Genomic DNA, 72089 nt, shown 5'->3' with positions numbered 1-72089 from the left:
TGGAGTAGTGAAATGGAGTAACACACACCTAGAAGCACTCAATACACTTACACGATCACAATGCCACAAATATAGAATACATCACCTACCTTCAGCAACAGAAAGATTCACATTAAGCAGAAAGGAAGGGGATTTATCGACATAAAAAACCTACATTATGGACAGGTAGACAATTTAAGAAAATTCTTTATAGAACGAGCAGAAACTAGCAAAATACACAAAGCAATCACTCATATAAATACATCGGCTACACCATTGAAATTTCATAACCACTTCTACAACCCTCTAGATCACATAACATCAACAGATACGAAGAAAGTAAATTGGAAAAAGAAAACACTACATGGCAAGCACCCATATCATATAACACAGCCACACATCGATCAAGACGCATCCAACACATGGCTAAGAAAAGGCAATATATCCAGTGAGACGGTGGGATTCATGATTGCAATACAGGATCAAACAATAAACACCAGATATTACAGCAAACATATTATTAAAGATACCAATACCACAACAGATAAATGCAGACTTTGCTAACAACCAATAAAATCAGCAGATCACATCACAAGCGGATGTACAATACTAGCAAATACAGAATACACCAGAAGACATGACAATGTAGCAAAAATAATACATCAACAACTTGCCAAACAACATAAACTAATACAACAACACGTTCCCACATGCAAGTATGCACCACAAAATGTACTGGAGAATGATGAATACAAATTATACTGGAACAGAATCATTATAAGAGATAAAACAACACCACATAACAAACCTGACATCATACTCACCAATAAAAAGAGGAAATTAACACAACTAATCGAAAAATCCATACTCAATACAACGAATATACAGAAGAAAACAGGAGAAAAAATTGAAAAATACATCTAACTGGTTGAGGAAATCAAGGACATGTGGCATCAGGATAAGGTTGACATTATACCAATTATACTATCAACTACAGGAGTCATACCACACAATATCCACCAGTACATCAACGCAATACAGCTACATCGAAACGTATATACACAACTACAGAAATCTGTAATTATTGATACATGTTCAATTACCCGAAAGTTCCTAAATGCAATGTAACATATACCGTACAGTTAAAAGGAAGTCATGCTTGATCAAGGTCCGCGTCACTTTCCATTTTTAACCAGACATAACATCTGAGAAAGGAAAGAAATAACAATAGTAATAATGTCCCCAGCCGACCGAGGTGGCCGAACGGTTCTAGGCGCTACAGTCTGGAACCGCGCGACCGCTACGGTCGCAGGCTCGAATCCTGCCTCGGGCATGGGTGTGTGTGATGTCTTTGGTTAGATAGGTTTAAGTAGTTCTAGGGGACTGATGACGTCAGAAGTTAAGTCCCGTAGTGCTCAGAGCCATTTGAACCTGTGAGCAGCTCAGAACGACATTTACACTAAGTTACAACAGTCCCTGACTTCTAATCGTCAAAGTCAATTGTGCGCCACGAAAGTGGAAAATAATCTCACTACATGCCACGCGGTTTTCTTAACATTACGGGCGGCACGCAAATAGTTACTTCCGTCAAAATCTAAGGTATCCAGGACGGTGTACAGTCCTCGCGAGTTCACTTCCTATTTGTATCGAATACAACAGACTGGCTGTGGCGTCTTCCCAGGCAGCGCTTAAGCTGGAGTTTGACTGACGCGGGACATTGATAACTGTGTGCGAAGCGTGTCTGTCACTGCCTCTCAGACCGTATGAATAATATAATATACACTCATGCTGATAAATTAAGGATAATGCTGATATATGGTGAAAAAACGCTCTGGTGGGCGGTTTGTGGGTTTAAATCACCTCGGGGTGACCATGCGGTGCATTTGACCTGCGGTCGTCGCACAGTGGCGCTGGCAGCAGTCCACATACGCAGAGGTGTGTTGGTACATGTCAGAGCACGGTGCAGCAAGTAAGTGTGTAGACGTTTTCAGACGTGCTAATGATGATTGTGTGTTGAAAATGGCTCAAAGAACACATACTGATGACGTTATGAGGAGTAGAATACTAGGGCGACGGGAGGCTGGTCAAACACAGCAGGTTGTAGCATGGGCCCTCCGTGTGCCACAAAGTGTGATCTCAAGATTATGACAACGATTCCAGCAGGCAGGAAACGTGTCCAGGCGCTAAAGTACCCGACCTCCACAGTGTACAACACTACAAGAAGACCGATATCTCGCCATCAGTGCCAGCAAACGGCCATGGAGTACTGCATGTGGCCTTGCTCGAGACCTTACCGCAGCCACTGGAACAGTTGTCTCCTGATACACAGTCTACAGATGACTGAACAGACATGGTTTATTCGCTCTGAGACCTGTAAGGTGCATTCCACTGATACCTGGTCACAGGACAGGCCGTAAAGCCTGGTGTCAAGAACACAGTACATGGTAATTGGAACAGCGGTCCCAGGTTATGTTGACGGACGAGTCCAGGTAGTGTCTCAACAGTGATTCTCGCCGGGTTTTCATCTGGCGTCAACCAGGAACCAGATACCAACCCCTTAAGGTTCTTGAAACGGACCTGTATGGAGGTCATAGTTTGATGGTGTGGGGTGGGATTATGATTGATGCACCTACACCACTGCATGTCTTTGACAGAGGAACTGTAACAGGTCAGGTATAGCGGGACGTCATTTTGTACCAATATGTCCACCTTTTCAGAGGTACAGTGGGTCCCACCATCCTCCTGACGGATGATAACGCACGGCCTCATCGAACTGCCGTCGTGGAGTACCTTGAAACAGAAGATATGAGGCGAATGGAGTGGCCTGCCTGTTCTCCAGACCTAAACCCCATCGAGCACGTCTGGGATGCTCTCGGTCGACGTATCGCTACACGTCTTCAAACCCCTAGGACACTTCAGGAGCTCCGACAGGCACTGGTGCAAGAATGGGAGGCTATACCCCAGCAGCTGCACGACCACCTGATCCAGATTATGCCAACCCGTTGTGCGGCCTGTGTACGTGTGCACGGTGATCATATCCCATATTGATGTTGGAGTACATGCGCAGGAAACAGTGGCGTTTTGTAGCACATGTGTTTCGGGATGGTTTTCTCAACTTATCACCAAATCCGTGGACTTACAGATCTGTGTCGTGTATGTTCCCTATGTGCCTACGCTATTAGCGCCAGGCCGGCCGGAGTGGCCGTGCGGTTCTAGGCGCTACAGTCTGAAGCCGCGTGAACGCTACGGTCGCAGGTTCGAATCCTGCCTCGGGCATGGATGTGTGTGATGTCCTTAGGTTAGTTAGGTTTAAGTAGTTCTAAGTTCTAGGGGACTGATGACCACAGCAGTTAAGTCCCATAGGGCTCAGAGCCCTTTTTTTATTAGCTCCAGTTTTGTGTAGTGCCTCGTTGTGTGGCACCACATTCTGCAATTATCCTTAATTTGAGAGCTTGAGTGTATATGGGCGCAGAGGATGGCCGAAAGGAACACCTCACCTGCTGTCACCTGCTCTACGTCCAGGTAGCAGCATCTAAATGGCCGCTCTCTCGGACACATTTTATAACACTATTATCACTTCACAATCTACGTAATTTTTATATGAATGGAGTTAAGATGGTTTTAATTACAGAACAATTGTTAGTTCGACTGCATTTAAACTTTGCCGGCTAGAAATTTTAGAACGGAAACGACGGTAGAACATGACCTCTGAACTACTTCTTTAATAGTCCTTGAATTGTTTGTTATTTACATCCAAGTCTTGAAACTCGTCATATCTTTTTTGTTTAATGGATGTAATCAAGTGCTATAATCAGAACTTTCTATCGTTAATATAAATGATATTTAATCCATTACAAATAAGGACGTTTTTGTTGCAAATTTAGTTTTTAGTAAATTACTTGAAAACTCTTAGAGGTAGCTTAATGAGGTCACATAGTTAGGGTTTTCATATCAAACTGAAGCTTCATACCAATTTTCACATTTCTAAGTGTAATACTTAGCACCTTCAGCTTTTCGTTAAAACCGATTTTTACCGTAATATTCTTCCGAGCAAGTTGAGACTTGTACCAATTGATTGTGGCATACATTTGCACATTCTGAACAATTTTTGAATTCTATATTTATTATTTAGCGCCACTTTTTTTTCTTAAAACAACATATTTAGTGAAATATATTCATCTGATCATTCTGAGATTTAACAGTTTTAACATTAGTATACTGAAGCATCATTTGGCAAAGTTTGGAAAAACTTCTTCACTTTTTAATTTCATTCTTAGATTATGGCGCAATACGTGGTGTGCTACGCACAGGCGCGTTATAATGACGTGGTGCTGGTGGCACTGAACTGGGGTAAGTCCCGGCACACTCGCTCGTGTCTGTATCTCTAAAATGATACAGCACTTGTTTCGCAACAGTTTGGGCTCAGTAACAGGAAAATTCCACCTACAACATGTCTATTGATATCTATATGACTAAGCAACACTCAGAAATGTCACAAAGCGCGTCATTGTATATTTATTCTATGAAGGATTTGAAGTGTGTGTATTTAGCACTTGAGAAGATGTTTTCCACAGATCTTATATTTGAATGCATTAAATGTCGGTATTAAAAATATCTGCTGCAAGGCGACTGTTCGTGTACAGGATTACCAAAGTGAAAAGTAACACAGTAGATCTAAGCAAAGGCCGCAAGCCGCTAGCGATCAGCATTGTGGCCGTCCTAGTGATGATTTTGCTAAATGGGGACAAACTGCAGGAAACGATTCCTGAAAAAAAAATAGGAGCAAATGGTCATGTGTACGGACCTGAATGAGGTCTGTGCTACACGGTACTTCGTAATTCATCATGACTCTGCACTACCATGTCGTACATGACATACTATGATGCGACCACCGGTGGGTAAGGTGTTTGAAGTGGTCCACACAGGACTCTAAGGACATTCAAGCACATGCTGCAACAACTGGTGCCATCCTATAACAGAGTGGCGTTACAAGCAGCGTTAATGCGTTGTTGTAGTACCTACACGACTAGGATCGTGTGCATACACGACTTCCTTCAGCCTTATCTGCGGGTAGAAATCTAACGAGTTGGGGCCGAGCAACGGACTAGGGTGTGAGACTGGACTATCTGGTCCAACCTGGACCAGGGTAGATGTTGTCAAGATGCCTCCAAACGGAAATGTGGAATATTTCCATAAGGTGAGGTTCAACAACCGTAAAGTATTTTATAAAACGCATTTTAACCATCAGCTGTTTATTTGTCCCATTAGTCATCTACTGGTTTCGGTTATCCTGATTGATGGTTGATAACCGAAACTGATAGATAACTATGACACAAATAAACAGCTAATAGCTATAACGCATTTTAAAAAGTGTGGAAGTTTGCGGAAGCACCATCATATAGTAGCCACATTACATTTCATACTACCAAACACATGTCTTACAGCAGGGGAGGCATGGTCAACGATAGAAAGACTGATATGCCTCGTACTGTGTGTGTGACTTTTCCCTTGAGATGGTCGCCAACAACCCCCATCCACCCACTGAAACTGAACTGATACTGATGGTTCGCTGCTATCATACCATGGGTATTCCCCTTAGTCCACAGGTGGGTGTTGTTTAAAGCTGACGATAGTGCCCCTCGTAAAGGTAGCCACATTTAAAGTTTAGGTTCTGTAAGTTGCAAACATGAAAAAACGTCAACAGGAGCTTTCCAACGCGAGCAAGGTAGCCTCAGCCGTGAAATTTCGTCGCTGTGGTGGCCTGAGTGACGAACCAGAGACAAAACCTTCGTAATAGCGGCAAGGCCACAGGTAATGAGGACTCCTCACTCTGTGAGTGATATGGGTAGTGATGTCGTGAAGAAAGTGCCACATGGTCGTTTCATTTACGCCATGCTGGCAGGTTACATGACTGGTGCTGATTACAGAGCCATATTTTACGGTGTTCCTCCGAAGCATATGTACGCACCGAGGGACTAGCCTTCCACGGTTATCCATTCCCATAAACGAGCTTGTCTCACGCAAACGGCGAAGCACTGCCTCAAGTAGTTTATGGTGCAGTTGCTGTCAATATGGATACTTTTCCTGGTCGAGTTGTGCTGTCTTCCGTCCATGCCCAAAAGAGCTTTTTTGCTTCTTATCCTCTTAGAGATGGTTTTGTGGAATTTGTCCCAGTTTAACAAAATCACCCTGAAGAATGTTTACAACGTTAATGAATTCACAACGTTACACGCTTATAGATGTCTATCTTCGCGCAAACTGGTTGCACTCAAACCTGCCGGGTCTGCAACTGGCACAGTTAAGGGTGTCTACTTACAAAGGTGGGTCGCGGAGAAAATTTTCATTTAAAATTGATACTGATCACACTTGGCTACATATTGTTAGACTGACACACCAGCTGAAAACAAAAGGTGAGGCATCTGGCGTGCGTATCATCACTTAACTAAGTGCTATTGTTTCTGTCACAGCCTTGAAAGAAAGGCGGAAGCCCAAAACTGGATGGATTTGTAAAACTGCGAATTAAAGTATAAAGATTGTTAAATAATAATTTGAAATAATGACTTAAAAGTGAAAACACACACTCACATCGCGAAAATATCCACTGAAGAGCCAAAGGAACTGGTACAGCTGTCTAATATCGTGGAAAAGCCCCCGCGAGCACTCAAAAGTGCCGCAGCGTGACGTTTCATGGACTCGGCTAATGTCTGAAGTAGTGCTGCAGGGAACTGACACAATGAATCCTGCAGGGCTGTCCATAAAACCGTAAGAGTACGAGGGAGTCGAAATCTCTCCAGAATAGCTCGCTGCAAGGCATCCCAGATATGCTTAATAATGTTCATGTCTGGAGAGTTTGGTACCCAGCGGAAGTGTTTAAACTCAGAAGAGTGTTTCTCGAGCCAATCTGTAGCAATTCAGGAAGTGTGGGGTGTCGCATCGTCCTAATGGAATTGCAAAAGTCCCTCGCAATTCCCAATGGGCATGAATGGATGCAGGTGATCAGGCAGGATGCCTATGTAAGTGTCACCTGTCAGAGTCGTATCTAGAGGTACCAGGGTTCCCATATCACTCCAATGCACACGTCCCACACCATTATAGAGCCCCCACAAGCTTATGAAAATGGTAACTGTACCGAAAGAACTGATATCAGTGATGACCATCCAGCTTCTCTAGATAGAAGTGATAATTATTCGAAACCGTCAGCTGCCAACAGGTGTTGATGTACCTCAATACGGACAGCTGAAAATGTATGCTCCGACAGGGACTCGAACCCGGGATCTCCTGCTTACACGGCAGACACTCAATCCATCTGAGCCACCGAGGGCCCAGTGGATAGCGCGACTGCAGGGACTTATCCCTTGCACGCTTCCTCTGAGATTCACATTCCCGACTGACCACAACCTACATTCGTAATGTTCCTAAAGGATATTTGCCCATTCACCCATTATTCGCGCCAACTAAAGTGACGATTCCCGTAAGAGTTAGGGCAAAGTGTGCGCATTGGAACAGAAGAAGGTCAATGGCCTGGTAGCCTTTAAGTATATGAAGATTGTAACTGTTTCGAAAGAACAGATACCAATGATGACCATGCAGCTTCTCTAGAAAGAAATGATAACCAAGCGAAACCCTCAGCCGCCAACAGCACAGTCGGAGCGCACATTTTCAGCTGAGCGCATTGAGGTATATCAACAGCACCTGTTGGCAGCTGATGTTGTTGACCAAAGGACTCTTGGAGAAAGGTGTTTCAAAGAACTAATGCAGTCATTTGCATAACTTCCAATCTGACCACGATTTGAAGTGTGGCGAGCTGGTTTGTATCTTGTTGTGTGTTGTAGAGGTATCATCTTGACATCAAGGACAGGCAGAGATGATATGAGTAATTCTGGTAAATGGATTGTTCAAAGAGGTGGATAAACGTAAATAATTAGTGTAAGAAGCTGCGCGAGTAAATGTAAATTTGTTCTCTGTGCAGCAATAATCAAAGAGCAACAGACGGATATTTTTAATCAAAGCCACCTTATTCAACTAATTTTTCTCAAATTATGATCCGTGTGTTTAAAAATTGTATGTAATTTTAAAAGGTTAAAGTTTTTTGTCATTTTAAAAGGTTAAAAATTTAGAGCATAGAAAGTCGCAATGGAAATTATGAGTAAATAGTAAGAGCTTTAATTTATTGCTGAAGGTTTCATATTTGTATCTGTTGAATTCAATGATGAAAATTAAAGAAATGTTGAAGAGTGGGATTAAAATTCTAGGTGAAAGAATATCAGTTATAAGATTCCCTGACGACATTGCTATCTTCAGTCATAGTGAAGAAGAGTTAAGGTCTGTTGAATGTAATGAACATGGATTGAGAGTAAGATGAAAAAAGACAAAAGTAATGAGGAGCAGCAGAAATGAAAATAGCAAGAAACTTAAGATGAAAATTGGTAGTCACAAATAAGATCAAGTTAAGGAATCCTGCTTCCTCAGAAGCAAAATAATTCATGATGGACGAAGCAAGGAGGGCATAAGAAGCAAACTAGCACAGGCCACGGGGGCATTCCTCATCAAGATAAATCTCCTGGTATCAAGCATAGGCCTTCATCTGAGGAAGAAAATTTTGAGAATGTACGTTTGAAGCACATCACTGTGTGCTAGTGAATCTAGGACATTGGGAAATCTGCAACAGAGGAGATTAGAAGTGTGTGGGATGAGGTGGTACAGAAGGATGCTGAAAAATGTACTTATAACTGAAAAATGTTCTTATGTGTAACTTGTAGAGAGGTTGTATCTTAGCGAGAATAGTGAAGGCGACAGAGAACAGGGAGAGAGAGATGGATTGAGGGCCATAAATTCTGAGTGCAGCGACCAGGCTGTGTGAGTGATTCTGGGAAGCAGCATTCAGTGGATTGTACGTGCAGAGGGACTTCAGGCCAGAGCAGTCTCCTCCTTCCGCTTAGGGTCAGACAGGAGGGCGCCAGTTTGCAAAACATCTCATCTGTGTCAGGCGACATTCGATAGTGAAGATGGCCAGTTGGTGGAAAGTGGATGGAGGAAGCCATTTAAGAGTGACTGCTGTAAAATTAACCTTGGTGCAAATGGTGGGAAGGTCATAAGACTCCATACATTTTCACGTCAGAAGCCGGGATGTTAGGGACAGAGTGGCTGGTTAGCATGTTTAGTGGAGGCAAGACTGTAGCTCCTCTGATGCCAGCAAGTCACAAGGCTCTCTTAGGGAGCGGCAAAAAACACGTATATTTCATGGACACGACTGTCTGGGAAACTTAACAGCCTTCTTTCAGATATTGGAAATGGTCGGCCTGGTAAGATTAGATCTTCCATAAATGAGGGACTGTGGCCTCATCTAGGTACATGTTTTTTTTCCAAACTTGTTCATGCTTATTGTCGACATCTCCTTAGTCTAAAAATAATCTCCTTTTTTTAGACAAGAAATATTTAGAGTCGCAGATTGGGTCTTTTCAGGATACGAAAAGTAGGGGCTTGTTCCCCCGGCGTGGAAGCCTCGGTGCCGTATCTGTATTGGCTACCAGGCCAACAGAACAGTTAAGAGGGGAGATTCAAGGAGTAGAGGATAGTTCGTTTGGTTTGTTCAGTGTGGGGAGTGCTTTTGTTTTTGCTAACTCGGCTCCCAGACCGAAACTTGATGGAAAGAGGTTGTGGTTCTTTGCCTTCTTCGTCTTCTGGTCCTCTCTTGGTGGAGAACAGGTCTTGCCCTAGTGGGTGAGACTTGTGGTGGACTAAGAGCCAGTGGTAATTTGCAACCATGTCGACAGTGAAACTGCGTATCATCTGGGACGTGTCGTGTGTCACAAGAGAGAACTTATTCGTCATGAGTCAACCGTCTGATGTTTGACAATACCGGAGCGCACTATTGTGCCTGTGAGTCAGACTGGTTCGGCCAGACCAGGGAACGGGTGCACCTCACACTGAAATCTTCCGGGATTTCAGGGCTCTAATAGGGAAGTTTTCCGCATTCTGACAATCAGAACGCCAGTCCGTGTATTTTGCAAATTTTGGTGGGCGCGACAGAACATCACAGCCGCCACAGGGCGCCACTCCTCGCCCACGGCACGCCGTTTTTTGCTACCGCCTGAATCAAGATGAAGGATAAAATACTACTGCACCGGCACAGGATTGCTAAATAATATTGACAGCTCCCTGTTCCCCGCCGAGCCATAGTTTGTGGTACACTTGGTTGTAGTTGATTCCATTTGAACTGAGTTCGGCCTCACAGTGGATTCATGTAATCAAAGATTGCGCTGTAAAAGGGATTAATTTAGGGGGGAATTTGCATAGTTTCCACCCCAATGAATCCTTTGCATATCAAAAACCGTCATTTTTCTGATTGTGTAATAGTTATCAGCTCGTTGGAGCTATAAAAGGATTAATAAAACTTGTCATTATTTTGTAAAATTAAACACTGTTCTCATTCATACTCCCTCAACTATTCACTGTTTTCATTTCACTGTGGTGGTAAGTGGGTACACCGGGGATTTAAGGTTCAATCTTACTAAATTAATTCAAAATGGTTCAAATGGCTCTGAGCACTATGAGACTTAACTTCTAAAGTCATCAGTCCCCTAGAACTTAAAACTACTTAAACCTAACTAACCTAAGGACATCACACACATCCATGCCCGAGGCAGGATTCGAACCTGCGACCGTAGCGGTCGCGCGGTTCCAGACTGTAGCGCCTAGAACCGCTCGGCCACCTAGGCCGGCCTAAATTAATTAATTTGATTATTGAGTTCTGATAGTGACCATAGGCATAGACAGCAAACGTGCCATGAGTAAGTTCACTAATTTCATACATGAAAATGAAGGGTGTAGGTCACGATTTGAAGGTTATTGAAAAGATAATACTTTTATTTGTGTAAATATAATAACATTTAGCATCACTCAGACATATATTTATGATTAAAGCGAACAACGACTTACTCACTCACTGCAGTAGGAATCTGGTGGTTCTTACATCTACATTATTTCTTTCCAGATCGCAACTAATATTTGTACCCAATTTGATTCAAATCATTTCAGTGGCTTAGGATGAGCCTTTTACCTATGGCTTTACCAGAATACGCACTTGTCAAATATATGTCACACGTATATATTATATTTCAGACGCATTTGTACACACCTTTCACCTATATGTCTAGCGAATTTTATCCTGCACTTTTATCTTAATGCAGCAGTTTGTCACGCTTCTCAGTCATATATCCTCAACTATGTGTCGTGCAATGGTATATTTTTGTAGTGCATTCTGAGGCAGATGTGGATACCGTCTGCGAAAAGTGTTGCGAATAGAGATGGTAGTAACGAAGTAATAAATTTAAACATCTTGCATAATGCGGTAGTTTTTCATGCATCTCATTGTTTATACATCATATCTCCTGAACTAAGTGCCCCACAAATAAGTAATTTTTCTAGTACGTTCAGCAGTATATGTGCATATTCTCTGCAAAATGTGTCGCGAATACAGCTAGTAGTAAAGAAATAAATTAAAATCTCATGCTTCATGTGGCATTTTTTCGCGTGACAACCAAAATGCGGTGAACGATAAACTATTATCCGATAAACTATTATCCGTTATTTTGTGTGGGGCCCCAGCGAGAAAATTTGAAACCTTTAGGTTTCAAATTATGTGTAAAGTCTGTCGCAAGTCTCAAAGTGCTTTCATTCTCAAATACTGAAGTATAGGTGTTCACGTGTGAAGGGCTCCACTGCTTTTTCATCCCTATCCCCACCCCTTTGATAACTGGGTGGTTCTTAGCCCCAAAGGCATACTTCCAGACAGTAAGTTATATTTCTTACAAGTTTGGTTGAAATCAGTCGTTGGGTTTACGGAGAAACGTGGATCATATATACACAAAAAATGGTTCAAATGGCTCTGAGCACTATGTGACTTAACATCTGAGGTCATCAGTCCCCTAGAACTCAGAACTACTTAAGCCTAACCAACCTAAGGACATCACACATACGTACACACATATGTGCATCCATCTTTATAATTTTTGTGAATTTGTGGACTGCCATATATTCTATCATTGGTCGTTCTATGTACAAGGTAACTGTAGAGGGAAGACTGCTTTCTTGCCTCACGCCCCTTTCAATCCGGGGACCTTTGTCTTGGCTTTCCATTTTTACTGCTCCCTCTTGATTTTTGTAGGTATTTTATTTTAACCGCCTTTTACTGTAACTTATATGTGTTTACCGAGCATTTTGAATGTTTTGCATCATGGATGTATGGTTTTTCTAATTCGACAAATCCTGTCGAAGTGTCATAATTTTTCTTGAATCTAGCATCCTTTATCAAGCTCTTTTAAATTCCGATTCTAATACTGGATCCCCTATCTCTTCTAAATCGACTCCTGTTTCTTCTTCTATTACATCAGACAAATCTTCACCCTCACAGAGGCTTTCAATGTATTCTTTCCACCTATCTGCTCTCTCCTCTGCATTTAACAGTGGAATTCCCGCTGCACTCTTAATGTTACCACTGTTGCTTTTAATGTCACCAAAGGTTGTTTTGACTTTCCTGTATGCTGAGTCTGTCCTTCCGACAATCATATCCTTTTCGATGTCTTCACATTTTTCCTGCAGCCATTTCGTCTTAGCTTCCCTGCACTTCCTATTTATTTCATTCCTCAGCGACTTGTATTTATGTATTCCTGATTTTCCCGGAACATGTTTGTACTTCCTCCTTTCATCAATCAACTGAAGTATTTCTTCTGTTACCCATGGTTTCTTCGCAGCTACCTTCTTTGTACCTATATTTTCCTTCCCAACTTCTGTGATGGCCCTTTTTAGAGATGTCCATTCCTCTTCAACTGTACTGCCTACTGCGCTATTCCTTATTGCTGTATCTATCGCGTTAGAGAACTTCAAACGTATCTCGTCATTCCTTAGTACTTCCGTATCCCACTTCTTTGCGTATTGATTCTTCCTGACTAATGTCTTGAACTTCAGCCTACTCTTCATCACTACTACATTGTGATCTGAGTCTATATCTGCTCCTGGGTATGCCTTACAATCCAGTATCTGATTTCGGAATCTCTGTCTGACCATGATGTAATCTAATTGAAATCTTCCCGTATCTCCCGGCCTTTTCCAAGTATACCTCGTCCTCTTGTGATTCTTGAACAGGGTATTCGCTATTACTAGCTGAAACTTGTTACAGAACTCAATTAGTCTTTCTCCTCTTTCATTCCTAGTCCCAAGCCCATATTCTCCTGTAACCTTTTCTTCTACTCCTTCCCCTACAACTGCATTCCAATCGCCCATGACTATTAGGTTTTCGTCCCCCTTTACATACTGCATTACCCTTTCAATATCCTCATACACTTTCTCTATCTGTTCATCTTCAGCTTGCGTCGTCGGCATGTATACCTGAACTATCGTTGTTGGTGTTGGTCTGCTGTCGATTCTGATTAGAACAACCCGGTCACTGAACTGTTCACAGTAACACACCCTCTGCCCTACCTTCCTATTCATAACGAATCCTACACCTGTTATACTATTTTCTGCTGCTGTTGATATTACCCGATACTCATCTGACCAGAAATCCTTGTCTTCCTTCCACTTCACTTCACTGACCCCTACTATATCTAGATTGAGCCTTTGCATTTCCCTTTTCAGAGTTTCTAGTTTCCCTACCACGTTCAAGCTTCTGACATTCCACGCCCCGACTCGTAGAACGTTATCCTTTCGTAGATTATTCAATCTTTTTCTCATGGTAACCTCCCCCTTGGCAGTCCCCTCCCGGAGATCCGAATGGGGGACTATTCCGGAATCTTTTGCCAATGGAGAGATCATCATGACACTTCTTCGATTACAGGCCACATGTCCTGTGGATACACGTTACGTGTCATTAAGCAGTGGTTTCCATTTCCTTCTGCATCCTCATGTCGTTGATCATTGCTGATTCTTCCGCCTTTAGGGGCAATTTCCCACTCCTAGGACAAGAGAGTGCCCTGAACCTCTATCCGCTCCTCCGCCCTCTTTGACAAGGCCGTTGGCAGAATGAGGCTGACTTCTTATGCCGGAAGTCTTCGGCCGCCAATGCTGATTAAAAGAGGCTATAAAACGAATATTAACCGACGTTGCACAAGGGGAGTGGAACTGAAGATCAAAGTAGTTTCAGGTAACGAGCGTAGGCAAGCAGATGCGGAAATACTGTTTCACCCTTCTAAGCAAGTTCCAAGTGGAGTTCGTGGCCATTGCCTCCCTTAACGTGTCGTGAAGTGTCCGTTGTGTACCTCTGTAGTGTCGACCACTGTGGTGAGTGCTTGTGCAGTGTGGTGTTGCGTTTGTGTTGTTATGGGTGAGGAGAGGGAGAGGGTGGTACCCTGTGCCAGTACACAGCAAACATCTCTCGAATAGCACCTAGGCGGCCGCCGAGCTTAACGTCCTCATCCAATGGACAGACCATCATCAACAGTGTCACATGCCCTCACTTCACGAGACGCTGAGGAGAGGTTTGAAATTCAATCCAAGACGTTAGCCCAAAGACTGGTGATCAAGAAATGCCGGCCAAATACCTCCAGTCGTCAGGATACGAAGCAGCGTACCTCAGAGTCGAGCACCACTGCACAGTAGCACGTTAGGGACCATGGCTACGGAGGGACGTGGGAAGTCTAGTATCGTCCTATTAAATCAGACGGTGTTGAGGGATTTGGACTAGGAAATGAGACACTAAAAGCAGTAGAATACCTTTGCTATTTGTACAGAAAGATGACTGTATATGACCGAAGTAGTCAAGGATATAAACTGCACTCTGGTAATAAGAACAAAAGCTTTTCTGAAAGAGAAGTGAAACATCAACATAAATTTACTTTTTAGGAAGTATTTTATGAAGGTATTTACCTTGATTGCGGACATGTACGGAAGCGAAACGCGTACAACAAACAGTTCAGATAAGAAAGGAATAAAAGTTTTTGAATTTTGGAGCTGCAGAAGAATACTGAACATTAGATGGGTAGATCGGGTAACTAATGGAGAGGTACTGAACCGGACTGACTAAAAGAAACGATCGGTTGGTAGGGTACATTTAGGTTACAGTCTGTGGCATCATCAGGAAGTGGGAGGGCGGGGGCGAATGGCGACGAGGGGGGAGGGGGGTGTAGAACGTTGAAATGGTAGAGGGAGACCGAAGTATTACTTGAGCACACCTTTTGCCGAAGCGCACTTTGAAGCCAAAAGAGACTCACTGAGGAAACACTGAAACATTGTAATTTTATCCTCATTTTTCAGCTGTGAACGTGACTATTCAGTACACAAAAAGTAAATAAAAACGCCCTCTATCGCATTTTTTCGTGTTTTATTAATTGCACGGTGAATTTCGGACCACGAGGGTCCATCAACAAGCGCAAATCGTGTAATAAATAATTTTAACTTGCTCTTGAGTGAGGTAAAGCGCTTGTTTCTGTAATCAAAAAGTTAGATGTTAGGTTTTGTATTTCGTGCATCAAGTGCAAAAATTATGTGCGAAACAGTGAAAAAAAAACATCGAAAAACTTACTGTACAAACAAGGAAAAATATTTTTAACCTTTCGATGTCAGCATATGTTGCTTTATTCATTCTGCGTATTCAACAGCAGTGGAGTTTACAAATTACCATGCCCCAATTGTCCTGCCTACTATGTAATGAAAACAGGTAGAAATTTCAAAACACGTCTCGAAGAACACATAAGTGCTTTCAGACTCAACCACTTTGAAAAATCATTATCGCACAGCATTTGCTAAAATCAAACACACCATCAAAAGGATAGAAATCAGTCGGTACAACTAGACAATTCAGCGAATGGTAAGAACTCAATTGTGTTAGAACAACTGTAAATATACCTCCACAAAAGCAAAATGCCTGACTCTATCATAAATGAACAGACATATTTTACCAGCCACAGTTATTTCACTTTTCTGCATATGTCAAGTTCTTAACCATGTCTTTGACACAATGTGATAAACACAATCTGACGTATACAGTCGCTATATTCATTGCTGTGAAAATTGTTACCGTCTGACAGTTGTTGTGACACTAGCGCCCCAACGGCAAGAAAGCAGCTGTAAAAATTAAGTTTGTTTTTAATCATTTTTCGTTTGGTCCCGTAAAACCTTACCACAAATTTCCGGTTTAATCATTTTTCTAGTTAACTAGCGAAATAGTTATTACATTTTTGCATTCTAGGTATTATTACGCTATAGAGAGGTATGTATTAACATAAAATAGATGGAGAAACAGCCGGATCTCCTTGATTCGTTGATATGAGCTACAACTTAATGATAAAGCAATACTTTCGAATGTGTGAATAATTGCAGCTTACACCACTGAAAACAAGAGCATATAAACACATATTTCATGCATGAGAATAATATATTTCTCTTGTTGTCTGTTCTTATTGTGACAGGCACTTTCCTTGACACGTAACAACGTTTTAGGGAGCCTAATGTTTCGCACAGTCTTGTACTTCACTCTCTTTTCTATTACATAAAAATTTTTGTAGATGTAATTACTTTTGTTTCCAAAGTGAATATGTTGGAGATTCTTGCCGTTTGCGGTTCAGATGCAGCAGCAATTGCGGAATTGGTTTCTTCTGTGTTGGGAAACAGTTTATTGCTTTTGTTCTTTTATTATCACGTCTGCCACATTAAATATTGCGTTCCATAACGTTACCTATGTTCCACATTCACTGATTTCACTGGAAGCATAGCGAAGGAAAGTGCAAAAGGTCAGGTCTTGTGCTGTTTGCTAGCAGTTCTTTCGTTCTTAAACAACACGGCGTTCTCCAGTAAATATCCGTAGTTTGCAAGAAAATCGTAAATACGTTGTTGTATAATGTAAGGGTTCACACCTCCTAGGATCGTTAGGAATCCTAAAAAAGGGCAATGTGGTGTCTTCTTCGTGTTGTTGCTCAAATCTATTGCCCTACAGACTCTCCCGTTCGTAAAAACCATTCTACAGAACAATATATCAATTATGATTCGCTTTCGCTTTCACAAGATTTCGCCGAACTCAACAGTATAACTTCCCGGCCGCTTGGCGCACTGCAATTGCACTGGGTAACAAATTAGAGACAGTGTGTCCCAACCATAGACCACAGATAGCATACACTGCGCATGACGTCATTTTAGTGAAACCAAAATCTAAGTCACGTAACTCAGGACACAAAGCCGAATATATCATTAGGCATTTATAGTGCACAATTTATGACATTTTCATTACAGATAAAATGTTGTGCTTTTTACTAGATGCAGAATCAAAAACTATCACATATGAACAAATAAGTCTTGTTTTGTATTTTACAGATTACATAAAGTGACTAAAATCTAAGTTATGTAAGTGAATTACTCTGAAATTCTTGCAGAGGCATTTCCATAAGTTGGAAGTTAAGATGGAAGTTGGTCCTTGGATGTAAAACATGGTGATTGACTAAGCTTTTGAGGCGACATATCGTTAATATCTAGCTCACTATACCAATATAAAAAGATCCTGTAATATATTACGATTCCGATCTTGATATCGTTTCGGTATCTTTACAGGATTAAGCAAAATCCAGAAAACATGTGCTTATTTTGTGTAAATACCTGACATTACGCAAATAAAGGAATCTCCTTTCTTTCAAAAGCTTACTAAAGCATTTCACACATGTTCTCGTGGAATCGTTAGAAAATGAATTCTGCGTTCGAAATTATTATTTTGTCTTCCACTCCTGTGGAAGCAGTGAAATACAAGAATTCACAGTGGAAAAAAAAAATACTCTGCTTTATTATTAGGAATTTCGTAGGAATTAGGTTAACTGCACTACTGCATGTGTAAAAGTAATACAACGGTTCACTAAATTGTCACAATCAATGCTTGATTTCAGCTATAAATGAGATCAATTGTAACTGTCAGTTCCACTTCACACAGCGCGTAATGACAGGAACAAGTCTTGCTGCGCCGGCCGCTGTGGCCGTGCGGTTATAGGTGCTTCAGTCCGGAACCGTGCTGCTGCTACGGTCGCAGGTTCGTATTCTGTCTCGGGCATAGATGTGTCTGATGTACTTAGGTTAGTTAGGTTTAAGTAGTTGTAAGTCTCGGCGAGTGACGGTTCAATCCCGCGTCCAGCCATCCTGATTTAGGTTTTCCGTGATTTCCCTAAATCGCTTCAGGTAAATGCAAGGATGGTTCCTTTGAAAGCGAACGGCCGACTTCATTTCCCATCCTTCCCTAATCCGATGAGACCGATGACCTCGCTGTCTAGTCTCCTTCCCCAAACAACCCAACTCAACTCTCGGCGAGTGATGACCTCAGATGTTAAGTCCCATAGTGCTTAGAGCCGTTTGAACCATTTCTGAACGTCTTTCTGCCCCGAGTCACGTGGCTTACAAGTTGGTTTCAAATGTTAACGCGGCAGAGATAAGGACATGCGCGGTTGGTTATATACAAGGTCTATGGTCCCGACTATTATGTTCGACTGTGGTGATAAACTACATGTTTGATAACATCATGTTAAACTAATTCTGTGAAGTACAAATAAATGTGCGCCTTGAGTGACGTGGTGTGCGACGACAGAATGAATTAACCAACTTATGCTGACCTCTTAAAAATTTAAAAATATTCTTCGTTGTTTGTTCGGTAAGATTTTACTGTTTTTTCACTGTTTGTCACACAATTTTCGCCCTTGATTAACAGATACAAAAGCTTTTCATAACAGGAACATACGTTTCACCTCACTCGAGAACAAATGTAAATTACGTGTTAGACGATTTGTACCTGATGAGTCAGATATGCGCAAAAAATAGTGACTGAAGGCGTTTTTATTCAGACTTCCTGTGTAAGAACATTAGCTAAAGTGTACTGACCTAATAGGTTTACGCAGAAAATATGCATGCTTTTAGTGAGAAAACACCGTCTTCCCTGCCCGGCAGACAATGTACACGTAGCTGTACTGCTTACGTAAGGGGCTCGAGTGGATCAGGGGCTGGGCGCGTACCTTCAGTGGACAGGCCAAGCACTCGTAATATTCAGTGACGCGTGTACCGGTTGACTGGAGCGAGTCAGGGCGTAGACGCGCAGTGACGCAACCGTGACCCCGCTATCTGCTGCGCTGGCAGGGGTTCAAGGCGCGCGCGCGGCCAGCCTAGCGCCGCCTCAGCAGGGAGTCGTCCGTCTTATCGCCTTGTTTTTTCGGACGCGCATTACCACATTCCAGCAGTTCCTTCGGCAGTGCGGACGCGTGCACCACCCACAATGTAAGTTTTCTTCATACTGCACCAGCGGCCATCCTACAAGCCTAAATACGACATTTAATGAATGAATATATTGATGCTTTGTGTACGTTTCGATGCATGAGTATTCGTTACAAGGTGTCAGTCAATTCTTAAAACTTTATTTGAGGTCAGTGCACTGCAATTATTACTGCTTCTATAACTGTTGATACTAGATGAGGATACGCTACTTAATCACCACATTTCTGGGTTCCTTGAAAATATTTTACTGATCGACTTCACAGATCAACTAGAAAACGAGCGTATAGTGTTTAAAATTCATTTACAGCTCTACTTTCTCAGAAATTAATTCTCAACGACCGAACTGTTAGGCAGTACCAATATGCTTAAATAATCCAGTAAGGATTTTCTTCTCTGACTCCGCACGATATTATCAGTGCCCAATATTTAGCAATAAATTAGTTATGCTCTAGTCTTGGTTCGCCTGTGTACCCTATAAGTACGGCAAAATTTATCACTTACATACACACAAGCTGTTATTGTTTATTTCTTTTTCACAGAATTAATTTACTAAGATGAATTTTGTCCGATTAAGTGCATCCTGAGGTCCGCCCAGTCCGACTGATGTATTGCTTTTGGCTTTCCGAAACCGGAAAATATAACACTTGTTCCTTATCCTAAGCACAATTCGTGCCTAGAAGTTCTACCTTTTATGTTGTGGTATATCATCCTAGAAAAGACATATTTTCAAATGCGTCTCCAACGAGGTGCAGGAGGGGAAAGGCGCCCGCTAAATTCCTAGAAAAACTCTTCGCAAACCAAGCTCGCTTCGTCTCGTAGCAGACAGACGCAACAATTCCAAGTCTACTTGTTACTTGTAAGCGATACTGGCCAGTAGAAAATGTATCCAGAGTCATGAAATCTCAAAAGTATTTCGTCATTCGCCACCAAACTAAGTTGCCCCTTCTTCACCCCCCCCCCCCTCCCCCCCCCCCCCCCAACCCTTTCTTTCAGCTCAGGTCATAGGTTCGTTCTTGCGTGCGGTATTTCATTTTTACTATGTCTTTGAACGATATTTAGTGCCTACAATCTCAAGCGCACCAACATCTTTGAAAGTGCTGTATTTTATTCGTTGTCTTAAGTTGTGATATTCTTACAATATGTTGTTATCAAGGAGCGTAGCAGCCATACACAGAATTACATATCTATTTAAATGACACTTGATAATAGCAGAAATATAGCACCATTTCTGGGCTCGAATTCGATAACTTTGTAAAAGACTGAGCAACTCTCCTTTTTGAATGGACATGTATCTCAGAAACAGCTGTCACATAAACCGTATAGCTCTCCTCGTAGAAGATGCGCTAAAGTTGATGCTACTCTTCTTGACTCCTTCTAGACATTTAATGTTCTTTTTTTTCGTGCTGCCGTTCAGTAAATGACCCACTTACTTGTACATGGTCCAGTCACATTTTTCTGACGTAGAAAAGAGCATGATGATTGGCTTTCGGGCCAAGACTGCAAGCATTTACGAAACGGCTAAGTCTACAAACTATTTGCGTGCCGACTCATGGCTAAACTATACCATGCATGACAAAATAACGCTGTCCAAATACGGTGTCAAAGCAATTGTGTTGCACCACAGGCCGTGGATGACAGGGGTTGACGACAGCTGCGGAGATGAGTACTGGTGAATATATGTGCCACTCTGGAGCAACTGACCTCCCAGATGAACCAAGAACTACCAACAGTGTCTTCTCAACGACCGTTCAACAAACGTTGCTGCGTATGGGCCTCTGCAGCAGGCGCCTTGTTCGTGCAGTCAGTGCTTTTCATCAGTGACGAATGCTGGAATTTGCACGCCAGTACCGCTACTCAAGTCCACTGACTGGCGAACGTTGGCCTATTCAGGTGAATCAGGTTTTATGCTCCACCGGACAGATGGCCGTTGCCTTGTATGGTCCTGCAACAATCCTCGTAAGGCCCCAGGTCAGAGAAGGGAGAGTTACGGTTTAGGGAATGTTTTTGTGGCACTGCCCGGATGATCTCATTATTCTGAAAGGCGCAGTGGATGAACACAAGAATGCATCTATCCTTGGAGACTCTGTCCGTCCCTCCATGCACTCTCCTTTTCAACCGCTCGATGACATCTACTAGCGGGAAAATGTAACCTGTCAAAGCTCGCACTGTACGTGCGTGGTTCGAAGAGTACCAGAATGAGTTTACCGTACTCCACTGGCTACCAAACTCCCATCATTTAAGCCCAGTCGAGACTCTGTGGCACCTCCTTGATTAGGTTCTCCACCTGTGCAATTCGATGCGGACGCCCATGTCATCCATAAAAATACTCAGTGTCCAATGCATCCGTGAAAAGAGGTACGTGGGGAAAGACTTGGATGTCACTATACTTGTATGATATTTTGCCTCCACACACCTTAACACCCAAAACGATCATGCTCGGCAATGTTTCCCGCTGCATTACGTTTTACCACCCTTGCTTTGTCAGTGTACGTCCAGCACTATCGAACATGATAATTTTGGTGGTCCAGATGTTATAAGGTGGGGAGCATAACGTTGCATGAGCGTGCTGACCTACAAATCTTTAAACACGGTACACTAACCGGTCATGGTTATCGTGACGCTTTGCTCGTTCTCCTTGTGCGTCTTTTCATGGTTGCTTTTTGCAGTGACTTTTGTTTTGTGGACGACAATGTCCGACCACACTGAACTGCCAAAGAGGAGGAGCTCTTGGAACGAGAGGACGTCGGGCGAAAGGATTGGCCTGCACGTTTCCCCGACTTAAATCCCATCGAGCATTTGCGGGATGTTTTGGGGAGACATATTGCGGCACTTACACATGTACAAACGACCGTCCATCAGTTGTCAACCGCGCTGGTGAAGAAGAAATGGAACGCGCTACCACAAGAACTCCTTACCAACTTTGTGCCCTGTTGAAAACCATGTCCCGCTTTTAGTAACGTCGAGGATACTGTCATAAATCGCAGTGACATCAGTGTTTTTGAATGAAAGTGTCATCTCTGTTCGTCTCACTGCGTACTTCTTTCACATACTGAACTGCAGCAGTTCTTTCTAATTGTGGTAAAGTTTCATCGAGCTACCTTAGCTGAAGTGACAAATCATGCGTAAGTTACTCTCATCTTTAAGTTTTGCACGACAGTTTACCTTCCGATAACCACCTCAAACGATTGTTGAATAACGACTAGTTAAAACTTAACAGTAATCTACGCGCTTTCAAATCGAAACTGAAGACTTTCTTCATAGGTCACTCCTCCTATTCCTTGAAAACTTAAGCTGATTCCTGCATTTACTTAGACTTATGGTTCGACTTTTTTTGGATTCATAAACATTTTATTTTATCTGTTATTAGGTGGTGGTTAGTGTTTAACGTCCCGCCGACAACGAGGTCATTAGAGACGGAGCTCATGCTCGGGTTAGGGAAGGATTGGGAAGGAAATCGGCCGTGCCCTTTCAAAGGAACCATCCCGGCATTTGCCTTAAGCGATTTAGGGAAATCACGGAAAACCTAAATCAGGATGACTGGAGACGGGATTGAACCGTCGTCCTCCCGAATGCGAGTCCAGTGTGCTAGCCACTGCGCCACAACGCTCGGTTATCTGTTATTACTTTTATGTTGTAATTTCATGTTCTGATATATTCGATGACCTTGGAGATTTTCTCCCCAGCTCGGTCCTACGGAACAAGACGTGTAAATAAATAAATAAATTCTGAATAGGTGAAAATTGTTAAAGAGCTGTTGTTATTATCAAACTAGAACGGAGATTTAAATCCCAGAATAAAATGTTCACAGTTCGTGTGAGGTATTTTTTGTAACGCCAGGGTGCAGAGTGATTCAGTAAAACCATTGAGAACCGCTTTAAGAAATGCGTTGCTTCTTGTGACTTCGCCTGAACTCAAGATCATAAATATGTCTTGTATGGTATCCAAAGTCACGTTATTGACCCCTAAATATGTGACTTGTAAGGACCATACTGATAAAAATAAGATTAGAGTACATGCGGAACAGCTGGCCGCGGTGGCCGAGCGGTTCTACGCGCTTCAGTCTGGAACCGCGCGACTGCTACGGTCGCAGGTTCGAATCCTGCCTCGGACATGGATGTGTGTGATGTCCTTAGGTTAGTTAGGTGTAAGTAGTTCTAAGTCTAGGGAGACTGATGACCTCAGATGTTAAGTCCCATAGTGCTCAGAGCCATTTGAATCATTTGAACCAACCAGTCACGTTCTGTTTAGTTTTGTGGCGGGATATCAAGTCTAGCACTTGCCTAAATTCATCTAAAAATGTTTCAAATGGCTCTGAGCACTATCGGACTTAATATCTGAGGTCATCAGTCCCCTAGAACAAAGAACTACTTAAACCTAACTAAGGATATCACACACATCCATGACCGAGGCAGGATTCGAACCTGCGACCGTAGCAGTCACGCAGATTTCTGAACTGAAGCCCCTAGAACCTCTCGGCCACAGCGGCTGGCTCCTAAATTCGTTTGGAGGGACAACGTCCCAGAAAAAACAATAGTCGACTGTGCGTTCGTCTACGTGTGTGTGTCACAGTGCAAAGTCTAAAACTTGCTCAACTTGTGCTGAAGTATTCTTATCCTTCCCATTGTGTATCCTAAGGCGTCATTGATTAAAGGTGTCAGAGACCAAAGTCTTCTCGCAGTGCAATACCGGGCGTTTGTATTAGGTTCTAGTTCCGGTCTACGTAGTTCTTCTTCATCATCATCATCTCACGGCGTACCACTATCCTTTCCACCCTTCCCTTTTTCATTCACGAATGGTATGTGGGTAGGATGATTGGAGGTAAACCTTCGCTCTAACTCCTATTTCTGTGGTTTTTCTTGTCGTGTTTATTGCACGATACTATGTGGGAGGCAGTATTTTGTTGCCCTACTATTCTTGTAATGTACCTTCTCTTCCACGACGTCTCTCTAGTAGCGTCTGCCGTTCGAAGTCCTAGAGCATCTCCGAAATGTTCTCGCGCCCACTAAATTGTACCACGACGAAACTTGCCGCTCTTCTTTGGATCTTGTCTATCTGTTCCATTAACCCAACTTCGTAAAAATCCCAGGCTGATGAGCAATACTCAAGAGTCGCTTGAACACAGTTTAATAAGCCACCTTATTCGTTTATATTTCGGTAAGACTCTTCCAACGAATGTCAGCCGCGCATCTCAGTTACCTGTAGTTTGTTTGGTGGGTCATTCCACTTTAGATCAGCCCGGAAGGTTACTTCTAGGAATTTTTCAATAGTTCCCAGTAATTCATTGGCATGCCGTAATCAGACAGCAGTTGATCTGTTCTGTTATATATGCATACTTTTATGTTCTGGCTTAACTGCCAATTCCTGCATCAGGCCCGATCCTCTGCGGACTTTCCTGCATTTTTCGGCGGATCAGCTATTTGTATTGCTCTCGGGTGTCCATTCGGGTGCTGTCGTCGACGAAACACGATATTACGACGACGTACCCTGTCGCAATCTTCAGATGATACCTGCTGAATGTGCGTCGTTGTTACATTGCGCCTCCTCTCTACGATAAGAGTACAAAGACACGAGTAAAATGGAGCCGCGATGTAGCAAAGGTGTTCATTCTGCAGTTATCACCTGAAGCTCACAGCAAGGTACGCTGCCGAAATATCGTGTTTCGTAAACGGCTGCACCGGACTTCGTATCTGAGAGTAATGCAAACAGTTCGGAACTGTATCGGTTTCCTTCCGGAAGCCAGGGGACACGGGATCAAACTGGACGCCGTCGTCTACAGTGCTCCGGATCTCATGGACGAACAGAGCAAGCTGAGTTTCGGAATATATCTTTCTTTGCAATATTTATGTTGATTTTTGTAGAGGACATTTGGCTCTCCAAAAATGTGGTAGTACATAAGCATGAGACTACTTCATAACTCTACAGTAAATTCACGTTAACAATGTGGGCTACCGTATATGTGCACCTACCCGACGACGCTTCTTGAAAATGCTACAGCGATCTACGATAACCTGCTGCAAAAAATGGGAGCTACTTCTTTTACCTAATCTTTGTAGCAGCTCACGGCATCTCATCCGCTCATCCATAGACAAGTTGCAGTTGTGGAATATGGAGACCTGCACTTCTGCGGGTCGACAATCAGTGTAACGATAGTCAATAGATTCTCAGCATAACCAAATATAACGTAATGTCAATAGCGGCTCGTGTAAAACTCTACCAGTGTGCTACAGTATTACAAAAATAAGAAGACAGTATATTACTACGTCGTTATGTAGATGCGACTATATATTACTGCGATATTAGCTTTATCCAATGCACTAATCAAGTATGTTTGTGATTTCAACATTAATGTGTCCTAGATCTTTCACTCTCCCTGTATTCCACGCATTGTTGTTCCTTAACAAAAAACATCGAAAGGAAAATACTGCTTTGCAAACATCGCATCCACAGATCCAACTCTTTTCACACACTTTCATACTAAATTTCCTCGCATACTCACTTTTTTTTACCACCACGTATTTTCTTTTGACTTACAAAGGCAGTAATTGTAACTAAATGGACTATATTAATTTTACATCTGTTAATTGAATTCTTTAAATTTTTAATGTTTAGAATTAATAATTTAACATCGAGAGGAATAAAATAAAAACAGAGAAAAATAATGGTAGCAGCGGGAATCGAACCCGTGTCAACAAACTGCCATTCGGTGCACTCAAACTTTTTTTCCCTTTCATTGTACCTTTCTATTCTTTCGTCATTATTCTCTTCATTTCGTTCGTGCGGATGCCACATGACACCTCTTCAAGTTCTTTGTTGAAAACTTCTTTCTCCCTTTTATTATTATCATTATTATTATTACAGAGGACAGCCAACCTCATTATAGAACACAGTTGGGCTCCAGTACCAATACGTCAGCTGCTCCTCTAAAACCCCTCATACTCTGCGTTTGCACAGTACTTTACAAACATTTTTAAAGAAAAATCCTGTACTGTGAGCAACGTAGCACCCTCATTGCCGGCAGGGGTGTCATATCAGAGAATGCACAATGGACAATAGACAGCTGCGTCCCCCTCTCTGAATTGATGGTAGTGCGGCTGACCATCTCAGCACTTGATTCTGGTTTTTAGTTATCGTGGAGAGGAGAACGCCACGCGATACGTTTTCATACGTTTTATTTACATTCCAGCAAGCATTCGAAGAGAAATGGCGTAATTTTAATGCGATATCCGGCTCGCATTAGAAGAGAAATGACATAGTCTTAGCATATTATTTAATGTGCTTATGGCACATTAACACATGATGAATGGTTGCCACAGCGTATTGTCCATAAAACGACATAAATCCTCCTTACGGTCACGACTGCAGAACAATAATTGGCAGCAGTAACGTATATCAAAAATGTGTGAGTATGTTTACAGAGAAGTGTAAAGTGAAACAGCCATATAAAAATAATTTATCAGAAGAATACTCAAGAAGGGTAGTTTAGCCAACAAGGCGATAGTTGACAAGATCCTTGTTCGACCGCTACTTAAACATTTCACGTCGATCTTTGACTGTTACGAGATAGGACCGAAGAAGAGCGACGCTTTTCGTCACAGGTTAACTTAGTAAGAGTAAAAGCATCACAGAGGTACTCATACCACTCCAGCAGCGGCAGACGCTACAAGAGAGCCGATCTGGATCACTGTGGATTAATGCTAAAAGTCTGTGAGCGTACGCTGGCAGAAGAGTCAACTCAAATTTTACTTCCTCTTACATATAACTCGCGTAAACGGTATGAAGGTTAAATTAAAGAGATTACAGTTCACTCATAGACGCACCAAAAATCGTACCTCCCCATGCACCATTTGCGACTGGAACAGGAAAAGGGATGGAGGGAGGGGAGGGGGGGGGAGGCAAATGATAACGGAGCGCAAAATACCCGCCGACGCACAAGGTGGTTCCCGAAGCATGCATGATGTTGAGCTCCTTCGAGAAGCTCTTCACGGTACCAAGATGATCTTGTTTTTTTTTTAAATGGCTCTGAGCACTATGGGAGTTAGCTTCTGAGGTCATCAGTCCCCTAGAACTTAGATCTACTTAGACCTAACTAACCTAAGGACATCAAACACATCCATGCCCGAGGCAGGATTCGAACCTGCGACCGTAGCGGTCACGCAGTTCCAGACTGAAGCGTCTAGAACCGCACGGTCACAGCGGCTGGCGATCTCGTTTCAGTCTCCTGCCGATGAAAGCTCTTTGAAAATACGAGGAGCCTTCAACAAGTAATGCAACAATTTTTTCCTGAAAACAGGTTGATTTTATTCAGGATTTCAATACACCATATTATTCCGCCCTCTTTTGTCTACAAACCTCTATTTTTCAACATAATTTTGGCTTAATGCGACAGCCTTACGCCACCTTACTGGGAGGGCCTGTATGTACGCATGGTACCACTTCGCTGGTCGACATCGGAGCCGACGTCTCGCTGCATCAGTAACCTTCCCCGTCATCCACATACTGCTTCCTGCGGAGTGCATCCTTCTTTGGGCCAAACAGATGGATGTCGGAAGGTAGGAGATCCGGGCTGATGAGAAGGAACAGTCCAATGAAGCTTTGTGAGCTCCCGTCAGACGTGGAACTTCTGCGAGGCTTCGCATTGTCATGGAGAAGTAGAAAAAAAAAAAAAAAAAAAAAAAAAAAAAAAATTCAAATGGCTCTGAGCACTATGCGACTTAACTTCTGAGGTCATCAGTCGCCTAGAACTTAGAACTAATTAAACCTAACTAACCTAAGGACATCACACACATCCATGCCAGAGGCACGATTCGAACCTGTGACCGTAGCGGTCGCTCGGTTCCAGACTGCAGCGCCTACAACCGCACGGCCACGCACGCCGGCCGGCGAGAAGTAGCAGTTCGTTCCTTTTTTGTGCCGACTAACAAGGTGAAGTTGTTTCTTCAATTTCCTCAGGGCAGCACAATACACTTCAGAATTTATCGTTGTACTGAGAGGGAGAACATCAAACATAATAACTCTTCAGATTCCCAGAAAAACATCTTCACGACACTTTACCGGCTCAGGTTGCGGCTTTGAAGTTTTTCTTCGGAGGAGAGATGGTGTGGCACACTCCATGCAATGCCCTTTTGTCTCCGGTTAGAAGGGATGAACGTATATTGCATGGCCTGTGACGATTTTTTCTACGAATAATTGTCACGGTGACCGTCGTAACGCGCAAGCAATTGCTCACAAATGATCCTTCGTTGCTCTTTATGGTCATTTGTAGGGTGGCGAGGGACCCACTGGGCACACACCTTTGAGTACGCCAACTGGTGGACGAGTGTGTCGGCACCACCAACAGAGCCATCCAGCTGAGCTGAGGTGTTTGACTGAGATCCATCGATCACCTCGAACTAGAGTGTCTGCACGTTCCAAAATTGCAGGAGTCACAGCTGTATGCGGCTGGCCGGCACGCAGTAGATCAAATGTTCAAATGTGTGTGAAATCTTATGGGATTTAACTGCTAAGGTCATCAGTCCCTAAGCTTACACACTACTTAATATAAATTATCCTAAGGACAAACACACACCCATGCCCGAGGGAGAACTCGAACCTCCGCCTTAACCAGCCGCACAGTCCATGACTGCAGCGCCCTAGACCGCTCGGCCACAAGCAGTAGATCGGATAGGTTTGCGCGACCTTTTTGCGATGATGACAGATGCCTCGCCCAACGACTTATCGTGCTTTTGTCCACTGCCCTGTCTCCGTAGACCTTCTGCAGGCGGCTATGAATATCTGCGATGGTCTGGTTTTTCGCCCAAACAAACTCCGTGACAGCTCTCTGCTTGGAACGCATCTCCGTCAGAGATGCCATTTTGAATGTTACGTATAGCGCCGCCACCTATCGCCACCTATGGAACTACAGGGGCTGAAGCGGAAATATTCAAAGATGTCTCACAACCAGCTCCGTATTTTTCCTACCGAAACTGGTTGACAAAAGAGAAATGTTGCCTTACTTATTGAACATCCCTCGTATCATCGGTACCCTCTGGGGTTGTTACAAATAACCTAAATTGGAACGATGACATAGATAATATTGTGGATAGAGCAAACCAAAGACTCCGATTCATTGCCAGAACACTTAGGTGCAACAGGTCTACTAAAGAGACTGGTTATACCACGCTTGTCCACCCTATTCTGGAGTATTGCTGTGCGGTGTGGGATCCGCATCAGGTGGGACTGACGGATGACATCGAAAAAGTACAAAGAAGGGCAGCTCGTTTTGTATCATCGCGAAATAGGGGAGATAGTATCACAGACATGATACGTGAATTGGAGTGGCAATCATTAAAACAAAGTCGTTTTTCGTTGCGACAGGATCTTATCATGAGATTTCAATCACCAGTTTTCTCCTCCGATTGCGAAAACATTCTGTTGACACCCACCTACATAGAGAGAAGTGATCATCACGATAAAATAAGAGAAATCAGGGCTCGCACAGAAAAATCTAAAAAAATGGTTCAAATGGCTCTGAGCACTATGGGACTTAACATCTGTGGTCATCAGTCCCCTAGCACTTAGAACTACTTAAGCCTAACTAACCTAAGGACATCACACACATCCATGCCCGAGGCAGGATGCGAAACTGCGACCGTAGCGGTCATGCGGTTCCAAGCTCAAGCGCCTAGAACCGCACGGCGACACCGGCCGGCAGCAGAGTAATCACGTAGACGTAGATGTCAGAAACGATCACGTCTATCCGCGGAGGTGATCATTGAGACAAATTCCATAAAGGACTGACGGGTACGTTTTATCGTGTTTCAGGGTCTCCTCCTACGGACAAGTCTTCATCGTGGCATCCTTGGCGTTTATGATCACATTTGTCCCTGCACTGGGAAACGAGATACCACACAGACTTCAACATGAACTTCCAGCAGAAGTTTATTCAGTCGAGTATAATCTAAAGCTCGCCCACGTAAATGAACGGGGGAGTAGCGTGGAGCGTTTGCAGCAGGAACTAGCTGAAGACACGCCTGCCTTCGCTGCTGCTGCCGACCCAGCGGTCAGCGGCGATGCGGTGGGAGGCGAGCGCGCGCCGCAGGGCAGGAGGAAGCGCTTCTGGTCGGCCAGCGAGAGCAGCGAGGAGGAGCCGGCGGACACGAGCGGCTACGCGGCCGCGTTCGACGCGCTGCTCGACTACCACGCCGAGGTGCAGCGCCAGGGGCGGCGCGAGGTCGACATGCCTGACATGCGCAAGGAGACGTCCGAGAAGCTGCTCTTCTTCACCGTCACGACGCGCATGAGCGTCTCCGGCGTGCGCCTGCGCGTGCCCGCCACGCTGCGGCGCGTCTCGCGCGTCACCGCAGAGGTCCTGCCCGGCGGCGACGTCGACATGTCCTGCAACGTGCGGCTCGGCGACTTCGAGACCTGGGGGCAGTACGACGTCAAGGTGAGCTGCATCCACCTGACCCGATCTTGACGGTGAGTTGCCGATTATCTGATATCCAGTTTTCAAGAAGGGTCGTAGAGCAGATGCGCAAAACTATAGGCCTATATCTCTGACATCGATCTGTTGTAGAATTTTAGAACATCTTTTTTGCTCACGTATCATGTCATTTCTGGAAACCCAGAATCTGCTCTGTAGGAATCAACGTGGATTCCGGAAACAGCGATCGTGTGAGACCCAACTCGCTTTATTTGTTCATCAGACCCAAGAAATATTAGACACAGGCTCCCAGGTAGGTGCCATTTTCCTTGACTTCCGGAAGGCGTTCGAAACAGATCCGCACTGTCGCCTGATAAACAAAGTAAGAGCCTACGAAATATCAGACCAGCTGTGTGGCTGGATTGAAGAGTTTTTAGCAAACAGAACACAGCATATAAGTATTTAAACCGACAAACTGTGGTGTGCGTACTGTCAGACCTTCGGCTCTAACGAAGTAGGCGAGTGTCAGCAATTTGTCTCGTGGTCTTATCGTGACGTGTTTATCTTCTGCGGTTAGGTCAGACGATAGGAACGCCACTTGCACGCTTAGAGTAGCAGATTGACGGTGACCAACTTTAAACAGAACTTGATTAATTGTCACACACATTTATTAAAATAGTAACAAGCATAAACCTTACGTAACTTGATTCTGGATGCTATTTACAATTGACGATCTGAAGTTCCTTTGGTCTTGGTACGTTAATCTTATTCTCACATATCTCTGATACTTGACAAAGTGTCTACACATTTATCTTCATGGCTATGTACAGGAATATGATAATCTTATTAGGCGCAGACTGAAACTTGACTATAGACTGGTACAGACAAATGCAGACTGGTACAGACTGGTGCAGATTGGTGCAGACCAATGCAGACTGACTAATCGGAGCTCTGTACATTCGTTATAATACCTCGCGCGTTCAGGTATCACTGCGCGAGTGTGATCCGCGAGGAGAAAAGGTTCTACGTTAGCAGCAATCTCATTGGCTGCGTTGCATATTAATACCCAGATCGGCGGAAGCAGAATTTGGTCCGTCTCTAAGGCAGTGCCATCTCGTAGTGCGGAAACGGACGAGCGCTGCGCCTGCGCTGTTGTGCTTAGCGGGGCGTGCTCTAGTGGGGAAGTTGTGTACACGCTGACTACGCGGAACTATGTACACAACACAAACTCTGGGAGGCTGTAGGGGACATCAAAACAAATATTTTTCCCTAATGTCATTTTTTCCTACAAGGATTATTTAAACCGTTGGAGGCCGTATTACGCTCTTCAGTTGATAGAGGCCGTATTACGATCTTCAGTAGTTAGAGGGCGTATTACGCTCTTCAGTTGTAGGCAACTGCTGTCCACCAGTGTAGTAGTGCATTGTCTCTGTTCACTAATGGAGCGATACACCTGGAGCGAGTACACTGATATGGTTGATGCATACTACATAGGGCACCACAACGGACGGGCTGCACAGCGGGTTTATAAACAACAATATCCTAATCGCCCTATCCCGCATCATACGACATTTGATGCTGTGTACCAACGTCTGCGTGAGACCAGGCCATTTAGCAGATTACCTGGACAGGGATGCCGTCGCACGGTAAGAACGCTGCAATTTGAGGAAGCTGTCTTGCATCATGTGGAGCCGGATCCTTCAATCCGCACACGTGCAATTGCACGTCACATGGGGACGAATCAGACGAATGTAAGAACAGTCCTTCGAGAGCAATTGTTACGTCCATTTCACTTACAGAGTGTCCACAACCTGGAACCAGTTGATTATCCACCCAGAGCACGGTTTTCGCAGTGGTACCTGGAACAGTGTGATATGCATCCTACATTTCCATCCTCTGTGTTGTTTACCGATGAAGCAACGTTCTGGCGTGATGGAGTCTTCAAAATGCACAATTCGCATGTTCGGAGTGAGGATAACCCACATGCCACAGTTACTAACGCTCACTAAGTGCGGTTCTTCGTTAATGTGTGCTGTCTTTATGTTAGTTAGGTTTAAGTAGTTCTAAGTTCTAGGGGACTGATGACCATAGATGTTAAGTCCCATAGTGCTCAGAGCCATTTTTCGTTAATGTGTCGGTCGGTGTTGTTGGAGACTGTTTAATTGGGCCGTATCTGCTACCTAGTTGTTGTCTCTTGGTCATAAGAAATGGAAAAGTGTTTGTTGGTTTAATTAATTTGCCGCCAGAGAAACCTTCCTCTACTGGTTTAAATACTCTTCATTGGAAAAAATGACATTAGGGAAAAAATTTTTTTTGATGTCCCCTACAACCTCGCAGAGTTTGTCGGTTTAAATACTTTTCACTCTATATATATATATATATATATATATATATATATATATATATATATATATATATGATGCTGTAGTATACAGAGAAGTTGCAGCATTAAAAAATTGCAGCGACATGCAGGAAGATCTGCAGCGGATAGGCACTTGGTGCAGGGAGTGGCAACTGACCATTAACATAGACAAATGTAATGTATTGCGAATACTTAGAAAGAAGGATCCTTTATTGTATGATTATATGATAGCGGAACAAACAATAGTAGCAGTTACTTCTGTAAAATATCTGGGAGTATGCGTACGGAACGATCTGAAGTGGAATGATGACATAAAATTAATTGTTGGTAAGGCGGGTGCCAGGTTGAGATTCATTGGGAGAGTCCTTAGGAAATGTAGTCCATCAACAAAGGAGGTGGCATACAAAACACTCGTTCGACCTATATTTCAGTATTGCTCATCAGTGTGGGATCCGTACCGGGTCGGGTTGACAGAGGAGATAGGGAAGATCCAAAGAAGAGCGGCGCGTTTCGTCACAGGGTTATTTGGTAAGCGTGATGGCGTTACGGAGATGTTTAGCAAACTCAAGTGGCAGACTCTGCAAGAGAGCCGCTCTGCATCGCGGTGTAGCTTGCTGTCCAGGTTTCTAGAGGGTGCGTTTCTGGATGAGGTATCGAATATATTGCTTCCCCCTCCCGAGGAGATCACGAATGTAAAATTAGAGAGATTCGAGCGCGCACGGAGGCTTTCCGGCAGTCGTTCTTCCCGCGAACCATACGCGACTGGAACAGGAAACGGAGGTAATGACAGTGGCAAGTAAAGTGCCCTCCGCCACACACCGTTGGGTGGCTTGCGGAGTATAAATGTAGATGTAGATGTAGATGTGTACAAAAAGTAGTGCATGCTGATGGGAAGATGAATAAGCCACAAAATTATATATGTGGTGTCTGTCCTTTCAACATGTCCGAAAGAACTGTCACACATATATATTTCATGTGAGGACGGATAATGATCCCTTCTGTACAGCTCCGATCCAAGCTCGAACTCTTACAGGAAGCGGCGAGATGCCACAAGTTCAAATTGGTCAAATGGCTCTGAGCGCTATGGGACTTAACTTCTGAGGTCATCAGTCCCCTAGAACTTAGAACTACTTAAACCTAACTAACCTAAGGACATCACACACATCCATGCCCGAGGCAGGATTCGAACCTGCGACACTAGCGGCCGCGCGGTTCCAGACTGTAGCGCCTGGAACCGCTCGGCCACCTCGGCCGGCGATGCCACAAGTAATGAAGATAATGGGCGAGAGGCACTACATCAGTAGTGAATGGATAAGTTGAGAGTCTGGTCTGTCGGGAGGCATGCTACGATACTCCGTATAGGTGCAGTGACCAGTGTGTCTGGATGACACAGTGGTCAACACATCTGCATAATAGGAAGGAGACCTGGGTTCGAATCCCGGTCCAGCACAAATTTTTAACTGAGTTAAATCATTGCACACTGGCAGTTAATATCTAATTCCTTTGTGTCTTAAACTACAAAACATAAAAATAGCTGCTGGTAAATCTTCTGAGTTATATGGTTGTGGTCCATGAAACTTTTCCGTTCCTAACGTATCGTTCAGGGCTGCGCTGGGCATCTTCGGAGGTGCTCGTGGTTCCGGTGTCTTACCTACTACTCAATGATATTACGACCATTTCTGAAGAAGCCCTCCCCAGCTCTGGACGAAACAGTAGGAATGGACCACTACCACACAACCCGGAAAATTTACCAGCAGCTAAGAGATCCGTTCGCGAAGGCCTTCGTTGTGTAACTTATTAAATTCTCCAAGCTATTACGCCCTGGTAGAACGAATTTCTTGTAGAAACCCAACGTTTCATGCGCTTCTATGGACATCTAGAACGAGGGAGATGCAAAGGCTATTGGTCACTGTTGTATCTTCTATAAAAGTCCGATTCACACCCTGGTTCGATCCTGAGTGCAGCAACATTTCGTTCCCATATCTCGGCGTCGTAATGTAACATGTCGCTCGACTTTTGAAAACATGTGGCATCACAGCTCTGTGCGGGAGAACACGGAAATGAAATATTGTTACAGTCATCACCAAGCAACGGTGTGAATCGGAACTTCTTAGAAGCTGAACCCCCTTCAAAACGTCCTCCGCAAATAGGAATGAAACGTTCAGTTTTTCCAAGAAATACATCTCACTATTTCTTAATAGCCTGAAATCCTTACATATTATTAAAAAATTGTGTGTGTGTGTGTGTGTGTGTGTGTGTGTGTCTGTGTGTGTGTGTGTGCGTGCGTTTCAATCTCCTTCTAAACCACTGGACCGATTTCTACCAAACTAGATACACCTATCCCTTATTGTAAGGCAACAATCGCTGTCGTTGAAAAAATCACCTACCTCTCATGGCTCCGGAGATATCTTAAACAGTAGATGCGTGAAAAACTTCTGCATCATGCATGACGTTTAAATTTATTACTTCTTTGCTACTACTTCTATTTGCAATATATTTCAAAGACAGTATCCACATATGGCGCTAAATGTACCTACACAAATAGTCTACCTCATTGTACCACGCATAGTTTACGAGATATGACATCATAAACACTGACAAGCGTGAAAAAACGTCACATGACGCATGAAGTTGTAATACATGTATTCTTTACTACTAAGACACTCCTACAGTCGAGTCAACTTCAGGAAATCCCTGGCATCTGGCATCGCTTTTGACAGCTTTCAACTGCTAAGTTCAATTGGCTCTGAGCACTATGGGACTCAACTTCTGAGGTCATCACTTCCCTAGAACTTAGAACTACTTAAACCTAACTAACCTAAGGAAATCACACACATCCATGCCCGAGGCAGGATTCGAACCTGCGGCCGTAGCGGTCTCGCGGTTCCAGACTGTAGCGCCTAGAACCGCACGGCCACTCCGGCGGTCTCAAGTGCTAAGTACAAACAGCTATAGATGAAAACAACTGCTGTCTATAGACCTGTGAAGAAGTATTGACATAGAGACGAAAATCGCGTTGTACTCACGCAATGTAGCTGTACTTATGCATTTGTACATTATGCATATTTCTTTGTACAACAGTTTCGTAAATTCAAAAGTGTTTTCACGAATACATGGAACTGAATTTTTTTGGATATTACATCACGAACACGGATCAGTTACTGTTTCCGTTTCTGACAGAAAATTGTTAAGATAGATACCCGTGCAGTGCCGGGTTTATCAGAAAATATTTTAATAAATGTGAAATTGCGGTCGTGAATATTTACAGTCTGATTTCAGGTGCCCAGCATTCAGAGTGAAAATGAATTTTTTGAAGGAGATGATGTTTCCCTCATTTTTCAGTATGTGATGGCAATATCGGGACTTAGGCCATTCTTAAAATCTTAAAACACTGCCTTAGCATAAATGAAAAGTACGTTAAGATTTTTATGTGTACGTCAAATATGCCACCCAGGCTTCCCTACCGGGAGTCTCGAATATCTTCACGTGTGTATAATCGCCGAAAATTTTTTATTTATGTGAAGACGCTATTTCCAGCTCCTCGTAATGACCGCAGTTCCGAAATTGTATAGTGCATTGAAGAAGAAAACATTACAGTTTTTAGCTGTGTGTGGTGTGAAAAGTAGTGATGGCTACACTCTGAACTTTGATACTATGCAGTAAGTTTAAACTTTATGCCACAGAATATAACTTGGAAACGCAAGTAATGTAATGTGAAATAGAACTAGTCACACCCAGACAAACACACTTACATAATATAGAGCAACTGAAAAAGGTGCTTGGAACACTTATCATTTGAATATTTAGCAGTAAGTAATGCTTCACCAAGAAAGTGGTCAAGAAGTGAATAAATGTTTGCTTTCTGCTTACAGCGTCCAGTAGTTCTTTGGGGGTGTTTCCTCAGCTTTGTTAATCATTGACTTAATTTATGAATAATTTATGAATATCATTTGCGCCTAACGTCACAGTGTTGTGCGAGATCACTTTGCAAACACATTCAGCGACAGTAGAAATGGCGCTAGAAGGCCTATCTTGTCTGCAGCTGTAGCTTCATAGCAAGCAAAGAGAAACTACTTATTATTTATGATTTGTGATCACAGTTCAATATGTGGCTTCCGATGCATCAGAATTTTCATGCTCTGCGAATCGAATCCAAGAGTTCAACAAAATGCCAACCATGCTACGTCGCACAGTTTCAGATACAAGTTACAAAGAAATAACCTGGGTTGGGCGGAAATAATTAAGAAAGCAGTTCAGCTGAAGAGGAGTGGACACGCAGTCACACATGCTGGACAGACAAAACATAGTTACAAGGAAGGTAATTCTAAAGAAACCTTGGATAACAGATGAAGTACTTCGACTGATCGACGAAAGAAGGAAGTACATAACCCTCCAGGCAAAGACAGGAATACAGTAATATAATGTCTTAGGAGTGAAAGAAGGAGCAAATGCGGGGTACCCAAGGCGAAGCATGAGGGAGGGGGTTGTTTTTCGTGTTTAAGAGGGGCGTTTGAAAAGTCCGTGCAAAAATAAAAACTACTTACGTGTTTAGGGTAAACCTTTTTTATTTTTCGACATAGTGTCCTTTCAGACTTACACACTTCGTGCAACGCTGTTCTAATTTGTTGACCCCTTCCGAATAATAGGTATTGTCCAAGTCTGCAAAATAGCTATTAGTTGGTGCAATCGCCTACCCGTTTGAGTAAAATCTTTGTCCCACCAACCATTTCTTAAAATTGGGGAACAAATAGTAGTCTGAGGGAGTCATGTCTCGAGAATAGGGGGCAAGTGAAACGAGATGGAATCCTATTTCCATTAATTTTGCCACCACATCTGCTGAGGTGTGTGCTGGTGCATTGTCGTGATGGAAAAGGACTTTTTTGCGGTCCAATCACCGACGTTTTCTTGCAGCTCAGTTTGCAAATGGCCCAATAACAATGAATAATATTCACCTGTAATAGTTTTACACTTTTGCAGATAGTCGATGAGGATTATCCCTTGCGAATGCCAAAAGACAGTCGCCATAATCTTTCCGGTCGAAGGAATGGTCTTCACCTTTTTTGGTGCAGATTCTCCCTTGGTAACCCATTGTTTAGAGTGTTGTTTGGTCTCAGGAGTAAAGTAATGTATCCATTTTTCATCCACAGTGACGAAACGACACTTAAAGTCCTGCGGATTCTTCCTGAACAGCTGCAAACCATCCTTGTAACACTTCACAGGATTCCGTTTTTGGTCAAGCGTGAGCAATCGCTGAACCTATCTTGCGGATAGCTTTCTCATGTCCAAATGTTTATGCAAAATATTATGTACCCGTTCATTCGAGATGCCCACAGCACTAGCAATCTCACGCACCTTAACTCTTCTGTCATCCATCACCATATCATGGATTTTATCGATGGTTTCTGGAGTTGTAACCTTCATAGGGCGTCTAGAACGTTCTGCACCACTTGCGGGCATATGACCACTCCGAAAATTTGAAACCACTTATAAACTGTTCTAATCGAAGGTGCAGAGACACCGTAATGTTTATCAAGCTACTCTTTAGTCTCCTGAGACGTTTTGCCTTTCATAAAGCAATATTTAATGACCACACGAAATTCTTTTTCGTCCATTTTTTGACAATCACTCGACTTCCTTGATTCACACGAATGCCAAACACAAAGAAATAGACCAATACGGCTGAAACTTGGTGTGCGTTCTACATCTACATGTACATCTACATACATACTCCGCAATCCACCATACGGCGCGTGGCGGAGGGTACCTCATACCACAACTAGCATCTTCTCTCCCTGTTCCACTCCCAAACAGAACGAGGGAAAAATGACTGCCTATATGCCTCTGTACGAGCTCTAATCTCTCTTAACTTATCTTTGTGGTCTTTCCGCGAAATGTAAGTTGGTGGCAGTGAAATTGTACTGCAGTCAGCCTCAAATGCTGGTTCTCTAAATTTCCTCAGTAGCGATTCACGAAAAGAACGCCTCTTTTCCTCTAGAGACTCCCACCCGAGTTCCTGAAGCATTTCCGTAACACTCGCGTGATGATCAAACCTACCAGTAACAAACCCAGCAACCCGCCTCTAAATTGCTTCTATGTCCTCCCTCAATCCGACCTGATAGGATCTCAGACGATCGAGCAGTACTCAAGAATAGGTCGTATTAGTGTTGTATAAGCGGTCTCCTTTACAGATGACCCACATATTCCCAAAATTCTACCAATGAACCGAAGATGACTATCCGCCTTCCCCACAACTGCCATTACATGCTTGTCCCACTTCATATCGCTCTGCAATGTTACGCCCAAATATTTAATCGACATGACTGTGTCAAGCGCTACACTACTAATGGAGTATTCAAACATTACGGGATTCTTTTTCCTATTCACCTGCATTAATTTACATTTTTCCATATTTAGAGTCAGCTGCCATTCTTTACACCAATCACAAATCCTATCCAAGTCATCTTGTATCCTCCTATAGTCACTCAACGACGACACCTTCCCGTACACCACAGCATCATCAACAAACAGCCGCACATTGCTATCCACCCTATCCAAAAGATCATTTATGTAGATAGAAAACAACAGCGGACCTAGCACACTTCCCTGGGACACTCCAGGTGATACCCTCACCTCCGATGAACACTCACCATCGAGGACAACGTACTGGGTTCTATTACTTAAGAAGTTTTCGAGCCACTCACATATTTGTGAACCAATCCCATATGCTCGTACCTTAGTTAGGAGTCTGCAGTGGGGCACCGAGTCAAACGCTTCCCGGAAGTTAAGGAATATGGCATCCGTCTGATACCCTTTATCCATGGTTCGCAAGATATCATGTGAAAAAAGGGCGAGTTGCGTTTCGCAGGAGCGATGCTTTCTAAAGCCGTGCGGATGCATGGACAGCAACTTCTCTGTCTCAAGGAAATTCATTATATTCGAACTGAGAATATGTTCGAGAATCCTGCAACAAACCGATGTTAAGGATATTGGTCTGTAATTTTGAGGATCCGCCCTTCTGCCCTTCTTATATACAGGCGTAACCTGCCCTTTTTTCCAGTCGCTCGGGGCTTTACGTTGGGCAAGAGATTCGCGATAAATGCAAGCTTAGTAAGGAGCCAATGTAGTAGAGTACTCTTTGTAAAACCGAATTGGAATCCCATCAGGACCTGGCGATTTATTTATTTTCAACCCATTTAGCTGCTTCACATCCCCAGGGATGTCTTATCACTAAGTCCTCCATACGGGAATCTGTACGAGACTCAAACGGCGGTATGTTTGTACGATCCTCCTGCGTGAAAGATTTCTCAAGTGCCAAATTTAAAATTTCAGCTTTTGTTTTGCTGTCTTCCGTTGCCAGGCCAGACTGATCAGTGAGTGACTGGATGGAAGCCTTCTTTCCAAAGATGCTACTAACTAAACATGACCTTGATACGCGCCGATGGTGCTATCTCTCGGACTTTGCACGGACTTTTCAAACGCCCCTCGTAGTTTAGAGTCGTAGTGGTGCAGTTAAGAATGCTGCTAAATGTGGAAGTATGTGAATACTTTTTACAGTACCGCGTGCAGCAGGGGAACAGTTCGGAAACGATGGCTGTATCAGCTTAACAATGCTTCCTGTCATTGCATCTGTGGTGCAATGGCATGTGGATATTAACATTTCTTAAATGGACTGGATTCCTCAGAGTTCCGACATGAATCCAGTGCAACACCTTTGGTTTGAATTGTAATGGCCAGCAGTGTGTCTAACGAAATAAACTGGAAACTAAGAAGAGACTGGGTGCTTTGCAGGTGAATGGTATCGGCCCGAACGGCGACTTCGAGACGACGATCCGCGACCGCATAGTGCACGCCACTGTTCGCTTCCGGGAGCTCCCGGAGGCGGCGTCGGCCTCGACGACGACGGCTGCCCCCGGCGACGCGGCTGCGGAGGCTGTTACGGCGGCGGCGCCGCCACGCTGCAGCCTGGAGGCGACCGAGTTGACGCTGGTGGAGCGCGGCCGCAACGACGTGCCGGCCGTGCTGTCGCGCTGGGCCTCGCAGGTGGAGGACGTGCCCACCACGCTGCGCGTCATGAAGCAGCTGCTCAACGAGCGCCTCTCGCAGTACCCCTGCGGCGACGCCTTCGTCGCCATGGTGCGCCGCGGGTACGCCGCCCCCTCGTAGCCGACGTTCTACCAAGGGAACCGGAAACTTACCACTCCGGCCATTTTCGTTAACACTGCCCGGTGGCCTTACGCGTCGGGCTACCGAAGTTTGTTGGAACACCCAACGACGACAATACCTCGAAAGCACTGGACGATGATGTATGACAGTCTTAGCAATGAGTCCTGTTTATTGCGTGAATCATCAGTGGGCTGTTAAAGTGTTTCGTGCTCGTCCAAGTCTGAACAACTTCTGTAAGAAGTATTTCATTAAAATGCAGTTACTTGGAAGCTGCGACATACATGTTTATACGCTAGCTTATTTCTGAACAGCGAGAACGTAGTAAGTCTGTATCTGGAACATGCTCTCTTGAGCCGTGAAACCAAATTATGTGTTCACCGATACTGGTATGCGCCAGAATCAGTGTAAGGATCTTCAGACACGTCTTAGTGCTGCACTTGAGTTGAGAAGTAGATCGAGACTTCATTATTCTCGAAAGGGTCCCACATGCCACTCAAAAACATTTATTGTACATAATTAAAAATAGTAATAACCATTCTTGTTCTACATTGGTTTTCGTTTTCTCATTGTCAGTCACCTTAATGAAAGATGTCAAATGTTTTGTAAGTGAGAGATATTTGTTGAACAAATAATATGTAATGTATATCTACTTTCTAGTAAGGTTTCATAAAATATTGTATTGTCATTATGTTGTTGTTAGCTGTCAGTGCATGACTTTACCGACAGTACAAGGTACTCTAGATTTCTTTCTCTTGTAAGCTTATTTAGGTGTCAGTTTCATTGTCAGTTACTTCTCTTGTGGCCAATTCTACACTGGATTGCCCCATACGACTAATGGGAACTGTCTCTTGAAATAAAGTTCCCAATAGTCACATGGGACAGCCTAATGTAGATTTAGATATGAGAAGTAACTGACGTTGAAATTGACGCCCGAGATGCACTACAACTGCTCTTTATTAGTACTCACAAAAATATGGAGATATGCACATATTTTTCAATGTACTCTTTGTCTGCCGAAAAACAAACACCAAACCATTACAAGTCTCTGATCTCAAATGCCAAGACACAAAACAAAACGTCAACAAATGCAAATCTCAAACGTCAAGCTAATTAAGTGTAACTGAAATATTTTGCCAGTAATATTCAGATCCTAAAACAAACTAAGCTCACTGGCCAAAAAAAATTAGTTACTCCCAGAAAAATCGTTACGAGTATCACTTAATAGCGTGCAATTCCGCCCCTGGACTTGATAGCCGCCTTGATTCTGTTAGGAGATGAATCCCAACGTTGTGCAGGGTAGCATCGCGGTTAAGCATCCCGCTGAGAATTTGATCGCACCATTCCACCAAACTGCGGGGATGCTGGTGTCGGCGTTTTAACTGTTGTTCCAACATGTCACACAGATTTTAAATGGAGTTCAAGTCAGCTGATTCTGCAACCCATTCGAGATGTAAACAGGTGGGAGAATTTTCAGAACACCGGTTGCGTATTCTTCTATTCCGATGAACTTTGCTGTTGTTATTTGCCTGCGTGAGCAACGGCCTCTTGCGTGGTGACCGACTGACCGACTGCAAAAGTTCATTCTATGTGGTTCCTGTCGCGATGTTCTCTCCCTGACAGGCTGTCATGGACCTTCATTCACTGCTGCAGCGTTTGCTGGCGGGCTTGGAACCAATTTTGAGTCACAAGTCGTGAAACGCATCTCTGCTCCATATGTCAGGGTCTTTTCCTGACCGCAGTTCTGACGGCCTGTTTCGTGGACACGTGTGTTAAGCCCTTGCTTGCAGACACGTTGAACAGTCAGCCGCGAAACAATAATAAATTTAGCAACTTAACACACCGTATGGCCGTCGGCCAAACACGATTGCCCCTTTTTGCCGCTCTGTCATGGCTTTGTATTTACCCATGTTTACGCAAATACCCGCTTGAAACAAATCAAACAAATGTCTCACTGCTCACTGCTCTTATGCTCACGTAGGATGGTTGAGCACGTGACTCGATCGCTGCGCCATCTGTAAAGGCTCAATGATCCACTCTGCGTGTGCATTCGGGTGACCAATTTTTTGTCCGGTGAGTTTATAAAGTCTGTAATTGAAAATCATGATACTTTTTTATGCAGGGTGTCCCAGGAGGAATCGGCAATATTCAGGAATACGACAGTAATGTTAATTCGAATCAGATAAGTTCATATGGACGTAAGCCCTGTTCCGAATGGTTTCCGAGAGAGAACACGTTTAATGTACTTTGCTGTTTATGTAACTGATGGCCTTACACGCGACTGGTTTGAATCATACTTAATAAATGGAATGCAAAAACTTCTGCTGATTAATTCAAAAATCCTTGTAAATATAGAAATTTTAGTGACTGCAGGGAGAAATCACAAAGGAGGCCCACAAGGTTCAGTTTTGGGTTTACGCTTATTCCTATGGCAGAAATACATCCTGAGCGACGAGGATGAAAGAAACGAGGTAGGATGGGCTAGAATGAAACGTCAAAGCGTTTCGATGAGTAAGACACATACTTACATACTTGCTCCCCCACTAGTCCAAAAACAAATGTTCATTATGGTGTTCTATCTCGGAAACCATTCGGAATAGGGCATTTTTTTTTTTTTTTTTTTTTTTTTTTTTTTTTTTTTTTTTTGCTTTAAATGAGCATTCCTGTCGTATCCCTAAATACTGACCATTCCTTCTGGGACATCCTGTACCCACACATATTATAAATATGGATGTATGTGTGTTACACATCTCCTTCCAAGTCGGTGGGTAGACGTCAACTTAACTTGATACACCTATCACTTACTGTGTGAAAATTACCACTAACAACTGTGAGGATAAGAGCGACTTATGTACCTTTCGAAGTCTTGGGGATGAAAACTTGCGACGCGCAAATAACGTGTCTATATCCATCCAGTGTTTGAGAACGAGAGCACTTAATGACTTGCAACTTTCCACATATTTACATGTCTTTACTAGACCGTCCCCCCCCCCCCCCCTCCACCACACCACCACTCTGCTAAATGATGAAGTTGCTTACAACATTTTCGCTGTTCATGCATTAACATTGATGCATTACCTTTCAAGTTATTACTTTTTCACTATCATTTCTGTATGCAACACATCCCAATGGATGCAACTGCAAATATATGTGACTGTACCACATATATTTCAGGATGACGTCATGAACCTCTGAGATACGTGGAAAAACTGACGCATCATACAAGACATTTTAATCTGTTACTTCCTTACTACTAATTATAATCGCAACTCATTTTGCAGACGGTATACACATATACCACTGGATGTACCCAGAAAATTATAACATTGTACGACTCATATTTCAGGAAACATTACGTCATAAACACCGAGCTGCATGAAAACTAAAGTGCTGGGTGAAATTCACTAGAGGTGCAGGTGAAATACATGTGACATGTGGGTAAGCGGGCAAAGTCACGAGTAAAATGCTCTTCCTAAACCCTGGATAGATTTCAGTGAAACTTGGCACATATGTTACGTACTATCTGCAAAAAATACTGAGGGGGCGAGGGACAGCAACCTCCTGGGTTGGCTGTGATAATGTGGAGAGAGAAGGGAAGATAAGGTTACAAACAGACAGACAGAGAGGAGGAAGGAGGAGATTGTCACAGAAAGGGGGAGGAGAAGATGTCAGAAAAGGGGAGATTGAAATTGACGGAAACTGAAGATGAAGAGATGTACAGAGCGAGGGGAAAGGGGGAGTTGGACAGAGAAAGGGAAGAGGAGGAGATGGACAGAGAAAGGAAACAGAAGTAGATGGACGGAGACAGGGGAGATGAGGAGTTGGTTAGACAGAGGGGTCAGGGGGAGATGGTTGGAGAGAGGCAGAAAGTGGAGACGGACAGAGGGAGAAGGAGCAGATGGACAGAGGGAGGTAGCAACTGATGAACATGGAGAGGGACGAGGGCAGATCGACAGAGAGAGGCAGGAGGAAGTGGACAGCGAAGGAGATAGAAAGAAAGAGGTGGGTAGGAGGAGATGGAGGGAGAGAGAGAGGTGGGGGGAAAAAGCAGCTGGAGTAATAAAAGATCGGAATAAATACATACCCGCGCCATGCTGGGTACTTAGCTAGTAAGAAACTTAAAATATTTTGCATAAATATCCAAATTATAAAGGAAATATTTTTCAGTCTTTCTCTGGACGCTGAATTTTGTATAAACTTGTTGACATCGCGTGACAAAAAGCAAGTTTAATTTCGATAGCAGTAAAATACATGTAAACGGACTGTGATTGTATGCTTAGATTTTCGGTAATAACGCTTTGGAACATTCAGCTTCTCTGGCTATGTTGTAATTAATACAGCAGAAGCAAGACTGGATTCGTCAAGAATGTACTGATAGTCGAAATGGCAACAGTCATTGGTTCACGCAATTATGCATCAATTTAAGTTTTAATGGAAACCGCAGTGCCCTGTGTTCGCTTCTCATGAGTGTGTGTTAGCCAAGAAGAAAGAAGGGAAACCTTTCGAAACTCCAGACAAGTACCTGAGCTTCACATTCAGTAGCACTGCAGTATCTTCCCAGCTATGACAAAAATCTAAAAACTGCTTGCATAAGCAATTGTTCGATGTTCTTCCTTGCCGTTATGATCATCCACTATAACTGAAATCCAAAACGTCTTCTGTGACTGTCTATTATGAGATAACATATCTTTTCTAGTTCAGGATGCTGTAAGAGAGATACTATGAGTATTTGCCTTACAATATCGTCAAACACTTTTCATGTGCAGCTTCCAATATCCAAACAAATTTCGTCTTCACATATTCCAACAGAGTATATGACGATAAACAGTGGCCTTCCATGAATCTCCTATAGCATCTGAGGAATGATTGTAACAGTTTTCGACAAGTGACATAGGGAATTTTTCTTGGCTTCAAGTTTCTTTGGATTCAATTACCTCCCAAGAACAGTACTAATATACGCTTGATACCAAATACTTATTATTAACAAGTTAAGAGCGATTTCTGTATTCTTGAAGATCCATACGATTTTTTCTATGACCTCCAGGTAGTCTTCCACTGCACTGGATGCTGACTAACTCATTCCCGTAACTTAAGACATTTTGTAGTAATTTATTTCCTAGAATCTCTTCCAAAACCCTCAAAAATGATACTGGAGAAATCTGAAGGGTAATAGCGATGTCCATAATAGCGAAATGCGGAATTTTTTCTGTTGTTGAGATCTAATTTCAGCTACAGAAAACCAAATCAAGATTACTGGCGTAATTCGTACCATAGCTACGACACGAAGGAGGAGGTATGTGACTATGTAGAAATTAATGTGCAGTCTGGAAAATGCTGAATAGGTAGCTAAGGAAAAAGTCATTGAGTGGATGCAAGCTGACTATTATTCAAATATTGCCGTCATCAGATATCTTGGAGCATCACGTTGCACGTAGGTACAAAAGATACGTGTTGTAGTAGTAACGATCATATGCAGACTGCTTATGATCGTTACCACTACAACTTGAAAATATTTATTCGGGTCAAGTTATCTGAGTTGTCCATGAAGAGTAAGAATTATGAAAAACGATATTGCGTCAGAATTTACAACAGAACTCTTGCACGAACGCACTCAGTTCTTTCCACATCAAATTTTTATCAATTTGTGGCGCTACAATTAGCCCATATTTAATAGTTTTGGGTAGTTTTGTAACATTTGTAGCGAGTTACAAGCAGACTGCTTATGACAGATACTACTACAGCATGTAACTTTTATATCTACGTGCAACATGATGTTCCGGGATTTTTAATAATGACAATGTCCGAAACGCGTAATTTTGGAATAATAAAGTCAGTCAACCACTTATTCCTCAGCGACCTACTCAGCGTTTTACAAACTGCACGTATAATTCATACCATTACACTTCTGAAAGAATTCTTGGATACTTTCACGTTGATTTATTTGCACTTCTTGATCCTGGTACTGGAAAACTGTTTATCACAAGTGGCTTATAAGGTTTGACTTTAAATTCGGATTAGCTTCCCTTTGTTAATATACGAATCTCTGAAAAAACCATCAGTACACGTATGTAGAACATCCGGTAGTTCTTCACTCTGTGCTTCTGGCAAGCCTGCCAAACGACAAATGTTTGGTGTCAGGGCCCCGAGTACCATCATTATTGCGCTTTTACTTCAGCGTGGATACCAAATTATCTAACTGTACTGGAGCATCGACGTCTTCGTCAATATTCTTCGTAACGGCTCTCAAAATGTCATACCCTCTTCTATATCACTAACAAATCCAAAAGATCATCGCTAAATGCCCTTCACAATTAGCCATCAAATAACCTTCTCCAAAATCTTTAGAATTTTTCTCCACAGGCCAGTCATTTCCAAAAATTCAATGATTCGATAATCAATATACCAGCTTCGAAGTAGTCAGTCAAAAAATTTATGTAATTAGAGCTTGCCTAGCATCAGCACAACTTCGTTTGTCTATTGCTGTCTCAGTGTGGACACTATTAACGGAACTCGTGATAGTACCCACAACAGCCTTGAGGCACTGAAATAAGTATTTAGAAATTACGACAAGCGTATTTCCTGAATCAATCAGTGCTTGTACAGAGACACTTAATTTCGGCTACTGGAATCGGTACCTGATCACTCATTTGATTCTTCTGTAGCATCAAATTTCCCCTGACGTCTCACTTAAATTTGTTCTCGTATTTTATAGTGTTAATTTTTCTGTATGACACTTCCTCTGTATTACATATCGAAACAGGTCCACTCGGAAACCAAAGTTCGTTTAACGGTCGATGAGCTTAATCTTCATGTTCTGAATCAGTGTATCAGATAAGAGAACGACAACGAATCATTATTTCAACATTCACCTGGCAGTTTTCTCGCACGTAATCAAGCTGCTACTGAAATTTCGTCTTCTATAATCATGGCTTATTGGTCTATTATCATTGTTGAATTATTTCATAAAATTTACCAGAGCAAAATATTTATTTGGGTCAAATTCTTTGAACTGACCATGAATAGTAAGGGTTGTCAAAGACATCATTGCTTCAGAAATTAACAACAGAGCTCTTGCAAGAGCGCACTCAGTTCTTCACACATCAATTTTTTAAAAATATGTGGAACTAAAATTAGCCGTTCATAAACAGTTTTGGATAATTCCGCAATATTTTAGCTAGGTATAAACACTTCTGTTGTAGACCTGAAGCCAATATCAGAACTGATATTTTTATACGCTTGATATGTAGATTGTGTGATATTAGGATGGGATTTTCAATGGTTGCTGTCGCAGTTTGATAAACATTTTTGTATGGTCTCTTTAGATTTCCGCCACAGCTGCATATAATTTGTAATGGTGAGTTGTTTCGAATGCTTGTTTTCGAAATATTACCTACATCAGAAGATACAATATTGATAAAAACTTCAAATACATAATGTTAAGGTACATAAATAGTTTCGCAGCATTCCGTATGCACAGATTACAGTAGTATAATAAACAGGTTATGACATACCCACAACTCTAATGTCTGTAATATACTTCCAATAGAATATTCAAAAGACTTGTTCATACATAAGGTCAACATAACAAATGTATATAGGAGAGCCCGACAGGTTTTTGGGTTTTTTACTACGTAATCATGCGTGCTGTATTGGTTTATAGCCAACAGTGCCTCAAAACTTCTTATTTACTGTGTCTTCACGGGCGCTGTCTCCATTTACAGTGAATAATACCTGAAAATTTCATATTTACATTCCCACAAAATCTTCAGAAATATCCATTGTAAAACTGTTCCAATTGTCGTCAAATGTTGTAGTGACAGCACATTTATAATTAAAGGTTAAAAACTATATTCATGACGTTACATTAATTACCACCAGCTACAGAGGCTGCCGCGTACACATTTTTATAATTACTATTTTGATTCGTCTTTACTCATTCTCAATTTTATAAACAATGGTGTCATGGATGTTGGGTTAAAATAATAAATCTGTAAGCACAGCATTCAAATATCCTGACACCAGCAGCATGCGCTGTCACAGACTGTTGTTCTCTGCTGGTCGCAGCGTCACTGCTCTTGCGCCGTCTGCAGCTGCTACGCTTTTAAAACATTCTGATAATTATGAAGTTAAAGTCAGATGCATTTATACTCTAATAAAATAATAAAGTAATAAAAAGTAGTGTTCATAACTTCACAGTATCATAAGCTCGAGTTTCAGCTCAGATTTCCCACTCTCAGTATACCGGGGAAATTTTGCTTGTTCCATTATCTTTTTTACAATTAGAATCTGTTCTACGCTTAAAAAACTGAAAGCAGTCTGCAGTGGGTCCAAAACATAACATACAGATTGCATGACATGAAAATGATGTTGACAATAATACTAATCCAGAATGAAATTTTATCTCTGCAGCCTTGTGTGCACTGATAAGGTGTTCCCTGGCAGAATAAAACTATATGCAGGACCGAGAATCGAACCCGGGACGTCTTCGGGGTGGCCGAGCGGTTTTAGGCGCTACAGTCTGGAACCGCGCGACCGCTACGGTCGGAGGTTCGAATCCTGCCTCGGGCATGGATGTGTGTGATGTCCCTAGGTTAGTTAGGTTTAAGTAGTTCTAAGTTCTAGGGGACTGATGACCTCAGAAGTTAAGTCCCATAGCGCTCAGAGCCATTTGAACCATTTTGAACCCGGGACCTTTGCCTTTAGCGTGTAAGTGCTCTACCGACTAAGCTTCCCAAGCACAAGCCACGACCCCTCCTGCCAACTTTACTTACTGCAGTACCCCTACTCAGCGAAACTTACAAGATTAACACTTCTGGAAAAAAGAATTCTTCGGAGACACGGCTTAGCAACAACCTGGGGAATGATTCCAGAATGAAATTTCTGAGAATTGTGAAACGTAACAGATGAGGTACTGGCGGAAGCAAAGCTGTAAGGAAGCGTCGTGAGCTGTGCTTGGGAAACGCAGTCGGTGGAGCACTTGCCCGCAAAAGACAACGGGCACGAGCTCGAGACTCTTCCTTCACACAGTTTTAATCTGTCAAAAAGTTTCATTAATAATACGAATAATAATGAAATTCTATTGCGACTGTGTTAAAAAGTTCGGTATGGAATTTATCATCATGTTCCCTACTCATTCCGTTAGATAAACCTGGCAGTGTTTCGTATATAACAAGGCAAATCTGATGGAAGAAAGAAATGTCACTCATTTGTTTAAATAGTTAGTGAAACACAACTCGGCATACCATATTTGTGTACTGGAAGAAAAAATTAGAAAATGCGCAAAAAATGGTAAACACTCCGCTAAACTGTTGAAAATTCAAACCTTGAATTAATTGGGCATAATTCACTGTTAATCAGCATAATGAGAGAGGCTCTGTCGAGGAAAGCAGTGAAAAACTGCAATAAATCGCGGCGCAAGGCGCTTTCGGACCGTTCAGATGGAATAGCGGCGGTTGATGCTCGGAATCGAGATTTCACCTCAGAAATCCATTAGATATGAAAAAATATACAAAGAAATAAAGTTGCATTTTACCTCTGCCCTTCTTGGGCTTATTGCATTACCCACATGCTTACAGTCACATCGAAGTATCCCTTTCCTATGATTTCAAAATAACATGCGTCAGTACACCGGTAATAAATGGCCTCTGTGGGAAATGGGGCATTGCCTGAAGTTAGTGGAGTTTACTCGTTACTATCGGGTGTGAAGTTGCTTGGTGAAGCATCTGCTACGTTGATAAATGATTGACGCCGAATAAGAACACGCCACTTCCAGCGTCACCCTAAATCAGTTAAATTTCTGGTTTACGTCAGTGTGTATGAAGCACTCCAAACAGTAACGAGTATCCTCGTTAAGAATTATTCTGCAGAGAAAGCACTCCAGTCGGCAACGGACATATATAACCGTAAGTCTCAATAACTCACTTCAACTCACACGGCCTAGATCTCTGAGAGGAATAGCTTGCTGCACTTAACGTCTAATTGTCGCACTGCTGGCTTGCATCATTCGTGCAGAATGCCACAAGTGCCTGTTCAGAGAAAAACAGCATGTGAGACATACAGCTCGTGGTAAAGGCGCTCCACTAACGCAGAAGTTCAAGAGGGCACTGTGATGCCCAAATACCCTGCACTCATTTCTACATATGCTTGATTACGTGCAAAATGTTCGTAGTCGAAGATCAAAGGTAGCGAGGCACAATCATTTTGTGCTGCACTACCGCCCATTAAAATTGCTACACCAAGAAGAAATGCAGATGATGAACGGGTATTCATTGGACAAATATGTTATACTAGAACTGATACGTGATTACATTTTCACGCAATTTGGCTGGATAGATCCTGAGAAATCAGTACCCAGAACAACCACCTCTGGCCGTAATAACGGCCTTGATACGCCTGGGCATTGAGTCAAACAGAGCTTGGATGGCGTGTACAGGTACAGCTGCCCATGCAGCTTCAACACGATACCACAGTTCATCAAGAGTAGTGACTGTCGTATTGCGACGAGCCAGTTGCTCGGCCACCACTGACGAGACGTTTTCAATTGGTGAGAGATCTGGAGAACGTGCTGGCCAGGGCAGCAGTCGAACATTTTCTGTATCCAGAAAGGCCCGTACAGGACCTGCAACATGCGGTCCTGCATTATCCTGCTGAAATGTAGGGTTTCACAGGGATCGAATGAAAGGTGGAGCCACGGGTTCTAACATTCTGCGTGGTGTCTGTTGCTCTAAGTCGTGTCTCCCTACGACTTTCGCGCAACGACGCTCTGAGCGTGTTTTTTAGGGAATTGACTAGTTTGAACCTGGGACCTGTTGCTGGTAAGGAGGCGCCAGACCACACATGACATGTAGAGTTCAGAAGAGTTCAGTGAGACTAGCGATGATATAACCAAATACTTAATGATTTCAGTGTCAGCTCCACTGCACTCCCTGTAAAGGAATCTTAATACTAACTAAATTTAGTGGAAGGGGTTCAAGGCTATCCTATTTTTAGTTAGCTGATAAAATAACGTCGAAAAAGCAGTTAAGGTTACCATTGGAAATTTTATTCTACTGACAAAACATTGTTTATAAATTGCACTATTGTTAAAGGAAATATTTTAATACAGGATGATAAAACCAACTGCGTTCAACAAAAATGTGAACGAATATTCCCTGAGTGGGTTTCCAAGTTCTACAATGGATCGAAGGATGACCTATGCCATATCACATCTATAATCTAGGTTTAAATTAAGTTTTACAGAAGAGAAAACTATCAAAATGGTCTACAGTGACCTTCAATTATCTTTAATTACTTATCTAACTTGTCGTAAATTACAGTGGCTGATGTGGCTTCTCAATAATTATAGAACAGAAAAATCATCGCGTTTCAGATTTTAACTTAGGTAGCAAATGTGAATACCATGAGCTTCAATTGACGATCGAACTTCTGCAGTTCTGAGTGAAGCCTTATGCGCTCAAAAATGCGGCATTGCGTGCGTTCATTACTTTGTCGGTGTTCGTCAGGGGGCGGCGGCTGGCGCAGCTCCATGCACCTCACAGACTCGGAAGCACCTCTCCTAACTTCTCCTTACTACAATTTACCGAAGATAGTTTAAAAAAACTATCTGGCTGTGTTTTCATCTGACCAATCAGGGTCACAATGTTAACCTTAAGCTCCACCTACAAAAATTCTGTCTATCCAACGAAAAACGTTATACTTTTCGTGGTGGGGCAATATTTTTAAAGTGCGCATCATAACAGAGACGCGAAAAAGTCTCACACTAAAACTTGCAGCTGGTGTGGCCCTTTTAGTGTTATCGTAAGATCTATACTGTTCTTCTGGAGGGCTCTATCTTTTAACATGGGCTGGGGGGTGGTCCTGGGGGTTACTTTTTGTGGTGGGGCAATGTTTTTAACGTTTGAAACGTAACAGAGACGCGAAAAAGTCTCACGCTAAATCTTGTGGCTGGTGTGGCCCTTTTAGTGTTATCGTAAGATCTATACTGTTCTTCTGGAGGGCTCTAGCTTTTAACATGGGCTGGGGGGTGGTCCTGGCGGTTAGCTGGCGACGTTGGTGTCCGTCCCTTATCGTAGGGCCCTCTAGCTTAACACGGTTCTGCTCTCGGCTTCTGTTCTCGTTTCTCCCCTCGGAACTGCGTCTGTCTCACAGTGGGAAGATATGACATGCATTTAGGCATTCTTGTGTTTGTCTGTGGTATTCCATTTGCTCACTCGTTACTCGAATTACTTTGGTTAATTTAATGTCACGATTTATTCGGAGCTATGTGACATACTACTGGATTTGCTTATCATGTCACGGTTTTCATGGAAGGTGTTGGATTTGCCTGACACCTTACATATCACCACCCTTCGAACTTAATTTTTGCACTGAAGTTAGGCAATGATTGAATCGTTGTCTAAGTCAGTCAAAATTATTCCTTTATCTAAATTTTGTTGCCTACTGTTCAGCCAAGTTATTCTGGTTCTATGCTAGTTTGTATTACTAATTTATATTTTTATATTCTTCCACATTATTCTCAAAATATGTTTATATTGACAAGAGAAGAATATTTTTATGCTATTATTATTAATTTTTAAATATTTTCTTTCTTTATTTAAGTGCGAAGTTTGTTTTTTAAGAAGTTTGTTATCGAAAGTGAGGAGTCTTTCACATCGATTTTCTTAGAAATATTTTTTTTTATAAATGTAGTAATTAAGTAAAATCTATTCCTAACACATTTTCTAAATATCATGTACAAGTAAAATGTTTTTGTTTCTAGACACTCATTTCAACATTGTTACACTAACAAATAAGAATTATTTCCAAGAATTGCTTTGACAAAGAAATATACACACACAAGTATTGAGATATTATCTTAACAAATGGTACAAATGTTTAAAAAAAGGAAAAACATCCAACAAGATAATTTTTTATTCTTTGTTTTTATAAGGAGAAAATAAGTAAAATACAGTTATTCTTTTATTTTTATGAGGAGAAAATAAGTGGCATATAGTTTTAGTGTTTATTATACCTTACTTTTATTCTTTATATACTGTCCGTTTCAGAACTAACGACTTATTTTTATCGATTGTCTATTTTTTACTTAAGTCCATAGTCAATGACTGTTATTTTATAGTTTATTAGCTGTCTGGTCTGCTTAACTTATTTAGTTTTTGACACGTTTCTTTTGCAAAATTCCTACATCACATAATTTGATTTCACACATTCACACAATCCTATGAATGTTTAAGCATGAGGTTCGCGAATGTTTTTGCACGAAGGTGATGGACTCGAGCGAGATAGATGTGGGCAAGTATTTGATGTACAGCTTCGTTCGTCGTGCCTTGTTGGCTTTGCAAGTGTGTGTTGCTGTTGTGGAGGTCCCATAATGGAATGGAGCTGTGAGTGTAGAATCTCGTGGTTTACTGGCTTTGTATGAGTCATCGTTATGTGCCGCTGAAAGCGGTCGTTTTTCGTTGTAATACTTCGCAGACGACTAGTTTACAATAGGATAGGGGTTTGGGAAGGTATATCGCTATTCTTCACACATCTTCTTTCTTGATCTCAATCTTGTGAGTCTTCAACTTCTGTTCTTCCTGCTTTTTCTCTGCATCTTACTTGATTCTTGGTTCTTCTCTGGGCAGGATATGGAAATATTTATTGATAACAAGTCGCTTTGAAGTTCTCCTCTTAGTAACAGCTTCAGAAATTGTTTGGGCGTGTCATTTTTACTTCGTGGAAGTTTTCTTCAGTTTCGTGCATCAGTGTGCTGTTTAATAGCAGTAGTGTGACTTTTACACATATTTTTTTGCCAGTGGTGGCTTGCCCAAGCGGTCTTCTCGTCTGGCCGTTTTTTGCTCACACCGCTGAGTCGGGGCGTTCCAAGACCCTCTTGGCCTTCCGTGTTCTGTCCCAGCAGGGTTCTGCCACTCTGTGGTTCCGTGTTCTCTCCCAGGAGGGTTCCGCTACTCTGTGGTTCCGCTTGGCAGCAGATTTACTGCCCACTTCGGCTACAAGAGCCCTCTGTTGGTCTCGCTGTCCTTTCCCTTCTCTCGATGCTTCTGCCTTGTAGGAATCATGTCTTGCTAATTACGTCCTTTTCTTTCTTGATACTTCTCGCGTTGCAACTTGTGGGCCATTGCATCTGTTCTTTGCTGGAGTTTTTACAATGGTTCTTACAAAGAGATTTACTTATAATCATCTGACATATGCCTAGAACCTACATTGTTTTACACCTTCTTAAAAATCTTTACAAATTTCGGCGCCCTTTCCATGTTACAATCTAAGATATTTTGAGTCTTAACTTCTACAAGAATCCTCAAATTCGTTTTTTTTTTTATTTTTGTGTAGTGTCATGGTGTATAGCATTTTAGTATTTCATGCTGTTAGACTATATACGCTTTATCCCTTCACCTTAATCTATGATGCTATTGGTGTTATTTTTGTTTTTGTTTTTATTGAAACTACTTTCTTTTTCCCACCTTCCTCTCTCTTCATTCTTCTTTATCCTGAGATCTTATCTGCAACATAATCTTGAAATATTCTGCTGATTATTTACCAGTAATAAAATTAATCTTCAAACTTTTTGATATGGCTCACATGGTGAAGTCCTAAGGTTTTGCCTGTTTTTGGGTTCATTAGTTCCACAGCATTATCATGAGCAATTTGGCTAATTACGACAGGTCCTTTGTATGCAGCGTAAAACTTATGTATTTTGTGTTTCTGTTTGCTGGAGAGATGGTGTGTTTTTACAAATACTTTCTGGCCTACTGAGAATGTTCTTTTAATTGCTGTTCTATCTCCTCTTTCTTTTCTTTTAATGGCTGCCTTTCTGATGTTGGAGAGTGCTGTTGCTATGACTTGTTTGTGCTGTCTACGTGGTACAATAGGAAACCTAACATTTTCTCTGGTTATGTTTGGGGGTTCAATATTTTTAATGTGGCATTTCATTTATTACTTCTTGAAAATCTTTAAGGTATATATCCCAAGTGTTGTGTCTTTTGCCTGCATATAATCGGCATAAAGTGCCTATGTCCTTCATAGATCGTTCTGCTGGATTTACGCTAGGTTTGTACTTAGATATGTAGATGGGTTTTATTTTGTGTTGTTTTAATGTGTTCTGCCATTGCACTGAATTGTATTGTGGGCCATTATCCGAAATTAGTCGTTCCACTCGACCTACTTGTCTGAGAAAATCTTGTCTAAATGCTTTACTTATAGTAAGACCTGTTGCCTGTTTTAATGGTGTCAAGGTAACATATTTAGAAGTAAGTTCCAAAACGACAAATATGAAAATATATCCATTTTTTGTGCGTGGGAGGGGCCCCATCAAATCTGTTGCAGCTATTTGTTTTAATTTTTTAGGGATTATTGGAAACATAGGTGGTTTGGTTTGGAAAGTGACGTTTTTAGCCCTCATACATTTTTTGCATTTGACTAATACTGTTGTAATTCGTCTTTCCATATTAGGAAAATGTCTTGTTTGTTTTATTTTTAAAAAGCATTTCTTTGGTCCAAAGTAGCCATTACTTAAATGTGTATACCATATGTACTTATTAATTAGTTCATCTGGTATATAAATTAACCATTCATTCGTTGCAACATTTCGTCTAAAAAATAAAACATTGTTTTTTACGAGATGGTGCTGTCGAATGTCCGGAAAATCCTTACTTCTCCACTTGTGTTTGATTCCTTGTAGTTCTTTGCCTATGCTTGTCAATGCTGTCGTAATGTAGTTTTCGAAAGGTACTTGTTTCATATAGTACATTGTAAACTGGTCATCTGCTGCTTCCAAACCTATGTTATTGGATGCGCCCTGTGGACATCGTGATAAAGCATCTGCTAATACATTCGCTGGTCCTGGTATGTGTGTAATAGTGAAGTCAAATTCTTGTAGTATTAACATCCATCTGGCTAACCTCCCATGAGTTAGTTTGGCGGATAACAGAAATTCTGGTGCTTTGTGGTCAGTGTACACTTTTGTTTTTCTTCCGAATAGGAAGTACCGAAAACGTTGGAAGCCCCATACAATGGCCAATGCTTCCAGCTCCGTGACTGAACAGTTTTTCTCGCTTTTTGTGAGTACCCGACTGGCAAATGCATTCGTTCTAAATTATCTTAGCCCTGCCTGTTCGTATTCTTGGAATAAAACAAAAATTTTGTGTTAGATCAGGATGTGCTAAAATCGGTGCTGTTGTTGGTGCGTTTTTCACTTTTAAAAATTCTTCATTGGCTTGTTGATCCCATACCCATGGCGTGTTTTTTCCAGTCAATGCACATAGGCGTGGTGTTGCGAGAGAGTCGATCCAAATAAATTTTTTATAGAATCCGGTGAAACCTAGAAATCCTCTGAGAGTTTTCTTATTATATGGAGTACCGAATTCTTTGATTGCCGCTAGTTTTTCTGGGGCGGGCATTACCCCTTTCTCTGCAATTATGTGTCCTAGAAATTTGACCTCTCGCCTTCCAAATTTGGATTTTGTTATATTTACTGTGACCCCATGCTCTTTCATGATCTGTAAAAACTGATTTAATGTGTCGTTGTGATGTTCCCAAGAGGGTTCTGCTATACTCACATCATCAACATAACAATAAATTTTTTGTAATTTCAGGACTGAGTATAGTATTAAATCCCCTAATAAACGCTGCTGATAATATGTTTAAACCAAATGGCAATCGTTTAAACTGTTAACATCTACCGAATACGATAAATGCTGCAAATTTTCTACATTCTGGGGCCAATTCTATTTGCCAGAAACTACTCCATAAATCAATTGATGAAAATATCTTAGCACATGGAAGTTTTGTATCAATTCCTCTAATATTTCTGGGCGATCTGTCTCAGTGATTATGATTGTGTTGATCTGTCTGGAATCAAGCACTAACCTGATGCTCCCATCTCGTTTTTGTACAATATGGAGCGGGCTGTAATATGTGGAGGTAGCTGGTTCAATAATATCATCATCTAACATTTTAGATATCTCCTGGAATACTTTATTCCTGTAGCTTAATGGGATTGTATAGGGTGGCACTCTAAATGGTTTGTGCTGTTTTACTTCAAACTTGTACTGAAAGTGTTTAATACTGCCAGTCTTAGGGAAAAATACCTCTGCTTTATCTCGTAAAATACCCTCTAATTCTCTTTTACTGTGTTCCGAAATACCTTGAAGTTCTTGCAATTTTTCGTCGATTTCTTTATGGACTTTAACATGAGTTGAGGTGTTTCCCCCTTTTGTGCATACCATTCTAATTCTTCATCCTCTTTATCTCGGGTCATTCTTAATTGTTTGTTTATAACTGGTATTTCTTCTAATTTTAACTTTTGCTCAAAGAGAAGTGTGACATTCCCGAATGTTAGGCTACCTCTCCCCATATCTATTATCGTTTGTCTCTCATTTAAAAAATCTGCACCTATAATCAAATCTACAGTTAGTTCAGGTATAATTACGAAGTTGGCTTCGATCTTTTGACCTTGACACGAAAGAGTTAACCTTGTTTGTCTCGTAACTTCCGCAGCATTGTTTCTAATAGGACCTCTTACTTTAATCTTACATGTTTTCAGAACTGGCAATTCCTCATTGGCTTTACACTGCATGAATAAATTTTCTGAGATCGCAGTCAGTTCACTCCCGCTATCAATTACAATACTGACTGGGATATGCTTTACCATGGCCTTCGCAATTGGTTGAATTTGAAAGGGTTGGTTCTGTTCTTCTTCTTCTTGCATCAACGAACCCTCCACTGAATCATACATGATGCTTTTCAGGAATTTCCCTTGTGAATTCGAGCTTTCTGTAGGATAAGCTTCGACTGCTACTTCTCTCTCTTTTATTTCCTCTTCTCTATTTCTTCCTTCATTTACGCTTTCTTCAACATCCTCTACTTTTTCCTCATCCTCGTCTATCTTCTCCTTCTTCGTCGCTACTTCCACATAATCGCATCTAAATGCTCTAATTATCGCTTCATAACTTCCTTCATTATATACGTTGGGTTGTGTGTCCACTAGTAACTTATTCTCAACTTCTGTCGACTGCGCATTATCCTCATTGAATTCGCATTCCCTGGTTTCCATCTCAAATAGCTCTGCAATACTGATTACTTCGTCCTTTCCTCCTACATTCGTTGTGCATGCCTCTGGTAATTCATCTTCCTCGTCAGTATTCTCCCAATTAATTTCGTCCCAACACAATATTGTTATTTTCCTGTCTTCGTTTTCATCTGGTCCCTGCGGTTTTGTTTCTTCCTTCTTCTCTTCTCGTGATAAGGTATTTACTTCTCTGTTCAAGGTGCTGCGATTGTCCTGGGTCGGAGAGTCATTCACTTTGGCATGGGCGCTTAGCTGTCAATTCGAACGTTTTTCGGCGTTTGGTGGTATCACCTCCACCTCTTCTATCTGTATTCTCTTTTCTTGCTCCACTTGTTGATATTGGTTTCTTTGTTGATAATTTGTCGGTCTATTGGCGCTCCAATACCCGTTCCGGTTGTCGTTATTCCCTCTGTAATAGTTGTTGCCGTTCCTGGGTAAATTATAGTTATTGCCATATTCTCTTCTAAATCCATAACCGGTTCTTTGTTGAAATCTATTGTCGTTTCTTGGTGCGAAGTTATCACGTGGTTCGTAATTATTGTTTCTTCGTACTGTGTCTTGTGGATTCCACTGCTTTTTGCTTTCGTTTTCACGTGCGCTTCGTCTTTTTCTTGCGTCATCTTCCGAAAATATGAGCTCTAGTTCCCTTAGAATACCTTTAAATGCTTCGACGTCATTGCCTCCGCGACCTACTAATTATTGCTGGTATTTCAATGGTAACTTCATCGCGCATAATTTAATCAACTCTCCGTCACTGTATGGTACATCTAAGCATTGATTTTTCTTTGCCAATAATTCGAAAAATTTCACGGGACTCTTCTCTCCTGAATTTTCAAAATATGGGCTCTGTAATAATTCGTACTTCACTCTGTTCTGTGCTTCGCTGGACCAATATCGTGAGAGAAACTTCTCTCTGAGATCTTCGTACAATCGGCATGTCGCTGCAACATTTTGCACGGTTTCTGCGACTGTTCCTGACATGTGTGCACATATAAAGTCTAATTTGTGTGCTAGCGTCCAGTGTTCTGGTAATCCTACTCGGAATTGATCAATAAAAGTTCGTGGATGCAATGAGTTTCCTTCTCGAAACTGTTGAAATTTTCTGACTGCACCTCGCCGACTCGGAAGCAACTCTCCTAACTTCTCCTTACTACAATTCACCGAAGTTGGTTTAAAAAAAAACTATCTGGCTGTGTTTTCATCTGACCAATCAGGGTCTCAATGCTAACCTTAAGCTCCGCCTACAAAAGTTCTGTCTATCCAATGAGAAAAGTTATACTTTTCGTGGTGGGGCAATGTTTTTAAAGTTTGCAACGTAACAGAGACGCGAAAAAGTCTCACGCTAAAACTTGCAGCTGGTGTGGCCCTTTTAGTGTTATCGTAAGATCTATACTGTTCTTCTGGAGGGCTCTATCTTTTAACATGGGTTGGGGGGGTGGTCCTGGCGGTTACTTTTTGTGGTGGGGCAATGTTTTTTAACGTTTGCAACGTAACAGAGACGCGAAAAAGTCTCACGCTACAACTTGCAGCTGGTGTGGCCCTTTTAGTGTTATCGTAAGATCTATACCAGGCTCGTCCAAACTGTGTCCCTGGGGCGCTAGCGCCCGCGATCGCCCGCTGCCAGTGCCCCGGGCAAATTCGTATGTTGCTGCAGTGGTCGAGCCACGCCGCAGAGCTGGCTGTGCGGACCGCCCGAACGCCAGCCGATAGATATATTTGTTCGCCCGTTTTCCGTTCGGGCAGAGGACGTCTCACAAGCACTTCAACTAGAACTGACTGAACTACAGTGCCATATCCGCCTGAAGGACCGCTTTCTTATGTGTAAAACTTTGTATGACTTTTACAGCTGCCCTCCACGAGAGAAATATCCGCTTTTGCACAAGCACACGGCCAAAGTTCTCTCAATGTTTGGTTCCACGTATATTTGTGAGCGCTTTTTCTCTCTTTTAAAGTTTGCTAAAACTAAGAACCGTTCATTCCTTGGCGATAAAAATTTGACCAATTCCTTGACGTTAGCAGTCTCACGGAATATTGTACCAAGCCTAGACAGAATCGTTCGCTCGAAAAAGAAAAACGTGTAAAATGTTAATTGTCTTCTTTAACAACGTTGACTGTAAGAATTAAAGAGCTTTATAACCTTAATTCTATTTTAAAAAATTTTCAAACTTGGTCAGTTAACATTATCCGATTTCTAAACTCTGAAAAGGGATACAAAAAATTGTAGCACGAAGTATAACAAAAAATACTTACTTGTAACTACTAACAGTAAGAATGAGACTCTATATCCCTTACATAAAATGAATTCTAAAATAGAATATTTTGTTTACGTTAGATCTGACCGCGGGACAGTCCAGCGCAGAGCAGTGCTGTGCGGTCTCACTTGTTCCTCAGCTCTCTCTCTCGCTCCAATGCCGACACTAGCGACACACGGTCGCGGACGGGGCGCTGAACTACACTGTCTTGCGCCCGTTGGGGGGCGCGGGCGCGCCCACCGGGCGCAATTCTTGAATGAGCCTGATCTATAATGTTCTTCTGGAGGGCTCTATCTTTTAACATGGGCTGGGGGTGGTCCTGGTGGTTACTTTTCATGGTGGGGCAATGTTTTTAACGTTAGCAACGTAACAGAGACGCGAAAGTCTCACGCTAAAACGTGCGGCTGGTGTTATCGTAAGATCTATACTGTTCTTCTGGAGGGCTCTAGCTTTTAACATGGGCTGGGGGGTGGTCCTGGCGGTTAACTGGCGACGTGGGTGTCCGTCCCTTATCGTAGGGCCTTCTAGCTTAACACGGTTCTGCTCTCGGCTTCTGTTATCGTTTCTCCCCTTGGAACTGCGTCTGTCTCACGGTGGGAAGGTATGACATGCATTTAGGCATTCTTGTGTTACTTTGGTTAATTTAATGTCACGATTTATTCGGAGCTATGTGACATACTACTGGATTTGCTTATCATGTCAGGGTTTTAATGGAAGGTGTTGGATTAGCCTGACACCTTACAGGGACATAACACATCTGGAATGTAACGTCCACTGTTCAAAGTGCCGTCAATGCGAACAAGAGGTGACCGAGACGTGTAACCAATGGCACCCCATACCATCACGCCAGGTGATATGCCAGTTTGGCGATGACGAATACACGCTTCCAACGTGCGTTCACCGCGATGTCGCCAAACACGGATGCGATCATCATGATGATGTAAACAGAACCAGGATTCATCCGAAAAAATGACGTTTTGCCATTCGTGCACCCAGGTTCGTCGTTGAGTACACCATCACAGGCGCTCCTGTCTGTGATGCATTGTCAAGGGTAACCGCAGCCACGGTCTCCGAGCTGATAGTCCATGCTACTGCAAACGTCATCGAACGTTCGAGCAGATGGTTGTTGTCTTGCAAACGTCCCCATCTGTTGACTCAGGGATCGAGACGTGACTGCACGATCCGTTACAGCCATGCGGATAAGATACTTGTCATCTCGACTGCTAGTGATACGAGGCCGTTGGGATCCAGCACGGCGTTTCGTATTACCCTCCAGAACCCACCGATTCCATATTCTGCTAACACTCATTGGATCTTGAGCAACGCGAGCAACAATGTCGCGATACGATAAACTGCAATCGCTATAGGCTACAATCTGAACTTTATCAAAGTCGGAAACGTGATGGTACGCATTTCTCCTACTTACACGAGGCATCACAACAACGTTTCACCAGGCAACGCCGGTCAACTGCTGTTTGTGTATGAGAAATCGGTTGGAAACTTTCCTCATGTCAGCACGTTGTAGGTGTCGCCACCGGCGCCAGCCTTGTGTGAATGCTCTGAAAAGCTAATCACTTGCATATCACAGCATCTTCTTCCTGTCTGTTAAATTTCGCGTCTGTAGCACGTCATCTTCGTGGTGTAGCAATTTTAATGGCCAGCAATGTATTTAGACGTAAGTTTGGGAAAGGCTGTGTTATCATTATTCCGCGTTTTACGTGGTCTTTACTTGAAAGAAAGACTGTCTGCTTACACTGATCACAAGAAACGCTCTAGCATTCCTACCGATGAAATATATTATTCGGTGATGGTTACCTGATAACATCGAACACAGAACTTGAGCACTACAGTACTGCGTCCATATATCAATAAAATCATCAACTGTTAAAATAAGTTAAATAATTATTCAACGCGTATTAATATTTCGTATAATTCAAGGAATACGTTTGTTATGCTTGTAATCAAATGAAAGGGTCAGAAAATAGAAAAGACACACAAGAGAGTCAACTGAAGATTCATTTTATGACACTTATTTTGTTTCCATGGTACCGATTAGCCTGACATCTAAGTCCTCGATTCAGGACGCTTCGTATCTGAGCCCCATTGATTGGGAAATAGTTCCTTTGTTAACGCACAGTATACTGATAAAGGGGAGCTAGTTTTATTGTCAATAGACTCAGATGAGCATCTAAAACAGTTCACTGGTACGTTCAGTAGAGTACATCTTCGTCTTCTTTTAACATGAAATCTCCGTAGATTTCAGTTGACGTTGCACAATTGTCACTGATAAGTAATTCATTGTATGCATACTGCAAGTAAATGAAGTTCATCACATTTCAAAATTTCCGAACAAAGCATTTTTCTCTACCTGCATTCGAAAGACTTAACTCACTGATAGACATATCACAATTTCTGACCCTCCAACTTCCATACCCATCAACAAATCTGACGATTGATTTATGCTTATCAACTTATACATTACCTTTGTCAAGTTGTGTCAAAAATCCATTTTCTCCCCAATTCGATTCATAACTCCTTATTAATTATACGATCTTCAAGTCTAATCTTCAGCATTCTTGTGTAGTACCACATTTGAAAGGCGTCTGTTATCTTCTTGATTGATCTGTCTACCGGCAAAGTTTCATTTCTCTATTAGACTTCACTCCAGAGAAATACCTTCAGCACCAACTACCTTAAATTTAATTTTATATTTGGTTTCACAAACGCTATTCTTGCTATTCCGCGACTACATTTCATGTTCCCTCTATTTTGGCCAAACTCAGTTATTTTGTTACCTAGATAGCAAAACTAGTCTACTAATTTTACTATCTAATTTCCTAATCTAATTCCCGGAGTATAGCGTGATTTAATTCGAATATATTCCATTATCCTCGATTTAATTTTGTTGATATTCATCTTATAAACTCTTTTCACTAAATCAACCGTTCATTTCAACTAATGTTACAAGTCCTGTGCCGCCGCTGGCAGAATTACAACGTCATCGGCCAAACTCTTGAGTTTTTACTTCTATCCCCTGAACTTTAATTCGCTTTCCAAATATCTCGTTTCCTTCCCAGCTCTCCTAGTATTCAGACTGAATAAATTGTCATTCACTTCACGATCACTCTTTTCTTTTCATCCGACTCTTATAATTGCAGTTGATTTTCGTAGAAGTTGTAGATAGCTTTTCCCTCCCTGTAGGCCTATTTTATGCCTGCTGCTTTGAGAATTTGAAAGCGTGTATTACAGCCAACATTGTCGAAAGCCTTCTTTAAATCTAATAAGACTGTAAACGTAGGTTTGCCTTTTTTTCACGCGTAGGATCAACGTTGCCTCTCGTGTTACTACATTTCTCCGAAACTCAAACAACTCTTCCCCGTGGTCGACTTCTACCGCCGTTTCCATTCTTATGTAAATAATTCTTGTCTTTTTTTCAGCAATGACTTATTCCACTGATGATTCTGTATTATTCGCACTTCTCAGCACCTGTCTTCTCTGGAACTATAATTATTTAAGTTGAAAGGAATTTCGCGCCTCTCAAACATATTGCGTATCTACTGCTTCTCACGTCATGAGTACAAGTTTTCTGCAGATGTCATGTCGCGTATTTGCCAACATGCAAATAAAAATGAATAAACATAAAATAATACCTTTCGACAGTTTTTGGATTCTCTCATCGGAACTTTCAGTTATGTGTTAATACGTAAAGGACCCGCTATCTTTAATGGCAGAAAACATCTTTGAGTGCATGTAATTAAATATGAACCGAACGTGGAGGTATATAATGCGTCACTCAAAATCACCTCAGATGAACTCGAGGACCATCAACAAAACAGAGCATGATGCAGTATCACAGTTTTTCTAGAGAAACGGTATTGTAAGAATAGTAAGCCTCTCTTCAAAGTTATTAGTACGAATTACAGGGAAACATTGTTTTACAACTTTCAGGTATAAATGAACAGCAATTTATTCTCCGGTATACAGCTTGTCCGAGGAGGAATGGTAAATATTCTGGGATACGACAGGAACTACCAATCCAAGCAAGCATGGGCTCTAAAATGCACCCTTAAGAGGTATAAGCACTGCTTCAATACTTCTTCAGTACAGTCTAAGAGATGTATTTCACAGTGGCGAAAATGAACAAGTTTACATAGCTCTTAAGGTGTGCACCTTAGAGCTCACGTTTACTGGACACTTTTTTCTTGCTTTGGTCCTCACTACCACATCTCAAAACATGGAAAGCAAAGAGTTTGCAGTAGAAGAGATTTGTTACACAGTATCGAAGATGAAGAAGTACTAGTATCTCTTAAGGTAAGCATTATAGAGAGTATGCCTTTTAAACATCCATCTTTGCTTCGCTTGATCATTTCTGTCATATTCCTGAATGTTAACCATACTTCCTGAGGCACCATGTATATTAAGAATGTGCCGTAACATCTTCACAGACACATGACGTAAGGACAGTTGTTCAAGAAGCTTCCTTTGTCGTATCTTCCCTCGTTTCCTCTCTCCGTACCTTGTTTCCTCAAAATAGTTCCTACCTTGCATTTTTAGTTTCGTTAACGACATTTTCACATCACGGTCGTTATATTTACAAGGAAGATCCTTCGAACTGCAGGACGAATTTCTGTGCTGTCACTTGCCCATTAAACAATGCTTCTGCAACTAATTACATACAGACTAGTAGATTACGGTCAAAATTTACCAGATGAATGCAAATATAAGAATGGTAAAAGTGGGTGTCATAAGCTCTGTATTCACTATCCACAAAAATATGAGTGATACCGCCGGCCGGTGTGGCCGTGCGGTTCTAGGCGCTTCAGTCTGGAACCGCGTGACCGCTACTGTCGCAGGTTCGAATCCTGCCTCGGGCATGGATGTGTGTGATGTCCTTAGGTTAGTTAGGTTTAAGTAGTTCTAAGTTCTAGGGGACTGATGACCTCAGAAGTTAAGTCCCATAGTGCTCAGAGCCATTTGAACCATTTTGAGTGGTACCAAAAGGGGAACATCTGACGGAAGAGAAATAGAACATCATTGTGGAAAACGGAGGGATGGTAAGAGAGGTGGTAGGGGGGTGAGGGGAATTAACGAAATCAATGTATGTTAGGCTTCCATGCCAACTGATTAGTTATCCAAGCCCCACAGCCGGCAGAGTGTTGATGCGATGCGCACTTCCTCATTCGATTTTCGTTCCATGATTAATTAGAGTGACGTTCGAGCTACTCGTATGTCCGCAGTAGACAGCTGTCTGCACTAATTCTGTCTCGTTTGTAAACTGCTGCAGCTAAAGCGTCAGTAACACACATCCACTGCATCCATGTGAACGTTATGATACTTAATCCTTTTTCTGTGAACTATATTTCGTGTTCAGACATTTTCTGAATCACTGCTGAACAACTGCACAATCTGTTCACTTCAAGCTTAATGTGTCTCGTACAAAATCGACAGCATTCCTAAAAAGATAAAAAAAATTTGTGGCACTGAAATTAAAAGAAACCAGGTCATGGAATATCTCACTTTAAGATAAACGTTCTTGTGATAAATGAGTAAATGAGTATTTGTGTTTGTGCTTTCATATTTGATAGTTACTACGAAAAAGATGCAGTATAACTGAAAGTTGAATTTAATCCTGGGGAAGAGGTAAAAGTCACACAGAGCTAATCTGGCGGATGCAGGGGATGGAGAACAATAGCACCTTGTTTTTAACAAAGAAAATCCTGAACAATATCCGCCGTATGGGGTCCTACACTGTCAAGAAGGAGTACACAGTCTACACCACACTACTTATGTAACCGTTTTTCTTCTTATTTCGTCCCTGGAATGACTTGGAACATAGCGATAAAACTGTTTATTGACCGTCTGTGACTAGGTGGGACGAACTATTTATGCAATCTCGTCATATATATGAACCAAACTTCGTCCATGTGTACTAACAGTACAAAAATGTCTGTAACAAAATTTCGTCCCGTGTAGATTTTCAGTAGAAAATAGACCCCCAAGGAAGGCATGTGTATGATAAGTCTTTAGTCAGTATCACTTAGATGGCTGCCCAAGTAGTAAAGCCGACACGTTAGCTGAGCGTGTTCGATCAAGACATTGGCTACGTAATGTAATAAGTGGAAAATAATTGTGTGATGATTTCATGGATGAAATTTCAGAGGCGTCGTGTGACATCCGCACAGAAATGATGATGAGAAACGACGAGGAAACAGATAACACGACCAAAAAAGTGGCTCAGCGTCTTCGGTGAGAGTAATGGTCACCGGCTGAAATAAAAAAAATACAAAAAAAATTATAAAGTGAGAAAAGGTTTCATTGAAGGATTGTGAGAGATGTTCTGCAACATCTGCACAGAACTACAGAAGCAAATCGACCACAGAAAAGAGAGCTCTGGGTAAAATTTCACGTTATTACCCGCGAGTTTGGAATTTCAATTCAGGGTCGAAGTGCAACTCTTTTATTTTCTAATTTTGATTTTTGGAAATTTCTGGTAGGGTCATATGGGACCAAACTGCTGAGGTCCCTAAGACTACACACTACTTAATCTAACTTAAACTAACTTACGCTATGGACAACACACACACCCATGCCCGAGGGAGGACTCGAATCTCCGACGGCGGGAGCCGTACGGACCGTGACAAGGCGTCCCAGACCGCGCGGGTACCCCGCGCGGCTCTAATTTTGATCTTCCCAATAGTGGAATGTTACACGCTGTACTTGAACGATACATATCCTACAATTACAGTTTCTTTACCGTAGAACATAATTATTGATCAGAAATGTCAGAAATATTCATGAAGAATAATATTCCGTTGAAAAAATAAATTACTTTTGATAGGACCAAAATGAGTATAATACTTATGAATTAGTGTTAATTTACATACTACAATCGGTAATAACGGTCAGTGGTAATATTTTAAACACAGTGTCAGTGACAGAATGTCATTCATAAAACGTGCATAATCTTCAGAGCAGATGCTCCCAGCGTCCTCCATGCATCTCCAAATATTTAGCGAATCTTCGCAGCATAGCTGCACCTGCCGCTAGTAGGGCAGCTTGCAAGCACATTATCATCACACATCATCGGTAGTTTAAGTTAGGTTAAGTAGTGTGGAAGCTTAGGGACCGATGACCCAAGCAGTTTGACCCATAAGATCTTACCACAAATTTAAAAATTCAATTTTTTTATAGAACAAGTACGAGAGGGTTGGAGTCGGTTTTCTGTTTTCGCTTTGGGAGGAAAGGCCATAAGTTGAAGAAAAGCGAGTCATCGCTGGTTATGGACCGGAAAGCGTGAAGGGGCGTAGTGCATGGAAAACAGGGGAACTGTTTAAAGGGAGAATACTTCCTAAAAGTGGAATAATGAAGACAGTTGTACGTCATTCATGTGGTAGCTATAATAATTATCCGTGTTCTGTATACATCTGCTGCAATTACTGTGTATTTATTAAGAAGCTGGACACCTTATCCTGCAGTATACATTTACTAAATTTAAGAATAAAACCTACATGTAGACCCGAAATCGAACTATTTATAACTCAAAACGATGCACTGCAGCAACTGGGCAGCGCAGTTATACGGTACTGAATGAATATAATTGTCGTAAATGTGCTTACAATGTTGCCAAATTGTCTTTATTTGACCGCAAACTCACGGAGATTCAACAATAGAAATCGCTTGCAATAGCTAGCAAAACCATTCAGCTCGGAGCCACTTGGCACCATGATTCAAGGTGGATGTACAGGCAGCAGTCAAATGAAAACGAAACAGCTGAGAAATGAAAAACTGACCAAGTGTGAGTAGGATTCGCGCACGGAGGGTTTCGTACAAACGCAATTATGGATACAGATAGTTCATCCATCCCAGGATCGATCTTTCCCTGTTATCGATATAGATACTGGTAACATATCAGTCCCAGGAATTCCAAGACCGTATCACAATGTCTACAGTGGTTCCTGAGACTAGCCTTGGCATACAAAAAGAAGCGAGCAGGGGACTTCAGTTTGCATTTATAGCAGAAAAGATTTAATGAAATATTTTATGCTTTTGGCGGATGATGAATACAAGTTATAACGGGAAAAATATTTTATGTGTGATATAATTACAATTTAACAGATTTCTGATTTTTATCCCTTACCTATACTGTGAAACCCCGCTTCTAGCCAAATTTCACAATTCTAGGTCAACGGGAAGTACCACATATGTTTTGGTTTGTCATGTAAATGGCTGTATATTTTTTGCATTTGATTGACTTAGAAGCTTAAATGTTTTACACCTCCAAGAGACCGTAGTCCTTACTATGTGACATAAATCTGAACTCGATAGGCCTGCCCGTTCCTGAGAAAAAAGGGTTCATAACAGCCGGACGGCTGGCCGGAGTGGCCGTGCGGTTCTAGGCGCTACAGTGTGGAGCCGAGCGACCGCTACGGTCGCAGGTTCGAATCCTGCCTCGGGCATGGATGTGTGTGATGTCTTTAGGTTAATTAGGTTTAATTAGTTCTAAGTTCTAGGCGACTGATGACCTCAGATGTTAAGTCGCATAGTGCTCAGAGCCATTTGAACCATTTTTGAACAGCCGGATGGACAAACAAACAGAAAGAGACACAGACGAAAAATAGAGCGATCCTAAAAGGGTTCCGTTTTTACCAGTTGAGGTACGGAACCCTAAAGAGCAATTAAACTGCTTATTGTTTCAAAGGTAACCGCCATAATTGTTAACAGATTCATGCCACTGTGAGACAAGTCGCTCAATCACTTCAAGGAAAAATATTTGAGGTTGCTGCCTACCTGTTGTTAAGATTGTGTCGACCACACTGCGGAGGTTTCGCTGTGAAGCCTTACAATCCTCTTTACAGTTCCGACTTCTTCTCATGCGAATTCCATATTTGGTGAAAAACTTTTGTGGCCGTCGATTTGCTTCAGACAAAGAGGTGCACGCCAGTGAAAAATCGCGGTTCCGTAGGCAACCAAAAACATTTTGCAATGAAGGCATTGACCGTCTTGGTCTCAAATTGAGAGAAGTGTAGGAACATTTACGAAGATTACTTTAGAAATAATAAACAGTTTACTTGCTCTTATTCCATCTGTCTCGTTTTCATTTGACTGAGGGTTATATAACTAGTGGTATTCCAGCACATCGGTAACCACTTGCCGCTAAATTCAAATTTCGCAATCTTTCAGATACTACCCAGTACTACATGTAAACTTGGATCCACTACAGTATAAAGTGTTTGACCCAATGAAGCGCCGAGATATATTTCTTTAACTATGCAAATTCTTACGCTTTCTTTTTAATGATCGGCAGCTCTTCTCTACGGTAGTTATTTAGTCTATTAACGCTTTGCGTGAAGCCAGATACGGTGACCAGTAATTCAGAAGGAAAGATGTAGGAAGAACAAGGTTGAATACTCTTTCTTCGCATGCGATCACTGGAGTTGGACGAGGCTGAGGAGGCAATTCGACCGATCCCCTGTGAAAGGAAACATTCCGACGTTCGCCTTCAAACATCTGGGTAAACTCAGGGAAAACTAAAATGTGGTTAACAGGTTGGCAATTTGAACTTCACATCTCACAAACGCGCATGCAGTGGTACATTACTGGGTGTAGTAATGAGGGACAAGAGCGTAGTTTTACATTTTGACTGCTGACGGCGTTGAAGGACGATTGCCCAATGACTCCTCGTCGACGGAACGAGTTAGTTTGATATCATCTCCTTTCGCGAAAATTGGAGTGAATGGTGAAATCGTTGTGCCCGGAGCATTGCGAAAGCTACAGGAACCTTCTATTTGGATCTCAGCAAAGGCTGACTCCAGGTCCAGAAGGATCTGCACTCCAGTGATGGTCTCTTCTACAGAAAGCTGCGTTCTTGATGTCCAGCAGCGGGACAAAGTAATGCACTGCTCTGAAGAGCCAACGAAACTGATACGCCAGTCTAATATCGTGTAGGGCCCCCGGGAGCACGCAGAAGAGCCGCAACACGAAGTGCCATGGACTCGACTAATGTCTGAAGTAGTGCTGGAGGGAACTGACACCATGAATCCTGCAGGGCTGTCCATAATTCGTAAGAGTACAAAGGAGTGGAGATCTCTTCTGAACATCACGTTGCAAGGCGTCCCAGGTATGCTCAATAATGTTCATGTCTGGGGAGTCTGGATGCCAGCGGAACTGTTTAAGCTCAGAAGGGTGTTCCTGGAGCCACTCTGTAGCAATTCTGGACGCATAGGGTGTCGCATTGTCCTGCTGGAGTTGCCGAAGTCCATAGGAATGCGCAATGGACGTGAATGGATGCAGGTGATCAGACAGGATGCTTATGTACGTGTCACCTGTGAGATTCGTATCTAGAGGTATCAAGGGTCCCATATCACTCAAACTGCACACGCCCCACACCACTACAGAGCCTCCACCAGCTTAAACAGTCGCATGACATGCAGGGTCCATTGATTCATGAGGTTGTCTCTGTTGTGGCGTAACAAGCTAGTTACGCCACACTGAGAAGGGAGCCGAAAGGCACGCGTACACACACGCCGACTGGCGTCAAGTCTGGAACAGGATACGTTATGACTGCTATCAAGAAAATACGTAGCTTTGGAATATACTTAACTTTATTCTTTGTTGGTTTACAACGTTCTTCTTGAGACATTTATA

The 72089-nt window shown here is 42.3% G+C and overlaps 1 protein-coding gene across 1 annotated transcript; it reads left to right on the top strand.

The window, feature by feature from the left end:
* Window positions 1-19085: 19085 nt before the first annotated feature.
* Window positions 19086-41817, top strand: LOC124776513. The gene is made up of 3 exons (XM_047251536.1): window positions 19086-19209; window positions 30007-30631; window positions 40758-41817. Coding segments are annotated over exons 1-3 (1002 nt in total). The 5' UTR covers window positions 19086-19207; the 3' UTR covers window positions 41133-41817.
* Window positions 41818-72089: the final 30272 nt, after the last annotated feature.

Source organism: Schistocerca piceifrons, chromosome 2, assembly GCF_021461385.2.
Source record: "Schistocerca piceifrons isolate TAMUIC-IGC-003096 chromosome 2, iqSchPice1.1, whole genome shotgun sequence".
Classification (NCBI taxonomy): Eukaryota; Metazoa; Arthropoda; class Insecta; order Orthoptera; family Acrididae; genus Schistocerca; species Schistocerca piceifrons.
The sequence above is the reverse complement of the archived record's forward strand: the minus strand, read 5'-3'. Positions and strand labels throughout refer to the sequence as shown.

Bases quoted from the DNA above. Each gene is read 5' to 3' on its own strand.
- LOC124776513 (XM_047251536.1), top strand. The intron at 30,632-40,757 runs GTGAGCTGCATC...GGTGCTTTGCAG, and splicing joins GGGGGCAGTACGACGTCAAG to GTGAATGGTATCGGCCCGAA.